A 60,948-nucleotide genomic window follows, 5' to 3' on the forward strand; every position below is an offset into this window, starting at 1 on the left:
TATCAATTATTACACACCGCAATGGAGAGCGGAAGTATCGTGAATGATGGAGGGAAACGTCAGGAAAGTATCATATTAAATGTTTCGGTTCTAGGTTGTTTATGAGGGAAACGTCGCTGAAGAAAAGTGTCTTTGAATTGCCTAAACTATTGTTTGCAAAGAAAAAATCACGAGTTTCGGTTGGTGGGAAATGCAATAATAGCTTAGAATTTTTCAAGTAGTTTTTTGATTTTCAACTTACGATACGTCGGCTATGGGTAAAATGCAATAAAGGTCTCATAGAGAAAAATCGACTTGTTTTTGTCTGACATTATTAAATCAAACTGAACCCCGCCTTTTCTCGCCACCGTTTAGAATTGTCTTCTGGTTTTCTGATTTTCAGCTCCCAATATCTCGGTTATGAGTAGACCGCCACAAGTTTCATAGATGAAAATCGTCTTGTTTTTGTCTGAACATATCATTGGCAATAAAAAATCCCATATCGCATTATGTCCTCTACTATATATTGACCGCTAAAAATAGGTTGGTAGAATTTTACAAACATACAAGGGGCGGATCCAGGGAGTCCGCCCCCGGTATCATCAGAAAATTCCAATACTTTTTCTTTAATGCAGTATTGTACTCAGGCGCTTCTGTACAGTAAAAAGTAATTACTATTGACCTCATAATATATCCTAATATCAAGTGCACATGGCCTCAAAATGCCCATGATATTGATAAGATTTTTAAAAAATTGCCCCCCCCAAAAAGAAATAAAATAAAAAATAAATTGTGGGCTCATTGTGCTCGCCATGTTCCCCCACCCACAACTTTTTGGACCCCCTTTTGATATTCTTGGATCCGCCCCTGATATATAATTAATCGATAATTGCTAACATTACCCAAGAGGACCCACGGATTTATCTTTCCCCAGGGCCCTGGCCAGCTCTCGGCGGCCAAGCTGCATTTTCAGTTAACCTCTCACTTCATCTCACTGAACAGCGAGGCGTCCTGGGGTCCGGACCCCCCTTTTCATCAGAAAATTTCAATACATTTTCTTTAGTGCAGTAGTGTATAAACTCAGACATTTTTGTATAGTAAAAATTACTATTGACCTCAGAATATCTCCTAATATCAAGTGCACATGGCTTTAAGATGGCCTCAAAATACTCATGATATTGGTCATTAAAAGAAAAAACTGGAGGGCTTACAACAACCCCCTCCCCCCAAAAACTAAAGGTGGGTGGGCTCGCTATGTTCCCCCACCCACAATTTCTTGGACCCCCCTTTTGATATTCCTGGATCCGCCCCTGTACAGTGAACTTAAGGCAATAATAACTTAGTGAACATAAGACAACAGTAACTTATAGTAAACATTATAGTAACTTACAGTAAACATTATAACATAAGTATAATAACACAACAAACACAATAAGAGTACAGTATATTCATAACTCACGTCAGCAAACAATTTCCCACAAAACAGTCGACAAGCCTCAAGTTCACCGAAGTCTTCACTTGGTCTACCACCTTGTGCCTTATTGAAGGTCTCTGGTGGCACCCCAGTTGTAGCCAGGAAAAAGAGCACATAGACCCACATGGTTCAGGTTAAAAATGTCCACCACAAGAGTCCCTCCAAACCTTCAACATGACGCCTGGCCAAGTATTCCTCCGCCTCCAACAGTCGCCTTAAAGCTGAAATAATACCAATTCCCTATAGCCTACTATTTCTCTATTTCACATGCAGTCATCTAATAATATTTTATGTCATCAGAATTTCTTATTTGTCTTTGGTTATTCGTCTTTATGTGATGAGATACAGGAACTAGTTTTTTTTTACTTTTACTTTTATCCTCTTTGCCCAAATTAATTCTCTGAACTCTTTTAAATAGTTTTATTTCCGGCGATTAACTTTAAAAACAATTTTCAACTATATTACCATATACTGATATTGTTCACCCAAAGGGCAGGCAAGAGCTATAAACCAAATTATTGCTTCACTTTCATTTGTCTGTTACGTTTCAGTTTTCAAAATGTTTCTTGGCGCTGAAATTGTCACCAAGACAGTATTTTTTTTAGTTCATTAATAACGCTCAAGGGAGGGCAACTCATCAGAAGACAAGCATAAACCAAGACAGCATTTATATTATGTCTCATTTACTATAAAAAGACTATTTAACGAAAATAAGTAGTCGTAACTGAAGACAAAAGTCTCCTGTACTAAACTAAACGCTTCAAGGCATCAAATATTAAGCTAGGATTCCATTCCTGCGTTTACGGTGCGTTTGCGTTTTCAATGCTACAGGGGAACGATTGGTGTCTACTGCAAACGCATAACGCTAGCAACCGTGTCAATGGAAACAACTGTGTACATTTCAATGTGATCAATTTTTGGCGCTAACGCTAACACAACCGCTAACACGTAATGGAATCCTAGCTTTAGTTTAATATTTCTCAAATATGTATCTATAAATTGATGCGGTCAAACGACTTCTAATATTAACATAAAACAGCTTAAAATAAGACATCAGTATGCAAGTTCATCCACCTAATGACGGAAAATAATAAACCCATATAAATACACAGCAAATAACTATAATTTCATTTCTATCATTAGGCCAATTGGAATCCTTCCTTCCTCATCAGCAGTTAACTGGTCAAATATGCCGGAATTTTTCATTTTATGGTAGAATCACAACAAATAGAGGATGGATTTCATTATATGTAGAAATATAAATGATTGGTATCCAGGATGAAAATCAAAGGGAACACTTAAAATATGGCCACTTTTTTTTAAGATGGCTACCAAGCGTAACACAACCACACACGTTCAAAAAATTGTCTGAGCCAACTTTTTCGGAGTAAGGGTTAATTGATAATGTGAACTCTTGAAACAGTCTGCCAGCAGGCGCCGAGTGTGAGCTCATTCAAGGCAAGACTTGACCAACACTGTAGCGGGTTCAGGTACATTCAGGAGCCGGTGCATACCCAGTACTTGCCAACAGTGCGTGACAGAGACGTGACCGATCGCCCAAGCGGCTAACGAGCTGATCAGTGGTGAAGAGGATAAAAGTAAATTAAAATTTATATTTTTTATCCGATTCGAAACTGGCACTCATATCACATGATTCCTTTATTATTTGAAAATTCTTTATCTTTACCATTGTCTATTGCATTGTAAAAAGTCAAAGTATCGGTTGGATGCTTTCTACGGTATGTGTAATATGTGACGATGGTAACAAAAAAAATGGAGGGGAAGAGGAAATTAAAGCCCCTACTTTATGTAACATTTCTGTATAATCTTGACTTATCAATACGAAAGAGTGTTTTTTTACTTTTCACAGACTCGCGGGAAAATACAAGGACAACTTGCAGAGGGAAGCTCAGCAGGGGGCGGGCCGGCCACGAGCACTCTGATTGTTGATTGACTCTCCCCACGCCCCCGCTACACCCCACCCCCGCTACACCCCACCGCCCCCCACAACACACCACACACCCCACACGCCCCTTCACACTCCCACGCCCCTTCACCCCACGCCCCCTTCACCCCCTACCATACCCCCCACGCCCCGCTTACCCCCACGCTACACCCCCCATGCCCCCGCTACACCCCCACGCCCCCAACACCCCCTCCACGTCCCTAATACCCACGGAAAATTCTGTATCTAAAATGATAGGAAATAGAAATGAGAAATATTTTCGAAGTCAAATAAAGTAACTTTCGATAGTTTTACGTAGAATGATTTGTATTCTTTATCTGGATATCTCTTGCATACAATACACTTGCATGATGCTGATTTTCTTATAATTCCATTTATAAAAGAATGTCATTGGTGAGTCAACAATAAACGTAACCTTGGTAATCATTATTAAAGTTTTGAGCTTGTATCTCGTATGTACATCAATGACGAAATTTTACTATATTAAAAATAGTTGTAAAAGCACACCAAAATACTGATATTAAATAAAACAACGCATAAAAACAATAAAATAGAACTACGAATCAGTAATGATAAACCTTTGATATACTGTATATATGGTGTGTAGCCCCTGAGGATAAAGCTAAGTCGTGTTATTTCCTGTATCAGTTATGGCGTTTTGAGTAACTTGTGCACGTTAACATCCCTCATAATGGCTCGCCGAAAAGATTCAAGAATTGTAAAGATTCGAACTGAAGAAAATGATCTTGATAATCAATTGCGAGGTAAGTTCATACTGTGGCATGACTGAAATTGACAAAGAAATGTTGAATAAACCGCCACAGGCACACTCCAACTTTGAGAAGAACGTATGATTAACAAAAATGTTTGTTCCTGTTGGCCTTTTACATTTTTTTCACGGTTTGGTAAAGGAAAATATTCGCCCATTGGCTGTCCTCAGGTTTTGATACGAGAATAGGTTTTTTGGTGTTTTACTCAACTCTGACCTTCATTTCTTATGCAAATTAGCGCTTTTTTGCAAAAAAAAATATTTTTTGTCATTGTAACAGAAATCCCTAGTTTGCACAAAAATGGAGGTCAGATATGAGTAAAACATACACCCCAAAAAAACCTAACCTAACCTGGTAAATTTACAGTTTCAGCCACGACAACTGTTTGACCATAGATTTTTGTTTTTCCCTTGGTATTTGGTGTGATTCATTCGAATTTGACTTAAATTTCTGTCGGAAATGAGTCGTTTTGGAGTTATCACGCCCTCATAGAACCTGACCTAACCAACCAAAGAATTATACCTAACCTAACCATACCTCCTAGCCTTCTCTGGGCGCTGGACAACTCGTACCCAATTTACGAGACAGTTCGTACCCCCCCACACTCACTCACACACACACACACACATATATATATATATATATATATATATATATATATATATATATATATATATATATATATATATATATATATATATATATATATATATATATATATATATATATATATCATCATGTAGATCCACAATGGAAATGTGGACAAGGTTTATTTTAATATATGAATTGCGTGAATATTGGATGACACATAATCAAGTCGTTACGTTACTCATACTCAAGTCGTTATACCGGAAGAAGTACCAGAGAGGAGCCCCGAATTATATACTGTATACTAACTGGTTCATTTACAAAATGCCCGAGCTGGAAAATCAGTGTTTTTATGCATGTCTATATTTTGTTGACTTATGACCATTTTAAACGTTTACATCGCCCAGTACTATATAAATTGAAACTGCCAAATCTGTAACTTACAATAAAGTTATTCTAAACCACAGTGTGAAATTTGTATACAGTACTTGTAGTGCAATGTTTGTGTGACGGAACAACTTACTTATGTAATGAGATGCAACCATTTTAAAGCCTGCATTACATTTCCCTATTTCACTGCACTTTCCTACAAGATTTGCATACGGTAATCTTTTTTCGTGATCATAGATAAAGCTAAAATGCGTGGTGTATATACTAATAAGTAGGGATTATCTCTTGAATTGGGTGTAAGTAATCTTGGGTACGACTTATCTCGTGAGTTGGGGACGAGTTGACTTTTTTGGGTATGAGATGACCCTAACCCACCGTCTCCACCATATTAAACAGAAAGTACGGTACTTATTTTGATGGTAAATGTTTACTTTCGGACATGAGTCCCTAGGGGTTGACCAATATGTTTTTCCATAATTAACTCGCTTTCACGACTATAACATCTCCTCACATAGGCGAAGACTGAAAAGTACATAAAATCAATTAAATTCAGTTGTCGCTATTATCCATTTCTGCCATGTATATATTGGGTTCAAAATGCTCGGAATAGGGAGATCGAAATGTTTTAGTAGTTTATAACTTTGGGGCGCGCTATGTCCGAAAGTAAAATACATGTAATACCATTTTGATATCTGGTTCTAATGAAAGCAGTTTTGTTGAAGCTTCATGGTGTAATTTTATATTTTTTGTGGATGTGAAAGTTTGCTCAGACCGAGCGGTCAGTTGTAAACAAACAGCCAACATGCGATGACTGCAGATTTACAATACTTTCTTTCATGAATTTACTATCTCGGTTAATATCCATTTGCGACAGAACTAATATAAGAAAAGGTTGTTCCTATTGACGAGATATAACTAATGGTAAACACAAAATTGCTCAAACCACGTTGGGGCTGACCTAACCTAACCTACAATATATACAACCTAGCCCATTCTTTTTTTTAGTTTACCTGCTTCTGTGGTGGAGCATACAGCTGGGCGATCTAGAGAAGGAAGTGGTGGGGGATGGTAATTTCTGTCTTTTTCTTAAAACTAAACAATTTCCACACTTAGGACACAGTCTTGATGTTGGTAGGACACCGTCATCTTGTAATATTTGGATTGCTTCACTGTCGTTCTTATAAACTCGCTGAATAACAGTTAGATATGGGAGAGGGATACACCCAATTTCGTCACCAACCCAGTTCGTCACCAATATCAAATCCGTTTCGTCACCATGAACAGTCACTGGTATTAGAGTGATAAATTGTAATTTATTATTTTAAACAAATAGAAATTACACATGTGTACAGAAGACTTGAGAATTATTGTGTTATTACTGTACAGTACTGTATTATACATGAATATTAATTATTTAATCATGAAAATGATTAAAACATTGGTAAATAAACAAAATACAGAACAAATGAGGCCCCCCGCATTGTATGGGATATTCGCGCCAAAATTGGAAATCGAGAAAGCCGCCTTTAAAGTTTGTCCAAATTCTAACAAGTATAACTTTGTTGTGTTTTTAGATACAGCATTCATTTTTTATTCATTTTGAGGCTAAAGGACTGTAATTACAGATAGTAGGTCGCTCGTCATGAAGTAATGTATACTGGGTTGTTGCAATGTTGACTTGAAGCAACAAAACTCCCACCCGCTTATGGCTTTTTTTACTTTAATCGATATCAGAGTGTAGATCCCGCCACAAAAAAGGAGAACTGAGGGAGAAGGAGAGAGGGATTCCACCTCATTAGCTGGAGGGGCCGTGACATAGATAGTCGCCACTGTTATTGGTTGAGATGGGGGATGAGGCTGTAGGCTGGCTGCTGTGATTGGCCGCCCACTCCTCTCACTCACTCACTGACAGGAAGAGAGGACCTTACGACGCGAAAGCCAAGCCCATAATTTCCTGTCTGCCACAAATCGATGTTCTACATATTTTCAAAGGGCTTTCAACCTTATTTACAGTATAGTGAGGAAATCTTATCAACTACCATCGTATTGAGCAAGACTGAAAATAATGCTTTCCAACAAAAAACAGGTTTCACCCGGATGATCTGAATGCACCTTACGATACGTGACGCTTCAAATGAAGGTGATTTCTTCTTCTTCTTCATTGATTTGCAATTACAACTAGTTGCTGAGCACAAGCTAAAATCATGCACAAGAAAAGCAAATCATGACAAACAAGTCCGTCTCTGGAAGCTTTGAAATGAATATGAAGAAAAAATATCACCACTTCTAATTTCCTGAAGAAATATTAGTGGCCTCTTCCAAGCTTGCATGAGTAATAACAATGTTTTTATTTTTTTTAAATTTTAGTCTTTCACATTTTGTTTAAGTGAGATGATTGCAGGTGTATTAACAATGTTTTTATTTTTGTTTCGTTTGTCTTTAATAAATTGTTTAAGTGAGATGCTTGCATGATCCAATGTATTGTTATGCCGAGCCATAATTTTGTAATACAATTTTGTAAACTAGGTGTTTTGATTATTTTCTATCCCTAGCTACAGTTATTTTGGCAAATATGTAAAATTTTTGTGTATACGTATATTGATGTATTAATTATGTAAGAATTTTCTGGAATGTGTTGTCCTTGGAATGGTGATGGAAATGAATGCGGTGAAGAAATGGGTTAAAACAGTGGTGAAGAACTGGGTAAAAAATGTGGCGACGAAATGGGCACACCCCTGGGAGAGAACACTTATCACACGCCATCACGAAAGCCTTCAAAATTTCAAAGTGCGTGGTAGAAGACTAGCTAAAAATGATTGGCTAGCCAAGTTGCATGACGTGATACTTGGTCATTGGTTGTCATGTCACAAAGAGGAGGAGGAGACAAGTGACTGGCAACATGGCGGGTACAGAAATTTATACCTCGAAGTTTGTGAGATACTCCGTTAATATTGATGTGCACAAGAAATGATAAGAAGTCGTGCATTTGTTTTTTCTAGTCTTTGTGTCTGTAATATTGAAAATTGGAAACCTGCGGACAGCCAATGAACGAATATTAACCCACGGTTGTAACTGTCACCAAGCAATGATAGACAAGTCAAACAAGACCTTGTGGTAATGAATGACATTACTGTTGGACAGCAAATTGTCATCATTGCCAAGTTGTCTAATCAGCAAATTTCATCATTTATTGCAAAATGGATTTATTTTTTCTTCTGTACCACTAGTCTTGTGCACATGGGTCTGAAATTCTGGCTGTCATTTTAACCTGTAATTATTTACGACTTCACAGCTGCTGATTTTTCATAGAAAACGAATTTAAAATGTAGTGGATATTTTGCCATGACTGGCTAAGTTCCTACTAACACTATTTGATTAATATTGACAACTGACCTGCCAATGAATTATTTGTTTTGGTGTTTACTTTCTTACTCTATTTTCATCAGTGAGTGCTGATATGATGATAATTTCTTGTGCAACTGCTTCGTTTGGTCGATATTCAGGTGCCTAAGGTGCACACTACTTTGTACTCTTATTACTCTGTTTAACATCACCTTATTTACAGTCCAGTACAATACCTATTTACATTATTTCTTATGTTTGGGATATATATTATTGTTGTTTTGTAACCTAACCTAAACTATGGAATTTAACACTTCTGGCTTACAAACAGATCGACTTACGATCAAGGGTCCAGGAACATAACCTGTTCATAACTCGGGGACTGTCTGTACTGTGCTCTCATTTGTTCACCATTCATGCTTCTTGGTATAGTAAACTATACATCTGCAACTATTATTTATACATTATTAGGAACTCACTAATACAGGGTGTCCATAAAGTCCCATTCTGATTTCAAACATGTGCAAACGGCATGAGATATTGAAATGCAGTTTTTTGCATTTGCTTATGTGAAAAACAAAACTTGAATAGTTATTCTTTCAAAAGCAAAAAACTGCATTTCAATATCTCATGCCGTTTGCACATGTTTGAAATCAGAATGGGATTTTATGGACACCCTGTATTTTCTTCAAGCAAATTTTAATAAAAAACTATTACTGTATATGTTTGACAAATTACTACTGTATTTTGAATGGAAGCCCATCAGATATTAAGATGTTTGGCTGTAAATCTACACCCTATACACTACATAACTGGAGTGTAATGTTAGTTATAGAAACAGTGTACAGTATAGTCTCGGTTTACGCGGTCAATTAAACCTGTGGAGGTCCGCGTAAAACGAGAAACGTGTAAACGAAATAACAGAACATATGGGATTAATTGAAATAGAGACTGGGCCGACCCCCAGACTACCCTTTTTCCAACACAGTACGTACGTTGTAGTAAAAATAACATCTTAATTTTATGATGGTATGCACACACAACTAATATTTAAGAGAAATATCAATAATACTGTATTAGGTTTTTTAACACTTACGTTAGTAGAAGAGATGGCTGGGCTCACGGGGATGGGGGGTTGGTTCCGTGGCAGAGGGCAGATTATTGGCCCTCACCTGTATCACTTGTATCACCTGTAGCACTATCCACCACAGAGGCTTTCTTTGTCGAACCCTCAAAGTCCATATCTCACTGTCACTGACTTGGGCCGGCTGTGGTGGGTGGCGAGTGAAGAACTCGGTAATGTTTTGGTGACTGGGCGACCTAGTGCGCACCCTGCCGTGCCACTTCCCGCATAAATGATGGAATGTACCACGTAACTAATAATTGCCGTTCTGGCCAGGTGCCGCGTGAATGACCAAGTGCGTAAAGGAAATCCGCGCAAATCGAGACTATACTGTACTGTACAGTCACTGCCAGCTTATGTAAATCAGACATAGTCTAAGCGCATTTAAAAAAAAATAAATATTGATACATTTCATAAATTCCCATTTTCAATACAAACCAGCTAGCTACCTGCCAGTTACTATAATATGATATTTAGCTGTAAAAATATAAACTACATACAGTGTAATAGTAACAGGACTTTGTTTTACACATGTAGTGTGAAGCCTTATGTAAGCTAACACACATTAATTCTGTAGTCCCTAATTTCATACCAAAGGAATGTAGCTCCCTTTATTACATTGCAGGTTGACAACCCTTTATCCGAAAACCGAAAGTTTTGTGGAGCAAAACTTTTTTTTTTTTTTTTGACGGGTATTAGCCCACTCGGGCACAGGTCACTGACCCACATCGGGGCCTTGGAGGCGAAAATTTAATAGTAATAATAATGATAATAATAATAATTATTCATAGTAAATAATTTTTTTAATAAAAAATACACAAAAATCAAATGATAAAAATAATAATAATAATAATAAAATAATAATAATAAAATAATAATAATAAAATTAATAATAATAACAATAATACTGTAATAATAAAATAATAATAATAAAGAAATACTGTACAAGAATGAAAAAAATATCAAAAGTGAGAAACACGACCTAGACCTATGAATTATTATTATTATTATATTTTAGCCTCCCAGGCCCCAATGTGGGTCAGTGACCTGTGCCCAGGTGGTCTGATCCCTGTAAAAAAAAAAAAAAACTAACCGTTCTGAAATCCGAAAAATTCCGAAATCCGAAATGCATCTGGCCCCAAGTATTTCGGATAAGAGGTTATCAACGTACTGTATTTCTTCTTTACAATACAAGACACGTATAGGTATTCCCCTTTTTCACTGCATGAATGACAGTGACGAATAGAACCTGTAACGTAACCTCCCCTATATCAGTTAATTCTTATGTTGAAAAATTCCACGCCATTAGTTGTTTCCATATCTTCCTTATTTTTAGGACTTAGCTAAACCCAATGCATAATGCTGTACTGACTGACTGTAGCAGGAAAGAGCCATTCCATAGTTGGTAAAATTCTACTTCAGGCTTTGTATGGTAACAGTGTACTGCACAGTACTGTAGTTCCTTCCTGCTAAAACTGGTTATAGCTCGGCGATGTTAGGCACTCCAGCATATAGAGCAAGAGAATGGCATCAGGTTGGCACTGTCCTATACAGTACAGTACTGTTCTTTTATTTGTGCCCCATATCTAAACTTTTTCATTGTGTAGAAGGGTGTAACAAAATGCTGTACAGGTATTACCTTTTAGTTGTCCCCTACAACTCTTTCGTTGATGACCGTAGTATTGCTGGTAGAAGGCTATCAAGAACAATGAAGGGATCCTACATAGGCCACTGACCTTCACATGGTATAACCACCTGTAGTTGGGTGACCATTAGGTAAATAAGGTAAAATGATAAGGGAAATAAAACAAAATGGTCTGAGTTCTTAGCTTCTTACTCTTCCTAGGGATAGGAATCAGAATTGGCAAGAATTGACACAGACAAGTGAGTGGGTTAAAAGTGTCACTAAATGAGTTTCTTTGATTAGGTTGAAACAGAGTACGTATGTTTTTTGTTTTTTTTTGTTTTTTAAATCATAAAGGCCCAATGATCATTTTATCTTGAATGGCAGCTTGCATAATCATCAGGAAACACTTTTCTTTCAGACTTGAAAGTTATGGTTTTCAGAATTAATCCAATATTTTTAATACATCTCTTAAGAAAGGAAATACATACATGTATATTTTTGCAGAGGCTGGCCTATTTGAAGATGGGATGGATTTTGATACAAAGAAAGCAATGTTGGCAATGTTGGAAGAGTCACGAAAGTCAGCTCAGGAGGAAGAGAATCAACGGCAGCAGTGGAAGGAACAAGAGGAAGAAATTCTTAAGGAAACTTTAAATAGATCCTTTAGAAATAACATTGAGGTAATGATAGGTAGAGAATTTATTTTCATGGTAGCAATACAAAGCAGATGTTTACCTTATCTTGTGATTATATACAGTAGACTCTCACAAACTTGGAGTGAGTCTGAAAAAGTGAATATTCCAAAAAATAGAGAGATTGAATAGTACTTGTACAAATGGTGGTTGAGCAAAGGTGAAAGAATTTTACTTGAGAAGTTCACTACATTTGCCACCATGATTTAATACCATATGCTTGATATTTTCAACTTTTACACTCAGACATTATGAATATTTGTCTTACAGCCTCAAGATCTGAAATAACCCATTCCAAAGCTTTGAATTCCATAATTGCAAGGGTTTACTGTATGATCACATTAGTCAATTTGGATTTTAGTAAGTTAATATGTGAAGCTTTTAAAAGATATAACTAGAAATACTGTACAGCATTGGCCATTGTCACCCATCAGCACTAGACTAAAGTTCAATGGCTCAGAGAAATTTCAAAGATGACTGAGTGGATCAAGTACCGAGGTACCTTACTCATACTGTACTGTGTCAAGAATCTCTCAACAACTTTGTAAGTTTAACCCCATGGTTCTGGTGGGCACTGGTCCAATACGTACTGTACTCCATAAATCAGGTATAACTAGGATCTTCAGGATCAACAGATTGTGCACTGTCATACAAAATGGATTTTTCACAGATTTTATTATTGGGAATTTGCTTTCATAAATTGAATACAGGTATTATATTGTACCACAATTTATACATTAATATATTGTAGAATTACATAAAGAGAGCTTCTGCAGATAAAAAGGGATAATTACATTACCTAGTCTTTTTCTCTTCTAATTTTTTTCTCATAGTTTTTAGCTTTTTTTTTTCTCCCCCCAGGCCCCGTTATGGGTCGATGACCTGTGCCCCGGTGATCTATTCTCCGTAAAAATAAAAATAAAACTGAAAAATTGGTCCACATTGGGGTAAATGGTGTGTTGGGCTTTATTTATGGTCGTACACTGTATTCTGTCTTATATTTAGGGCATCGGTGGGTCTATACATCACCTGATCAAATGATGTACAGTGCTCATGCAGAAAAATTTGTTTCTCTTGTTAGTTGCAATAACTTGCTATCCACTTAATTGAATCTTTGTAGGCTGACTTAAACGAAATTTAATTGAACAACTAAATTGATCACTAACTTTGCCACAAACACTCACTGATGATAGCTTTCTATAACCTATTAAATCCATTTTTTTGGTTAGCTTGACTTAATTTTAACTAAGTATAATTGTATAATCGCCCAATGAAGTGAGTTCACGATTTTCAATACAGTATGATTAATTTAAACAGCGGTATCTGGCAACTTGGCAGGAGCCCAGTAAGTGACTGACACTGACTAGTGAGCTGGATGCCATTGTAGTAAGATGGTATATTAACGAACTCCTTCAAGCTCGGGGACTTGCAGGAGAGTGGCACGCCTACCTGACATTAGCACAAAGTTCACTCACTTTTCACAATACTTTATCACAATAGTACAGGGTATATGAATAGTGTACATTATTCAGTAACCCATAAAACTCATAGCAATAACAGTGTTGCACAGCAGTTGGGACGATACACAGTGATCAATAATGTATGCAGTGATACACAGAAGACTGATCAAATGACAGACATGGGTGGGTATGTGGCACACAGGTAACGTAAACAATTAATGACAGTAGCGATGCGCACGTGTAGCACAAAATCCACTTTTTTCCGGCTTCCATCCTGAATTTTTTCCACCGAGTCGAAGATTACTAAACCAAAAATTGACGATTGTTAAATGAGAAAGGGTGTTAAAAACGGCTTAGTGAATGATTGTCGAGCGAGGGATACCTGTCTATAATGTGAGTAAAAATGAGTGACAATTGTCTGATCCACTATAGAATTTTAATCCCTTTAAATTTTTCTGTTTAGAATGGTTTACCAGAATCCACTATGTCAAAATTTTACCTCTCAGAAGCCGTAACCTTGCTGATCATAGTATTTACCGTCAGTTTATTAAGACTTCTTGTTATCCCTCTCACACATCATGACTCAAATAGTGTTAAATCATTTGGTAGCACTATTTGCCATGGGGGAGATGGTTCATACACTCTCTCTCTCTCTGGCTTGCTGGGGGTGAGACCTTTTTTATTTTATTTTTAGGCTGGGCTCTCTTGTTTATAGGTTTCATTATTTTTGTTGTTTCCTTACGAGTCGTTTTTCTTTGTTTTTTTATTATTATTATTTTTCCGTCAATTTTATTTTGGTTTAACCTTTTAGCATTAGTTATCTCCGGTGCTATATGACCTTGGCTGTTGTGGCGCTAACATCGTATTCGTAATCATTCATTCATGTAGTAATTCCCATCAGCCATTCCGGTAGGTCGCATTTGTCTCTTTATTTCCTCTCCCACTCTCCCTACCATTAGTCATAAAAATTCTAAAGCCATCATTGGTAAGCTAAAAAAAAAAATCCACTTCTAAAACTATACAGTATAATGCCTGGTAGGTTTGTGAGAAAATGTTCGAGATATGATGCTGAGAATCTTATCTTTTTTTTTTACTTTAGTCGGAGTGAAAAAAAATATACTGTACCCTGTACTCTTGTTCTCTTCTTAATTTTTTTTCTTCTAATGTTAAAACCAAAATAATGAAGTCAGCGATGTCTAAATCATGCCAAAAAATAAAAAAGTGGGATAAATAAGCCACAGAACTAAGATGACCAGATTGCATGTGAGTGATCCTGCATGACTTTTGTTGTGTAAGAGGGTTAATATGATTGATTTCTAATGATTTTTTTTTTTTTTCAGGAGAGTCATCAAGGTGAGATTATTTCTGGTGAGGAGCATGAGAGTGATGAAAACTCACGGGACTCTGATGTAGTTGCCCTTCCCCTTGAAGATGTAGCTGACACACATTGCCTCTCAGATAGTGGTTCTTTTACTCTTGAATTGGATCCTCTCCGCACAGGGTCACCAGAGCAGGTGGTTCCAAGTACGTCTCCCTCTTTCACTTGTTCTTTAAGTAGCTCACAACCAGGTGCAGCTTGCAACCAACCTTCAAAAGATAAAACAAGATGGTCACAATCCCAACCCCATAACTCAGAAGACTTGTTCTGTGATTCACAAAGTTTAGACAATTCAAAAGGATCAAACAGAAGTTCTAGAAGGAGCTTTCCACCTATTGATAAGGTAAAAGACAATAAGATTCATGAAAAAGAGAAAAACAAAGATGTAGTGGTTGTTTCCAGCCAGGTAACTGTTGATGTTGAAGAACAAGCCTCCAGTAGTATAACAAGCAGTGATAAGAAGAATGGAGGATTTTTACCAAATAAACACCAGTCTATAGAGCCTAAAAGACCACTAAGGAGATCATCCAGTGTAGAAATAGTTCCATCACCAAGTGCTAAATATGAAGACAGTAGCAAGGTACAACACTCTCAATCTCTCTCAAGTAGTGACAGCAGAAACAGCGTGGGAGAGGAATTTGAGGATGAAGATGGGGTACAGTTATTAACTCCAGTAATTCGTCAAAGAAAAATATTGGAAAGTATAAAATTATCTAATAGTACAAGTGAAAAGATGACAAGTGTTCAAGATGCAAAAGTCTCAAATTCTTTTGAAGTTGAAGCTGTCCAGCAGACAATGGAGGCAACAATTGTTGGTGATGATGATGATGATGATGATGATGATGATGATGATGATGATGATTTTATACTTCCCACCCCAAATGCATGCCAGAGTAGTGATGCCAAATTTGAACAACTGAGGCTACATTCTTCATTACCACGTAACTCAGTATCCATTGAATCTCAGAACATGTTACAAGATCATAAAAGGTCGGAGAAAGAAAGTTCAGTGAGGGATGATAATGTGGTGCTACCTAGAGTACCCCAGAGGCCTAATAGTTCACTTACAAATAACATCAGTAAACTTGATAATGAAGAGAAAATAAATATATTCACAAATTTGGAACCGTCAGACAGTGAAGAAAATCATAGCTTTAACATAAAAAATGACAGAAAAAGAAATGTAAATGTTTTTCTCTGTAATGATACACCCACTATACCTCTCAAGAGGAGGAGATTAGGAAAGACAGAGAAGCCATCAAAAGCTTACTTTAAGAACACTAAAGAGTCACCACTAGATTGTGCTTCAAGAATTTTGAATATGATTGATGATATGATGAAAAGAATAGTGGAACATCAAGCAAAAACTATGTTGTATAAACTAAAGTGGTCAGCCCCTCTTACGGTAGATAAAAGGTTGAGGAACGGCATTGAGCGTTCAAAAGTGCAAACGAGAAGACACATAGCAGAATTGGATATGGATTATGAGTATATTCCTGTACAGAGAACTTTTAGAAATTCTCACAAAGTAGCTGACTCTTATGAAGTGGAATCTCATGCATCAGAAGACTCTCTACCTGACGTTAACCTGGATGATAGAGGTTGGATTGATGTTAAAGAAAAGAGAAGAGGAAGAAAGAGGGGGCTGCATCTTGGTCCTAATCGCTGCCAAAGAAAATTTCCAGCTTTACAAAAGGGGAAAGAAAATGTCTTAAGCAATAACCAAGATGAAGAGAAAAATATTTTGTATGATTCAGATGATACAGATGATTTTGAATTATTTCCACCCAAATCTTCACTACAAAACAAATCTTTGTGTGGTCAGATCGAGGCAGAAAGATCTTCACCCCACAAACAGGACACACACATGGATTGTACTGAAGTTTCATCCTCAAAGATGTGTGATGTTGCTGTAGAGAAAAATGACAGAGCAGCTAGTGAGACAGAGACTATCCAAGTAGATAGTCAGATGTCTGATGAGGAAGGTTTGACTGATTTAGAAAAAGGAGATTCACCATGTAAGAAGAGGCAAAAGGTTGAATCATCAAAACTATCGGAAGAAATCATAGAAAAGAGACCATGTAAGCGGCCATTGAGAAAATCATTTTTGCTGGTTTCAGATAACAAAAACAAAGAGCATAAAAGTTTTGATGTTGCTGAGCCCAGCACTTCAACAGTTCAGGATATTAGTACATCAAGGCAATCAGACCCCACAACTACTGTACAGTCTACCAATGAAGAGTTGCTACTCCATAATATGAATCACCTTAGCAAAGCAGGGGCCAATGCTGAAAATTGTGTGAACCCAGCTGCTAAAATTGATACTTCAGGGAAAAAATCGAATGCCCAAAGTTTTGTCAGTTCTTCTGTAAGAGAGGTGGATAATGAATTAAAAGTTAGACCTAGCAGTAGTGCTGACATTTGTATTGTTGAAGACAGCATCAACTTGCCTAGTACTAGTGGTATCAGCACAGCCAGGTTTTTCAACAAAGAGTCTGGAAGAGACAAAGTTATTCAACACCACATACGCCCTGGACCTCTTAGACTGAAGAAAAATTTTTCAAGAAAAAAAGGTGGGCATTGTTTTGCTTTAAGTAGAATAAAGGAATACAGTACAGTACTCTATGTCAATATCTCTGTTATCAGTTTCCTGGGATTATTTTCAAGGGAGCTGACATGGGATTAGTTAATGGCTTATCTTTCATGATGGGGTCTTTGTAGATATAGTATCTAACAGCCTTGTATTTTTGTTGCTATCTAACTTCTCATAACTTGAAAGTATAAGTTAATCACTACACGGTGGACATGGTGTACTAAGAATTTGTTGAACCTGGAGATGTTCGGGGTACTTGGTTCTAACTACAGGAGCGAACATAAACACCTGTAGAGTTCTGTAGGTTCTTATTAATGGAAATATACAGGGGTGCGCTTACAAGCGCAGGTAGTCCTTACACTCCTATAGGGTCAACTGACCTCACTCTGACCTCTTGGGCGACATGTGGTAAGTGGTATACTAGCAGCTTCCAGATGTCACCAGGCACATTTATCTAAGCGTGTGGTGACATGAAATAGGGGCATTGCCACACGCTACTGACTAGAGAAATAATGTGTATATATAGAGTACACACATGGTATACATACAACATACATAATATACATACACCTCCCCCCTTATTTACTCATAGCCAAGTCTTGAGCGGACCTTTTCCTGTGGATCCTTTCTGAGCGTCGAGGGGCTTGATCACTGGGGGGGGTATGGGACTCAGCAGTGGTAATGGGGTCAGCGGAAGGTGTTACGGGGCGGAGAAAACGGCGGTTCCTCCACCACACACGACCACTGGGTAACCGCACCTGGTAGTCCCGTGACCTGCCGAGACCCATGACTACGCCCACTTTGTCCCAACGTAGGGAGGTCGGGTCCTGAACACGGACTTGGGTGCCGACTTTCAACCTGGGGAGAGGACAGGCGTGGTAGTTGTAGCGGGCGACGACGTCTTGAACACGTTCAGCAGCTCGGCAATCACAATCCTCTGTCTTGGCCTGCCACACCTTGGAGAAGGACTGAGGGTGAGCAGAGACACAAGAACGGAGGGGGCGTCCATACAAGACCTGGGCAGGGGAGTGTCCTGTGTAATTGGGTGTGTTGCGGAGCTCAAGGAGACCCCGGTCGAAGGCCTCACAGTCAATATTCCCAGAAGGGGCCACTTTGAGGATGAGGTGCTTCAAGGATTTGACAGCAGCCTCAGCATGGCCGTTGGACTGCGGGTAATGGGGCGATATCAATGCATGCCGGACTCCCCAACGGTCGAGGAATGCAGCAAAGTCCCGGCTTGTGAACTGGGGCCATCTGTCGGTGCGCAGGCGCACAGGAACGCCCACGTCACGGAAGTAGTGGCGGAACTTGCTGATGGTGGCGGCAGACGTCATATCATTACCGCACTTGATGACAACCGGCCAACCAGAGAGACGGTCGAGTATGACAGGGAAGGACTTTCCTGACACACAGAAGAAGTCGGCCGACACAGACTCAAAGGGGCAGGTGGGGTTGTCGTCACTCCTGAAGGGTTCCTGCTGTTGGCTGGGTTGTAGAACTTGGCAGGGCTCACACGCATGGACAGCTTTGGAGATGTCAGAGCCGATGCCAGGCCAGAACACAGTCTGTCTTGCACGTCGTTTGGTGGCCTCAGCTCCGCGGTGACTGTCATGAAGGCGAGCCAAGATGTGGGGACGTGAGGCAGCAGGGACAATTACACGTGCTCCGTACAGAACAAGGTCCCCGTCGCAGTAGAGTTCATCGCGGAGTTTCCAATACGGGAGCAGGGTGTTGTGAAGGTCGTAGCGGTTGCTAGGGAATCCGTTCCTCACGCACTCGACGAGGACTACACGGATCACCTCTGCCGTATCTACGAGGTACTCAACAGGTGCCGGAAGCACGGCATCACCCTAAATGCCGACAAGTTTGTTCTGGCCGGCTCTTCAGTGAACTTCTGTGGGTACACCTTCTCAGTCGACCCGGACAAGGGCCACTCTATCACGGATTTCCCCACCCCTGCTAACCTCACCAACTTGAGGGCATTGCCACACGCTACTAACTAGAGAAATAATGTGTATATATAGAGTACATACATGGTATACATACAACATACAGAACCTATAAAGGTCAATAGGTTATACAGTGACTCAGGAGGTTGTTGGTCCTCTACAGAACACCAGTAACTCCAGAGGGAAGTCCTGTACTACTGCATTTGTGTCCACTATAAGGAGAGGGATTTTTGCCCTTTAGGGTCAGAATCTGCACATCAGTAGTTGTCCTGTCTTCCACAATAGAAGTGAGACTTGGTTTTGGTCCATAGGAACATATAAATACAAATGTTATACAATTTTCTTTTAATAACAATTTTATGGATTAACCCCATCCACAACAGTGATTGTGCGATTGTTATTCTGTACAGTGGTCCCTCGATTAACAAACACAATTCGTTCCAGAAGGTCATTCGTTAACCGAAAATTTCGTTAACTGAATCCATTGTTTCAATGGGATATTGGGTAATTGGTTCCAGCTCACCAAAAAGTACATACAAAGTAAAAAAAAATGCAGTAAAGTAAACTTACTTTGAGATGTGCATGTTGAAGGTTCCTGATTAATGATGATGATGGGAATTAGAAGTGGGGGTGGAGGAGGAGGGAGAAGAGAAGGAAGTGGGGATGGAGGAGAAATTACCTTTCAGGGGACCCATGCTTGATGCAGTAATTTCACCAATAAAATTTTAAGTTCACTAAGTGTAATTCAAGATTATTTTCTTTAAATCAACACTGCAATGTGCTATATATTATCAAAATGTTAACTAAAGTTCAGAATGACCAATAATTTCAATGAAAAATGCAAAAATATTCAAGACACCAACAAAACAGATGCTCTCTCCACTGTTTTCAATGCCCAATTGACTCTTTGTGACCGACTTGTGCATCTGATGGGCGCACAACAAACTAGTTCCCTGTACAGTCAACACCTCACTTTACGCGGTTAATACAACCCACAGAGTACCGTGGAAAGTGAGAAACGCGGAAAGTGAACAACATAACATATGGGATTAATTGAAATAGAGACCGGGCCGACCCCCAAACTCCACTTTTTGACGACACACAACTATGTTGTAGTAAAAATTTTATCTTTACTTTATGATGGTATGCACACACAATTAATTTAGAAGAGGTTAGGTTAGGAAAAATAAAGGTTAAGTTAGGAAAAATAAAGGTTAGGTTAGGAAAACTAAAAGTTAGGTTTAACACTTACGTTAGTAGAAGAGATGGGTCGGCATATGGGGATGGAGGCTGGTTCCGAGGCAGAGGGCAGGCTACTGGCCCTCAGGTGAGTCACCATCACTGTCATCCACACTTGTCAGGGCCTCCCTGACAAATCCCTCAAAGTCATCTTCACTGTCTCTACCTCTGTCACTATCACTGGCTTGGGCTGGCTGTGGTGGGTTGCGGGCGAAGAACTCTGTTATGCTTTGCTGATGGCTGGTGTTTATGTTGTCGTGATAAACCTTGAAGTAGGGCTCCATAGTCTGCAACAGCTGGGTAGTGAAGATTTCATACCTGTTTGTGTCAGGGTCATCGGAAAGGAGGAGTTTGACTTTCTCGATACACTCGATGGCACCCCTAACATTACTATGGGCTAAGCGGTGTTCTTCTTGGGATGACGCACCACCTGCCTCTTCACTGACGTCATCATCATCTACCATCTCGGCGGTAGTCACATCAGGATCCCTTATCACCTCCAGGATGTCGTCGTTGGTGGTCTCGGAGAAGCTTGCTGCTGTAACACTCTGCGCAGCTTCTCTGGCAAGGTCCACTGCTACTGCAACAGTCTGAACCTCACCAGTCACAGATTGACTCTGCCTAACGGCCGGAATGCCTTGCAACACATGTCTCCATGCGTGACGAACAGTTGCTACAGACAGCTGATCCCATGCCTCCACCAAGAAGTCCACAGCTTTCTTGATGTTGAATATTCTCCAGAATTGTTTTAAAAGTACTTGTTGCTCTGCCAACTGTTGATCCTCGTCGTCTTCGCTCTTGCTATCGGTGGTGGTGTCACTCAGGTTACGCAACTCTTCCCTGGTGTTGGTGTAGTCGTTCAGGGGCTTGAATTTTTTAGTAGAGAATGCAGCTTTTACATTACAGATTAACTCTTGGTCCATGGGCTGTAATATAGACGTAGTGTTGGGAGGAAGGAAGACCACTTTTACGTTGGGGTGACAATCTAACAGTAGGGGCGAGTATCCTGGTGCGTTGTCCAGCAGCAACAAAATCTTGAATGGCACATTCTGTTGCTCACAGAATTTCTTTACATCGGGAACGAAACAGTCATCAAACCAGGAGAGGGACAGTGTAGAGAACGTCCACGCATTATGTGCGGTCAGCCAGTGGACATTTAGCTTGGTCATGTCCATGCTCTTGTAGGCGTGCGGCTTGCGTGCTGTGTGGATCACCGATAACTTGAGCTTACAGGTACCGGAGGCATTGGTGGTAAACAGGACGGTGATGCGCTCCTTCTACAACTTCCGGCCCCGAATCTTGCTGGTATTCTTCACAACGAAGGTCTTGGAAGGTAGCTTTTTCCAAAAAAGACCAGATTCGTCCATGTTAAACACCTGGTCGTCGGTGTACTGTCCTTCCTCCATAATCTCAGGTAAAAATGGAGGAAATTCCCTAGCCGCAACACGGTCAGCACTAGCTTCTTCACCACCAATGTTGATATTGGTGATCTTGTTCCTCATCGTAAACCTCTGTAACCACCCAGAGGAAGCATTAAAGGGTTTGGGCTCTGTAATTCCCATCTTTCGTGACACTGCAGCATACAGTTCACGTGCGTACTCCTTAACAGAGCGCGTGTCCACCGCCATGTTCCGTCGCGCCTGACGCACTAAGTAGCTCACAAGTAATTTTTCCGTCTTGAGAAGCACCTGGTTGTGGAAATACTTGATCATAGAAGTACCTGTAGACTTTGTGATCTTCATGTGCTCCTTTATCTTGGCTGCATCCTTCTTTATCGTCCGGATCGTAGATTCGTTCACACCATGCTGGCGCGCCAAATCAACCTGTCTTGTTCTTTTCTCCAACTCTTGGATGATCTTGTACTTCACCTCATAGCTTAAGGAACGTAATGTCTTCTTTGGCTTAGGGCGGCTGGGTCCAGGCAAGGAAAGGTTTCTCTCTGGGGGCGGTGGTCCGGCGGAAGCCATTTTACAGAACAATGGATGCACGATAACACGGTGTGGCCTGGAGGGATGAAACTGCCGCGGCTAGGTCAAGCGTCGTCTTTCCTCCCTCCCTCCCTCCCCCGGGTGGACACGTCATATTACTTTAAACCAATTACAGCTAGCAGCGGAGGGAGGTAGGGATGCATGGCCAATCACACTCCGATACGTCATATGACTTCACTGATAACGCAACAGAGACATGCACTGCGCAACCTTACCGCGCGGCTTGCCCAGGCGGAGGCGGGAGCAGGCGGGAGGGGCGAACCTAAAAATAGCGTCGAGCCGGACACTCTCCGCGTAAATGGGTACACGCACCGCGGAATGTGAGCATCCCGGGTTTCGGCAGGGTACCGTGGAAACGCGGAATGTGGGACCGCGTAAATTGAGGGTTGACTGTACTGCATATATTATCAATATGTTAAGTAAATGTTAAAATGACTAATAATTTTATTATAAAACTTGGAAAATATTGAAGAGCACAACCTTCTTGATATTTACTCTAGTGGAAACGAATGTAAGCCTGTAACAGATTACTGTATTGGCGGACTAACCTACCAGCCGATGAGCAAGCCAAAACATGTTGACATGTTTTCCTAAGAATTTCGTTAATCAATTTTTTTTTCGTTAACCGAATTGAAGATTCTTATGGAAGGTAATTCGTTAACCGAAGCGTTCATTAACCAAGGGACCACTGTACTATACTATAGAACAGTGGTTCCCAACCTTTTTTGGCTACGACCCTAAATTTCCCAACAATACTGTGTTGTGACCCTCAGGCATACAGTATAATATATTATATAGCTTGAATGTTAAGCAAAAATTTGTTTATGACTTTATGATAAGTACTATATTTTAAAAATTGTCTGAGGGCCCCTCGCGACTCTACTGAGGACACCCCGTGACCCTGATTTGGGTCGCTACCTGAGGTTGGGAACCGCTGCTATAGAAGCTCTCGAGTATCTCTGTATACAGTATATCAAATGTTTTTTGTTGAAGCTGAGTGCTTATGCAGCAACCTTTTGCTGCTGAAGCTACATAGTACTACATATGCTATTGAAAGACCAGTTGCTGTGAATTCTCTCACAATACAGTGCAAAAAGAGCTTACCTTTTAGTTTATCTTCTCTCAATAATGGTGCACAATTAAAGATATTAAACAAATTCAAGTTAAGTAACAACTGAAATTTGGAAAGGAATTATTAAGACTATATGCATGAAATTTTTTTGGCAATAAACATACATGTTTGATTTTGGGTACTGTGTATTTTAACTACAGTACATTATTAGGCTCTCACAAAATGAGTTACAATGTGAGAAATTAAGTTAAATATAGTAAAAACTTCCCGGGTAAGTGTTTCCCTGGACCCACCAGCTCAGTATTTTATTTTTTCTCTCTCCAAGACCCAATCTCATCCCTGGAGGTGCCTGATAAAGATAATTAATTGAGAAAAATAAAATGTGATATAAAACTATAAAATAAGAAAACTGAAAAGCATGGGTGTGTATGTGTGGGAAGTGAACGTAGGTGCTGTGGAGGTGAACATTTACAGTTTCATTACAAGTAATGAAACTGTAAAAGTTGTGGAAAAATCATTACAGTACTCTAATGTGGCTTAGAAATAAAGAAATATAAAAGTTTTAAAGAAGAAAAATGAAGAGCATATGTGGGAGGTTGAATTGAATTGAAACAGTTTATTTATCCAGAAAAACCACAGATACAGAGTGGATAATAATAACAATATTAACATGGCTGAGCCAGTTGAGAACCTGAGCTCTCTTTTAGGCACCTGATATATACTATACATTTATCTCAAGGAAGTATTATGTAACATTCAGTAACATCTGGAATAGTACAATAGCATGGTGGTAATAAGAACATCTCATAATGTTACCACGGTTATCACTTCAATATTTTTTTTTTTTTTTTTTTACTAAAAGTATACTGTATACATAAATTACAGTGGAATTGAAAAACATAAATATAATTGAGAAGCAGTACAACATGGGTTGTACAGTATTAAGGTTGAACAAGAGGACAGAGCTGTCAGGATTATGTCTAGTTGGCAAATATATTTAGTGCAATGGTAATTTATTATCTATTTACATGATAATTTCCGATAAAACGGTTTTGATGGTACAATAAAAGCAGGTACTGTAAATATAGTAGGTATTACAAGAAATATTAATACTTAGACAATAGATATTTTTTAAGAGATGATTTAAAGGAAGGGAGCGTAGTCTTTGCTTGGATGGGTGGGGGTAAATTGTTCCACACCTTCACATCATGATATTTTATGGAGGTCTGGGACTGAGTGCCTTAAGTTGTATCTCTGATTATTCCGGAACTGGAAATAATTATTGTCAAGCAAGTGATTGATAGATTTGTAAAGAAAGAGGGCACAGCAGTAGGTGTTAATATCTTCGAATTTTAACATTTTTATTTTAGCAAATTTTTCCTTTGCGTTATGTTTTTTTTTTTTTTTTTCAAGTTGGCCATTGTCCGTACAACTCTCTTTTGTACAGTAACCAGGGATTGTGTTTTTGAAAAGCAAGAGGCCCCCCATAGTGTGTGACAGTGTATCAGGTGTTGGTAAACAAGATCATGATAGATAGATTTTTTCATTGCTGTGAGAGTGAGTGACTGTCAAGTGTGGTACATGATACCTCACTGTTTATTGACTTTACTGTGAATGGCTTGTATGTGGTTTCTCCAGTTAAGTTTCTCATCAACAATAACTCCGAGGAATTTAGTATTTTGCTCGCGTTTGAGGACTGTATTACCAAGGTACAGGGGGTCCAAGTCTGGGGGTAAGTTTTTCCTTCTGTGAAAGATCGTGTAGTGGGTCAGTTTATTACGTATTACCCATGTCCTGACTTAGTCAATTCAGTGTTCATAGTTCTCATCAAGGAATGGAGGTTTGAGTTGCTGGCATAGAGATTACTATCGTTTACAAATAAGTTGTATTTTATGAGTGTGCTGGCGTGGAGTATGTCGTTTATGTACAACAAAAACAGTTCTGAACCGAGAATGGAACCTTGGGGGACGCCATACAAGATTGGCGAGGAGTCAGATTGATGATAATTATAGCAGACATACTGCATCCTGTTGGGCAGATATAAGGTAAACCAATTGTGGGACAGGCCCCTAACGCTGTAATGTTCAAACTTTGAAAGGAGGATGGTATGGTCGACAGTATCGAAGGCTTTAGAGAGGTCCAAGAATACTGTATACCGACTGTGGACTGATGGTCATCAAAGAAATTTAAGATGTCATTAGTAAAGGATAGCAGAGCTCTCATAGTCGACCTTCTAGCTCTTAAGTCCACCTTCTAGCTCTTAAGTCCAAACTGGGAGTTTTTAAAGATGTTATTGGCATTGCAGAAGGAATTTAGTCTATTACATGCTAGCTTCTCCAGTATCTTACTCAAGGCTGGGAGGACTGATATGGGGCGGTAATTCTTGAAGAGACCTTTGTCCCCAGATTTTTTATATGCTGGGTGAACTTTAGCAATTTTCAGTTTATCTGGAAAGACACCACTAGTGAAGGAGGAGTTACAAATGAAAACGACTGAGGTCTTCCATGCCTAGCACAGTTATATACACTCGGTGTTCCTCTTTTATTTATTACAAAACGATGTAACAAGATTATCACCTCAGTTTCCAGTCACCTGAGGGTCTAGTCAGACAACACTTGCTCGCACCTTTCGTTTTGGTAATCAATGCCTCTACGTCCATATTGGAGCTCTTGTGTTGTGAATTAATTACTGTAGAGCCATGAGGTCTTAGTTGTTTGTTCTAGTGTTAAAGTACATTTTGTCTCAAGAGTGTATAAATTTCCTAAACTTCTCAGTGGTTTGTTTGCTGGAAAGTTGTTAGTAGGGCCACTGTTACCTGGTGCAGTGGCCCTTGCTTTGCAGCATGTAACTCGGCTTATACATTTTATTACTAGTTTCAGGATCTAACCTGATGATTTTAAGAGGTTATTTCAGCTCCATGGAGGAAGATGTTTTGGATGGAATTTACAACAGGTTCCCACTTGGTAGTTCACACTGTGTATCCCGTCTTGGGAGTGGTCACTTGCACATAATTGAGCTTCTTGTGGTATTTGTGAGGTTAAGTTTATGTTTCTCAAAAATGTGTATAACATATCCTCTCCCTCTCCTATATATGAATGTTCAAACAAAAAATTAGTAGTTTTCAGGGTAAGAAAGCATTCACATCTTGGATGAGGTAACCTAATTTACTTTAAATCAAGTATATTCATGCATGCCTCAGTAGCATGTAACTCCCAGGTAGGGCAGTCAAGATAACCAGGAACCAAGCCTGTGTCAGTGTACAGTAGAGATTGCAAAATGTAGAGGGACAGGATTGAGGAGAAGGCCTGGTCACAGATTGACCATAGGTCAAGGTGTGTGAGTGGCAGTCACATGGTGGAAAGGTTGTAAGGTGAAGCTCAGTAACATTATCCTAGGGGTTATTTGGCCTCTATAAGTGTTTACAGATGCTCTAGAGGTGGCCTGCTTCCCTCTGCCCTACCTTCCATGATTATGCCTTTAATTCCTTCCTTTATCAATATGGGTGTGGTAAAAAGTGGCTTCTGTTTTAAGGGTTGTTGGTTTGTGCCTAAGACATCCTTAGTTCACCCAGTAGTGAATGGTTGGGTACCAAACTTTTAGAGCTGGGGGGAGTGTAGGTGTTTGAGAGCAGTGGACTAATTCCCCCCTTAACGTTCTTGTTAGGTTCCTGAAAACCACAACTTTAAGTGAAACGACATTAAGTGAAAACCATTTTACCATAGACACAATGATATAAAGAGAGGTTATGTTCCTTGGGTACATTTCTGGTCAAAATTTTCTCACAATTTGCCACAAATGTTTTTACTTTCAGCACTATCACCTTCTTGTTTTAAAGTTTCAAATAAATTTAGTGATTTTGTCTGTATGGAGAGCAATGAATATGGAAAGTTTTCTTGATGTTGATCCTCAGTCTACATGTTCAGCATTCTTTCCATGTACTCCATAATGCCACTTCTGTTACGAGTTAACTTTGTAGCAGATAATGGAGTAACACTTTTAGCACATGATTTGATATTTTCTGCATTCCCATAAATTGTTTTTACCTACAGTTTAAGCTGCAAACCAACAGCTCTTGCTATGTCCACAGCTCACTGTCCTTCAAATCTCTTTACCACATCTAATTTAATTTCTAATGTAACACTTTTCCTCTTCTTTCTGTGACCCCAACCAGTAGTGGTGCATAATGTATGCTTAGCACTCATTGTTCTAGGGCTCAAATAAATTTATAATTGGATTTGAGTGAATGTTGAAGGAGGATCAACCAACCACCGAATAATAACAAACAAATATTGCGTCCACGCTGGTCGCTTCCGCAGCCAGCTGTTTCACAATCAGGTGCTGATTATCTCCGTATTGATTGTTTTTAAATTGTCATACTTTTATAATTTTCGTACTTTTTTTTTTCAACAACACTGATTTAAATGACTTTAATGGGGGGATTGGTGTACTGGCCACACTGCCTATTGGCCACAATGTGTACAAAAAAAATTCTTTACTGTCTACAGTATGCTATATCCCCATTGTTTCTTAATGGGTTGGACCTTTGGGAGCCACTTTCACTTTGTGCATTAGCACTTCATTGGTACTATTTTTTTCTGTAATTAATTCCTACATACAGTATTTTCTTAACACTGAGCAGTTGTCTTTCTCTGTTCAGTCACTTTTAGAGCATTTTAGCATTAGGGGTGAAGTCTCACCTTCTCAGTGGTCACATTATGTACTATTGATGAGCAACATATTTAAATATAAATGATACAGGTACATGTATTTCACAAACACATTTTTTTTTTTTGTACAGGTAAAACTCAGTCCTCGGAAAACCAGTCAACAACAAATAATGAAGCTGAGCAGATTACATCCAGTGTGGGAACATCAAGTAAGGTAAGCCCCCCGTCCTTTTTTGTGGTGTGACTGGTAATTCATGTGTAAATCTAAACTGTACATTCTAGCCTGCATTTCACTTGATTCTGGCCACCTTGCACCAAAACAGGAAAGACCTTGTAATTTAGAAAAATTTGGACATTATAAAAGAGATCTGGAAGAGTTGATAATATAAAATTTGAAGGTGGTTGTTAATAAAAGCATAGTGAGTGAGGAGATGATTAGCAGGGATGAGTGTTTCAAGTATTTGGAAGAGGGGGGGAATGGTTGCTGAGTTTGGAAAACATTTAAAGATAGTGAAGTGGCAAGAACTCCGAGGAACATTGTGTGGCGTAACAGTATAGGTTGTAAATGTGGTCTTGTTTTTTAATTAAATTTTCAATATGTACAAACAGCTTCCTCATATTTTGTTCTGAATACTAATTAATTTTTTATTTTTTCCTTTTGTCAGGGGTTGAGTGACACAGGGCTACCAATTGATAAGAAGGATGACAGTGATGAAGAAATGGTACCTTGCCCTCTCTGTCAAAACTTCTTCCCTGTACAGAAGATTGAGGTAAATATTGTTATTGGCATTCCACATTATTACGCACAAGTTTTCTAATTACAGTTTCTCCTTTTATATATACAGTTGAGTCTGGATTTACGCAGCTTTGATTTATGCGTTTTGTCATTTACGCGGTGCCTTGCCAGAATTAAAATGCTTGATTTACATGGGAAGCGGCGCGGGCAGGGTGCACACAAGGTCGTCCAGTCATCAAAACATTACCGAGTTCTTCACCCGCCACCCACCACAGCTGGCCCCAAGTCAGTGATAGTGAAAGTGAGGATATGGACTTTGAGGGGTTTGACAAAGAGGTCCTGCAAGCCTCTGTGGTGGATAGTGATACAATTGATACAAGTAATACAGGTGAGGGCCAATAATCTGCCCTCTGCCTTGGAACCAACCCCCCATCCCCGTGTGCCCAGCCATCTTTTCTACTAATGTAAGTGATAAAAAACCTAATATTATTGATATTTCTCTCAGTTATTAATTGTGTGTGCATACCATCATAAAATTAAGATGTTATTTTGACTACAAGGTACGTATTGTGTTGGAAAAAGTGGAGTTTGGGGGGTTATCCCAGTTTCTATTTCAATTAATCCCATATGTTCTGTTATTTCATTTACTTTTTTCTTGTTTTACGCGGTACTCCGCGGGTTCAATTGACCGCGTAAATGAAGACCCAACTGTAATAAGAATCATTCATGGGTATAGTAATTTGAATTTTTTCTGGTGATCATCCTCACATTAGGCAGCTCTTGTAATCCAGGGCAGTTTACTATGGGCGTTTTGGTCTTGAATAAGCTTCCATTGTGTCATCCAGGGTTATATCTGTTAATTGATTTTATGTATCACTCACCATTTCCTCCCTATTACACCATTGGCATCAGGGACTGCAAGTATTATTATAAAGTTGTGCCCAGTCAGCACTCAACATTTTGTATACAGTATTGCCTATATCTGTTATTGGCCAAAATTAAGTGCACATGTAAAAATTAACCATACCAAATTTCTGCTCTGTTTAAAACTGTGGTCTTACACCTTTGGTGGTAGGCCATTGCGACCAGTCACCCAAAATTACACGTACTTTCCTTTGGAGATTCTGGCCACAATCTCAAGGATTATAGCTCCGCACCTTGAATTTTATTTCCTTTTTCAATGTAAAGTACAAAAAGAGAAAATGGTTATTATTAGATATGTGAATGTCCATAATTCACCCATAGGTTCACACATCCTCTCACATGGCACACAACTCATGGAAGTGGGAAATACATTATGCAACCACTGTCTAGCTATGTTGAGCTCACCCATACACAGTTTTATATATATATATATATATATATATATATATATATATATATATATATATATATATATATATATATATATATATATATATATATATATATATATATATATATATATATATATATATATATATATATATATATATATATATATATATATATATATATATATATATATATATATATATATATATATATATATATATATATATATATATATATATATATATATACATACATATATATACATACATACATACATACATACATACAGTAGTACCCTGATTTACGTGTCAATTGAACCCACGGGGTACCGCGGAAAGTGAAAACCGCGTAAAGTGAACAACAGAACATATGGGATTAATTCCAATAGAGACTGGCCCGACCCCCAAACTCCACTTTTTCCGACAATACCTATGTTGTAGTAAAAATAACTTCTTAATTTTATGATGGTATGCACACACAATTAATATTTAAGAGAAATACAGTCGCCAGGTTAATGTCCATTCAAATAATGGACTAACTCCCTCTTCCAAGCTCACTATTTGGGTGAAAACACAACATTTTAACGTTTAGTAATAAATAATAACTCGGACTAAAGTTAGTATAATATAATTGACATTTCTGGATTCCTTGCAGGTCAGGGAATATTTTGAATGTAAACTTCATATATTTTGCACAAACGATGAAATATTTGCTTTGTGTAAACCAAATTATTACATTAGATCTAAAATATGTATGTCTAATGCAAAATTCATGATGTTTATATTCAAAATGATCATCATATTGTAAGAATTCCAGCAATGTAAATTATATTCTGGCCGGGTAATTTGTATGAATTTTATGAGCTAAAACAAATATTTTCAGTAAATAAAAAAAAATACTTCACCCAGACACTATCTGTCAATCAAAATACCCCACCTCCGGCTCACCCCCTCTTCCCACGCTCGCTGGGTCCCTCCCTCCCTCCCTCCCTCCCTACCGCCCACCTTCCCTCCCTACCAGAGAAATGTTTGGGTGAAAACACTAGATTTTAAGGTATATTAATAAATAATACCTCAGACTAAAGTCAGGATGATATAATTGACATTGCTGGATTCCTTGCAAGACCAGGTTATTTTGAATATACACGTCATATATTTTGCACAAAAGATAACATATTTGCTCTGTGTAAACAAAATTCTTACATTAGTTCTAAAATTTGTATGTCTAATGCAAAATCCATGATGTTTATATTCAAAATGATCATCATATTGTAAGAATTCCAGCAATGTAAATTATATTCTGGCCGGGTAATTTGTATGAATTTTATGAGCTAAATAAAAAAAAATTTATACTTCACCCGCGTATATGAGTAGATGCACCGCGTAAAGTGGGAATTCCGGTTCTGGCGGGGTACCGCGTAAATGTAGAAACGCGTAAACGAGAACCGCGTAAAGCGGGGTATTACTGTACAGTCGACCCTCGTTAAAACGGACTAATAGGGGGGGGAAGGGTGTCCGTTTTAGCCGATTGTCCGAATTAACCGATTTAGGGGTTAATATTGCATTATACAGCTATGTGTATGTTTATTTGAGTGCCCCGTCATAGGAGTCCGTTTTTTCTCACTTCAGGACGCTCAAGTCGTCCGTTTTCGCTTAATCTTAGAGTGCACCAGTGACTGTTATTCCTTAGTAGTGACAGAATTTGATATTGCAACTGGGGTTGCAATTGTTCAGGCAACTTAGGTATGTCTGATTACAGTTGGAATATTCAAGATCCATTGTGAGTGATGTTTAAAGCTTCAACTGTCTTTATGGTTGGAAAAACTTGTCAAGTCTGTCAGTCTGAATGGCATGTGTGAGGCCTTGTGTTTGTACAACTGCTAAATATATAATGTTATGGTAATTATCAGAAACACACATAGGCATGACTAGGTTTATTACAAAGTGATGAAAATTATACGATCAATACTGTACAGTGGGTAGTCCACAAAACATGTAGTCATGTCTCTTTATTTGAGTGTTCCGTCATAGGAGTCCGTTTTCTCTCACTTCAGGACGCCTGAGTCGTCCGTTTTCTCTTAATCTTAGTGTGCACCAGAGACTGTTATTCCTTAGAAGTGACACAGAATTTGAAATTGCAACCCCAATTGCAACTGGGATAATCCCAGAACCAGAAATTTGATACGGACAGTTCAGATTTCGTCCGATTTATCAGAAATCTGGATTAAAGGGGTCCGAATTAACGAAGGTCGACTGTATACAGTATATGTGTGTGTGTGTGCACTATACCAGTGGTCTTTGTTGTGTCCTCAGGTTCATGCTTCAGATTGCTCAGACTTAGTAGACAACCCAGAGACTCCACAACCAAAAGAAGTCAACAAGAAAGGGAAGCGAAAGCGTCTTCAGAATAAACAGCCAGCACCAGACATCAATATTGAACAAGAGTCAGAAGAGACAAAAACATCAGACATGACTACATCAGGTGAAGCAAGGTGAGTCTAGAATGTGTGTATATATACCGTATATTTATTTATTTTTTAATGAAGGAAAAACACAATTATGTTTATATTCCAAAGTTTTTAATTGATTGTTTATTTCTTTATAATTCTCAGGACATAATACAGTACATACAGTGGATTTGCGATAATTCGGGAAATAGAAATTCCCTGTGTACTTAAATTCGCAGGTACCTCTATTACTACTATTTTTTTTTCTGTCAAAAAATCATAATTTGCTACTGAGTGCCGGCTGCTGCAATGTTTATTTACATAGGATTCAAAAAGTTGTGTAAATAACATTTCAGTTATCTAATGTGAAAGAAAATTTAATATAAATATCATTCCAATGCTCTTTATGTTACCGTAGAATCACACTTATCCAGCACCTAGGAGGATTGAAAGGTACCGGATAGAGTTTTTCCGGTTAGCTGATACAGTATTCACTCTTAGGATCCCCAATAAAACATAACAATGCACAGTACTACAGGCTGACTTTGCAAATTTTTGTCTCAGAAAAATTTACTTCTTTAACACTTATTCCACTCTTTATAAATGATGTGGCTTAGAAATATAGAAATTATAATATAAAAATATAAAATAAGAAAAATGAAGTGCATATGTGGGAGGTGAATGTGTTAAGGCGGTGGGTTACTGGGCTCCCTCCCGATGTGGCGTAACGGTATACACACAGCCAGTGCAGCAGCCACACACCTGTGAGTCAGTTGGTTGACTGCCTGAACTGTGTCTCATCACTCCGAGGATGTTTTGAGTGTGGAAGGATCTATTTTTTGTACATAAAATATGTGCTATTATATTTTATGATGTTGTGTCTCGATTTTACTGTTTATCATAGCAATAAATATGGTCGCTCATCCCCATTCTGTGCAGTATTTTGGAAGAATTTTTGTTTTTATTATTATTACGTATTTCAATTTGGTGTCAGTTAGTTAAATCTACCGGTTGCCCGGATACCGGATAACTGGAATTCTACTGTACGGTCCTTAGAAATGACGAAAAGGCAATAAGAAACTGTTAGGGAAGTCGGGCAGCTGGCTGGCTGGACTCAACGGAAATTCCCTGATGCATAACTTCTTGATAACAACGGTATATAATTTCACCATAATTCTCATATTATTTAGGTACATTTGGTGCCTGGATGATAATAAAAATTATCTTAATATAATCAATTTTGCTGAGAAAAAATCCCACACCTAACTCCAGCGTCGTATTGGTGTAATGCTGTCACCCAGAGGATGATTATGAGAAGCTGTTTATGTAATACTGAACTACTTTTTTATACAATATATGTGTTACTGTTTTCTTTTGATGTACAGTACAGTATTATGTGTGATATTTAGTGCTTATTAAAAGCAGTTTTGGAACATTTCATAAGTATTTTTTTGCCTCTGTAACTTAACTAATTATTTCTGTTTAAATCAATTAAACTATGAGTCTCAATTTAATAATAATTCATGATGTCTTCTGATACCTGACCAGAAAATTATCATGACTCCACTCTACCCATTATCAGTTGTAAGGGAAATCCATTTATATGGTATGATTTCAGTCCTAAGCTACAATACTGTACCCTATACTTTGTAAAACTGATTTTACTCAACATAATTTTATATGATATTTTGTCAATAGAATTTCTTTAAAATATGAATGTAATAACTTTACTCTTTTCTGGTTTTACAGTATTTTAAGATGCATTTTTATGGTTTGAGTTCATATTTCATTGCCATTGACTTCCCTTGATGTCAGTGACAGATCCCAGCCATGGACTGATTACAATCTGATAAAATGCACATATCATATCTAGAACAATGAAATCAGTGGCATAGTCTTGATATAATTTTAACTGCAGTTCATGTTTATTTTAGGTCCTCAGCTGGGCATGAAAAGTGTACATTCTGCAAAAAGTTGTTCAAGGAAGGTGACGACTTTTTAAACCATGTGAATTCGTGCAAAAGTATGGAGGCTATTCAACACAACATTGTTTCTCCCACTACTTCCAAGAGTCCAGGTAAAACCATTGCGTGTTTGGTCAGTTGTAAGTCTAATGGGCCCCGGTCTTATTTGCCGTACCCTAAACTAAGTACATACTAGGACTGGGGACCATTAGGAGAAAACTACAGGGGTCAGTATTCTTTAGAGAAGGAGTGAGAGGGTTGAGAAGAAGAAAAATCTGAAATACAGATTGTAAAGATTTTTTTTATTTTTGTTTACAATAATAAAACTCCATTGAATGTTTCAGGATCATTTTCTTCTGTAATATAGGATAAGAGGAGGGGTTTATTGAAAGCTGTTGAACATTGAAATATATTGTTTAAAATCCTCTATATCTTGCTGAGTTGTAATCAGATCTGTGTGCTGATGTCCCCTCTAGTGCTTCTCAACAGTCAATGACTCATCATTAGAAGACCAAAGTTAAACCAAATAGACAATGTGGAAAACTATATGTGAGAAGAATCTAGAGATGTATATAGCCGTGTGTGTGTGTGTGGGGAGGGGTGTTTGTGTTGTGTTTGAGAGAGAGAGAATATACCTCAGAATATTGCATGGGCCTATCTGATGTATGGTAGGAGTGTGAGCTTTTTTAATATAACAACACTCAAACTTAGATTGGGTCTTGGAATTATAGTGACCTCCTTTTTGCATACCATAAGTTTTGTTGCGCTCCATGTTATATTATCATCATCATCAACATCACTGTTTTTTGGCCATTTTCCATACTTACATTGATTAGCTGCAATTACAGTACCTGATGGCTTGGCAAGTTTTACAGCTGGGTACCCTCCCTATTGCTTTATAAACATACATTCTAGTAGATAATTCTGGAAGTACTGAAGATTGATATACAGTACTGTACTTAATTGTTCGTTTAGTATCGGAGGTGGCCTTATGCATCCAGTTGCATTTATGGATAAAGCTGATGGTACAGTAGTAATCTTATACATTATTTCTTTTTTCCACTGACAGGGTTTAAAAGTGTGAGGCCAAAAGTTGGTGCAGATTCTCCCATAAGAGTGGTGGGTGGGTCTACACCTGTTGTTAAAACTGGGAATCTGTTTGATCGCCTCGAAGGTAAGAGGCTTCACCCTTCTCCTTCTTAACTTTATATGGAGTTAATTGATAGTTTTACATAAGATTATATTCTGGAACTGTTGTCCAGGTGAATATTAAATAGTGAACTGTATTATTATTATTATTATTATTATTATTATTATTATTATTATTATTATTATCTAGTACAGTAGTGTATAACAAATGTATGAAAGAGAGAGGACTATAAAACCCCTAATCAATGAAGTGAAAGTTTTTATTTAATCTCTCATCTTGGCGGTTTAACACTCGTACAGACCTTGAGTGTTGGTGCAGCTGCAAGGTAATGATATGGGCAGGTGCTAATGGATGTGGCATGGCTTTTAATTTTGACTACTATTTTTTAAAGCTCTCCTCCTCCTCCCCCTCCCCCTCCTCCTCCTCCTTCCTCTTCTTCTTCTTCTTCTTCTTCTTCTTCTTCTTCTTCTTCTTCTTCTTCTTCTTCTTCTTTTTATAATGTGTACAACTTAACAGTACAGTGATATCTCCATTAGCCAGAACAATTGGTGTAGAGCACTTCCGGGAATGAGTGATTTCCGGATAACTAGACGACTCTCTCAAAGCGGGAAAAATATCACTCATCCCCGGAATTTTCCGTGTAATGGAAAATTTTTCTCAGACTTTCCAGAAATTACCCATTACATCATCTCTCGTACCTAGGGAAAATATCCTCCATTCCTAGAATCTTCCGGGTACCGGAAAAATTTTCTTGGAATTTCCAGAAAATGCGCCTGATTCTCATCTCTCAAACCCAGAAAAAACTTCCCCATCCCCAGAATTTTCTGGGTATCAGGAAAATTTTCTCAGAAAATTCTGGCTTTGGGAACGATTTTCCGAGAAAATTTCAATTCCGGCTATTGGGGAGTTCCGGGTTTGAGGAATTCCGGCTAACGGAGATTTTAATGTACTTCAGTACTATTTTTTAAACAAGCGTTCACCGATTTATTCCCACTTCTCTTCATTTGTTAGGTGTTTCTTGTATCAAGAGTTGAGGAAGGTGAAAAAAAAATTTTTTTTACTGTGCTGCACTGTGTACTAATAAAATATTAACCTATAGTCATGATGCACAAGTTCTTCTTTATTCATCCAGAACTATTTTTCATTAAGTATTAGGTTATGAAAGCTTTTCAGCAATTAAGGGAGAATTGGATTAGGGTATCCTCTGTAGTCTTTTGTTCCTGGAATCTGACAATAGTTCTACTTAGTAAATAACTGTGTATGTCTAGTCATTATCTTTATAACTGTGTCTATATATCTTTTTTTTATCAGTATTCTTTAAGATTTTTTCCCACTTATCACTCGTTGGCTGCGCACGCACACACACACCTATACTATTGTAAGAAGTGTGTTGTGTTCTGTTATGGTTCTTTCCATTTGCAACAAGATCCCAGATCTGGTTTATATCTGTCACTTCATATAAACCAGCATCATCATATTCTTCTCACTTAAGAATCACCATTTCCTTGATCCAGAGGAATTATACATGCTCTTGGCCTTGTGGACAGCTGACAAAAAAATTGGCACCTTTATGATGTTATACAATATGACATACCAGACCAAGAATTGTCAACAACACTCATGAGTTATGGTGTACGAGGTCTGTCCAAAAAGAAACCAAACTTTTTAAATAGTGCGCCAACGAGCCGGCGCAGCATGCTCGCGACGGGAGCGTTGTATAGCCGTGACCTTGTCCTTTAGTCTAACACTAGCCACATCACGCCACGTCAATTAGTCATCGAGTTATACGCGCCAGAGTGAACGTGTGTTTAGTGCACTTGGCAATTTGTTGCAAGTTGAACAATGAAGGATTTTGAAGAGCAACGTGTTTGCATGAAATTCTTTTTCAAATTGGGAAAAACTTTTAAGGAAACTTTTCAAGTGTTGCAACAGGCTTATGGGGAGGATTGTTTGAGCCGTACGCAAAGACACGTGTGGTACCAGCGTTTCAAAAGGGAAGAACATCCACCGAAGACGATCCCAACTCTGGACGTCAGAGTCGCTCAAATGTGGAGGTGATGTTGATCGTCTTTAATGATTGGAAGGGTGTCGTGCATCATGAGTTTGTTCCACGTGGTCAGACAGTCAATAAAGAGTTTTACTTGGAGGTCCTGAAGCGCTTGAGGGAGGCAGTGCGAAGGAAGAGGCCTGAGGCGTGGACAAACAAGACCTGGGTGCTGCACCATGACAGTGTACTTGCTCACGCTTCGCTCCTTATCTGTGACTCTTTGGTGAAGCATGAGACGACTATCGTCCCCCAGCCTCCCTACTCTCCGGATTTAGCCCCTGCGGACTTTTTTTTTTGTTCCCAAAGTTGAAATCCACCCTGAAAGGTCGCCGATTTCAGACAATAGAAGGGATAGAAGAAAATTCGCTACGAGACCTGCGCACCATCCCTCAAAAAGCGTTCCAGAACTGGAAAAAACGTTGGGAGCGGTGTATCAACAGTGGAGGGGAGTACTTTGAAGGAGACAAGTCTGATTAAGTTGTAAGTAAAGCAATAAAAAAAAAATTTAATTTGGTTTCTTTTTGGACAGACCTCGTATGTTGATAGTACTGCCTCAGTGATTGATCGTTGCGAATACCATCAGACCCAGGGGTGCAGAATTTTTTTTTTCTGTACATTCTTTGCCATCTATTTAATCACTGTTCCACTTCCCATCATCATCAATTCAAAGGTGATTCCATCCAGTCCTATTGCTTTACTATTTTTGAGCCTACTTACAGCCAGTCATAAATCATGTTCCCTTATTATTATTGTAATTATTTTGAGTTTAGTTTTTTACTTTGACACAATTAAATCCACTCTGTCTTAAGTAGGATAATTTCATAATTTTTTATATTACAGTTACTGTAGTAGCTGTTCAAAATGTTCTCCCTAGCCCCCTTTACTTACTTTATCCAGAACAACTGCTTTGTGCTCTTAAAAGTCTTAATTTTGTGATAATTATTTCCCCATCTCTCAATTACTTCATTCAGTTGTTGAGATCAGTTACAAGGTGTTTATACTTGACCAGCCACCTCAAATCCCCATCACCCTTTGCACAGTTGAGACATTTGGCTCTTGCTATGACGTCTCAAACAGTTAGATGTTCTCTTTGTGATGTTAAGACCAAGGTACTTATCTAGATCTTTATGTTGTGCTGTCAATCCAAGTTTTTCAATTAATTGAGGAGTCGATTCCATAACTTAACATCTCCCTCCACTGAGAACAAAATCCAGTGACTAGATCAATTCTTTGTGTACTAGGTGAAGCATGTGGCCCAAGGCTACTAAAACTTCATCTTGGTTTGTTTTGGTCAAGGTATTTCAGGAAAGTTTTGTGTCATGTTATGCTGTATATCCTGCCTTTTGTGGGTGTTGTGTTCACTTGTAGTATACTGTGTCACTTTTGCTTATGTTAATGGTAACTATCGGTGGAGTATATGGAGCACATTGGAATTGCTCAGAGAATTTGATCCCTTGCAAATAGAAAATGGGTCATTCAGTAATCAGTTTTAAGTTGTCTTCATGGTGATTTCTCCTTGTTCCTCAGTGCAGTCTACTCCCCCATCCACCTCTCCACAGTGGCCTAATTTAAATCTGAAGTTTGTTCCAAGGTAATGCACCCCTTAGGAGGGAACCTGGTGTATTTTACTGCTCTTATGGAGTTCATAAATTGTTGGTTAATTAATCCTTGAAATATAACTCTCTTGGCTTCATCATTTGTTAATGCATAATATTACAAGATACAGTCGACCCTCGTTAATTCGGACTAATGGGGGGGGAAGGGTGTCCGTTTTAGCCGATTGTCCGAATTAACCGATTTAGGGGTTAATATTGCATTATATTTTAAAGTCATTGTTTTCGTCACGATTTTATCCCACTTTCCACTGTAATACGTATGTAATTTCATCAAAAATATTACATTTCCGTGAATGTATTATATCAAGCACAGTATGAATAGAATTTCATTGTAATATAACAGTATTTTAACCGAAAACTATTAAAAAAATGAATAACATCTCAAGAACATCGGAAGCTTAGGTAAAGTCTTTTGTTTTCGTCATGTATTTTATCCTATTTTACATTGAAATACATCACGTTTCAGCAAAACTACTACAGGTTGTACCTCTCTAGTCCGGCATTCTGTGGTCCGGAAACTCCCGTGGTCCGGAACGATTTTAGTTTGTCCAATAGGTAGATAGGCAGTTTTTTTACTTATCTGAATTATTATTATTATTACAGGAGTATTAAATTTTTGCCCCTCAGGCCCCAATGTGGGTCAGTGACCTATGCCCGGGTGGGCTAATCCCCTTAAAAAAAAAAAAAAGCCGCGGGAAATTAAGGTTTGTTTACATCCGGCAGTTCGGCTGCTCTCTCTCTCTGCTTGTCTATACAGAGTACAACATTTAACCCTTCAATATATATATGAGCAGTAAATAAGTGTTGCTTTCATATTATTGTGTAGAGTAATGACGATATATTTTCACATGTGCGCACTTACATACGAGCAGTCTCACTTTTTTTTTACCATTAATGGTTAGCTACTTATATTGTTCCATTTATTAACATTATATAACATTACAGGTACTTCAAGCAACCATATTCATTTTTTACATTAATTTTACTACAGCTAAACTCAGGGTCTTATTTTCTTCAGTTTTATATGTAGAACCAATCAGTCACTGGTTTCGTAAGCTTTAACATAAACAATGCCGGCAGCCGTCTCGTCTCCTCTAATATTCCACATATTATTAATAAATTGTATTGTTAATTTTGCACACACGTACATTGATTCAATAAAAACAAATTCAGAAACATTAATTAAAATATATATGAACAGTAAATAAGTGTTGCTTTCATATTCTTATGTAAAGTAATGACGATATGTTTTCACGTGTGCGCATGCGCACTTACATATGCGATCTCTCTTTTTCTTTACCATTATCGTTAGCTACTTCTATTGTTCCATTTATTAACATTAAATAACATTACTTAAAACAACCATATTAATTTTACTACAGCTACAACCAAGGTCTTATTTTCTTCAGTTTTATATGTAGAACCAGTCAGTCGCTGGTTTTGTAATCAACGAAAACAATGCTGTGTCATTTCCTCATGTGTTTTAATATTCTACGTATTATTAATGAATTGTATTGCTCATTTTGCACACATAAACATTAATTCAATAAAAAAGACATTCAGTAATAAACAATAATGAATCTTTCGTACATAAGAGAAATGACGCTGTTTATACGATTATGCACGTCGTCTGCACGTTGGCGGGCCGTTCAAACCTCGTCGAAATTCAAGTTTCCGCCGTCAAAATTTTTATTTATTTATTTTTTTGTGTTCCAATAAAATACATTAAGAATTAAAAACTCGCGAAATTTGAGAAGCTACTATACGACATTTAACCCTTCAATATGTCTTCAAAGAGACCATGACACAGAGAAAGTGGTGCTAGTGCTTCCAGGCATAAGCACAAGTCATTATCTCTCCAGGAAAAGGGTGAATTTCCATGGTCCGGCACCGGTCAGGTCCCGAGGTTGCCGGACTAGAGAGGTACAACCTGTATTTATTTCCGAGAATATATTCATTCAGGCGCAGTTTAGGTAAAATATACGTGTGATGTAACAGTTTTTTAACTGAAAACGATTCGAAAAACACGTACCCTCTAGCCCTGTTCAAGGAGAGGACCGGGAGAAGCTGTTTGGTGCTGCAGACGATGACAAGGAAAATGATTTGGATGGATTTTAATGAATATTCAGAAATATGGTATCGTAGTATTTATTCAAGTCAATTAGGATAGAATATTATTGTAATACAAGAGTTTTTTAACTAGCACCATTCGAAAAGCGATTACGGTAACATCTTTTGAACGAAAGAAAGCGAGAGTCATTGTTTTCGTCACGATTTTATCCCTTTTTCCACTGTAATACGTACGTCATTTCAGCAAAAATATTACATTTCCGTGAATGCATTATATCAAGCACAGTATGAATAGAATACCATTGTAATATAACAGTATTTTAACCAAAAACTATTAAAAAAACGAGTAACTTCTCTTGAACATCGGAAGGTTAAGGTAAAATCTTTTGTTTTCGTCATGTATTTTATCCTATTTTACATTAAAATACATCACGTTTCAGCAAAACTACTATTTATTTCCGAGAATTTATTCATTCAGGCACAGTTTAGGCAAAATATACATGTGATGTAACAGTTTTTTAACTGAAAACGATTCGAAAAACACGTGTACCATGTAGCTGATACTCAACAGCTGGTGATGCGTCATGCGTCGTTGTAAACAATAGGAGGTTGAAGTAGATTACCGGGTATTATATTAAGTGTGAAATATCGAAAAGGTTTTTATTACCGGTATTTTTTGTAGATCAATGAGAACTGTGATACAGTATATGATATGATAAGTTGGTCTGTGCTAAGAACTTCAACATTGATTACTGAAAACACGTTGTAAGGTAATTTAGCCTATTGTAAGTTGGTGAGCTTCATTTGCTGAAGGAACTGCACAACTTTTCATTACTAATTGGTACATATTTTACGTTTCCATTGTTTACTGGCAGTAAATGGTAAATATTTTTCATGTCTGAAGCTAAAAGTTGCATCCCCCCCCACTAGTGGTGGTGATGTTACATTTAGTGGTGGTGATGTTACATTTAACCAAAAGGACGCTGGTGTTTTATCCCAGCAGTGGGTGGACCAGCATTTTAGCTTAAGGTCCGCGTAGGTAATATTCCTACAAATCTAAAAAAATAAATAAATAAATAAATAAAAAATAAATAAAAAAAAAAAGTTCAGATTTTGTCCGAATTATCCAAAATCCGGATTAAAGGGGTCCGAATTAACAAGGGTCGACTGTACTTTGATTATTTTATTGATGAATTACAGTAGGAAGCATTTGTTTCACACAGTTAGGCCCCTAAACCCTCAGTGATAATGTACAATGCAGTAGTTGTGCTCAAAAATATCAATGGTTATATGGGAAATATTTGTATGGTTGAAGAGTTGTCTGTTTACCTGCTCTATTTTTAGTTTTTACTTTTGGTTTGTGGTAGCTGTAAGTACTGTAGTCAGACAACAGAATGTTTATATGACTACAACACTAAAAACTGTAACAATAGAGAGATATTTTCAGACAGTGTTTGCTAATGATGCCCACAGGCATTACACCTGACTGGTGATGAAGCCATGGTGTTCTGTTCCTGGTGCAGATACTGTCATGGCACTTCTTGTAGCATAAATGTGTTTCCAATGTCGTCTTCATATTAACATTATTGCAAATATTTATAGAATATATTTGGCAAATAATAAAAAAAAACTTATCAGCTTTTTGTCTTAACACTGCATTGTAGTACAGTACAGTCAGCGCTTGGCCACAAATTATGAATATTTGATGGCGAAGTTTAAAAAAGATGTACAGGTAGTAATAGTGGTGTAACCATGAATTTGTATTTTGCGAATTATCAAGACTTCTCTCTACAGTATTTTGTATTTTCCCTCAGTACGGGGTACTGTACTAACACGCTGTGACACACAGCGACCGTCTATCTTTCCCAGTTTTAAGTCTTTACTATAAGTGTTTTATGTACATTGGACCATTGAAGTGATGTTTATATGTATTATATTTTCTTTGAGTTTTTACTTTTTAATCTAAGCTTTTTATTCTATATAATGTACAGTAATATAAGTATTTTAAAGTGCACTACATAATGTATAGTTTCAAGCTTTTCGTGCCATACTCACATGATCTCTCTTTAGTTTACAAGCACCTTAATACAGTAACATCAAAGGGAACATTAAAAAACAATTATCAACAACTAATAATATAGAAGAGAAGGGAGTTTCTTAACTATAATAATACAGTAAAGCCTCGAATAACGACAATAATGTGTATTCCAATATTGCAGTGTAAGGTGAATCATCGTATCGCGAATCATTAATTACCATTCATATAAAGCAATGATAATGAGATGCGTTCCCAAGTGTGACCTTTTCATATCTTTTGTGTGGCTTTTTACCCTCTTTCCCCCAAAACAATACAATTAATGAAAAGTGCAAACTATATTCTTTAAATAATGTTTCTGAATGCACCTTATACAATATAAATGAATAATAATATGGTCACACATGAGGAGATGGGATGCCATTGTTTTTGTTTGTGTTTACAGCCGAGAGACCAGGACGATAGTTCTACACGAGAAAATGAAGAAAATATGACCCTGGTTGTACCTGTAGTAAACTTAATGTAAAAACATGAATATATATGTTTTAAGTAATGTTATTTATTGTTAATACATGGAACAATAGAAGTAGCTAACCACTAATGGCAAAGAAAAAAAAAAGGGATGGATTGGGAATGCCAACATAAACGTGCACATTTAAGGATACCGCGTCATTTTTCTTTTTAAGAATATGTACAAAAGATTCATTATTGTTTATTACTGAATATGTATTTGATTGAATTAATCTTTATAGATGCGAAATGAACAATACAGTCCATTAATATTACGTAGAATATTAAAACACACAAGAGGATAAGAGACGGCATTGTTGTCAGTGTTTACACCCATAATGTCAGTTATCCACCTGAAACTGAAGAAAATAAGACCCTGGTTGTTGTAGTAAAATTAATGTAAAAAATATGCATGTTTTTAATTAATGTTATTTAATGTACAGTAGAAGTAACCACTGATATTAAAGAAAAAGTGGGACTGATAGTGGAATGCCAATGTATATTTGCACACTCAAGGAAACATAGTCATTTATCTTAAGAATATGTACAAAAGAATCATTATTGTTTATAACTGAATATGTATTTGATTGAATTAATGTTTATATATGTGAAATGAACAATGCAATTCATTAATAATACGTTGAATATTAAAACACACACGAGGAGACAAGACGGCGTTGTTTTCGTGAGTGACGATGGTTCTACATAAAAAACTGAAGAAAATAAAACCCTGGTTATAGCTGTAGTGAACTTGATTTAAAAAAATTTAATACCTGTATGTATGTTTTAAGTAATGTTATTTAATGTTAATAAATGGAACACTAGAAGTAGCTAACCACTAATGGTAAAGAAATGAAGCTAGACGATTGGGAACGCCAACATATGAACATTAAGTGCGTACATGTGAAAACATGTCGTCATTTCTCTACAAATGAATATGAAAGCAATACTTATTTACTGTTCATGTATGTTTTAAATAATATTTATGAATGTAAAACAAAAATTCTACTCACCAATGGTGGTAAAGTCTAAAACATAAGGACAGCCAATGAATATTGTACGAGTTTTTACTCAGATGACGAAGTCATCAGGTTCAACTCTGGCTGAAGTTGTAGCTTTCCATAAAGCTATTGCTGTAACTGTTACTGAACCTGAAGTTGATGGTTTAGGCCTTCGAATAATAAAGCTCTCGAAAGAACCTTGCACAGCTTCTTTCTTTTCTCATTGTACATCTTTATGTAGAGGTCATTTGCATTTATTTAAATTTTAATGCTTTGTTCTGTTAATGGATCCACTTCAGAAATTATTTTCATTGCTTGCTCCATATAATATCCATAGACCTCTCGCCTTTTTCATATCGTTTTAACACATCTAGTTTCTCGGCTAAGCTTATACACTTTCTATTAGCTTTTGAAACAACACTACCATCACTTGCTCATGTTGAATAGGGATGCAAAAATGCTGTAAGAAACCTGAGAAAGTTTTTCTCCTGCTCCTGTTCAGATGTGTGAAAACAAAAGGCCCGCCAAGCTCCGGCTGTTGTTTACTGGCGATGCGCATTACCACTCATTAGCCAGGCAGCTTCTTTGCGCAAGGTGCTCTTCATTTTTTATACAGTATTTTTTTATTTATAATACTTATCGGGATTTAGTTATTATTTATAGGAAAATGTAATTCTATTTTATTTTTATTGTATTTTGGTCGTAAATACGACTGAAATAAGGAAGTAAATTGAATTGGGTCCTAAATTAACTAGGGTCGTAAATATGAAAAGTTGTTGGTCGAACCGTTGTTATCGGAGGCTTTACTGTATTGTGTTCTATTACATTGAAATTGCCACCAGCACAAAAATCCCACATCATATATTTTTATCGGTTACATTAAAGAATTTCATAAATATTAATGAAACTGGTTGACCTCTTGTGTGTGATCTTTCAGTACTGTATGTGTTCTTTCAATTTTTATTTTTTACTACAGTATTATAATAACAAAAGTATAATTTTCAGAATGAATGTCTGTTAGGATACAAGTCATTGGGGAGTGTCATACAGTTTGCCTAAAATACATTATATATATATATATATATATATATATATATATATATATATATATATATATATATATATATATATATATATATATATATATATATATATATATATATATATATATATATATATATATACATATATATATATATATATATATATATATATACAGTCAACCCTCACTTTACGCGGTTAATGTAACCCACAGGGTACCGTGGAAAGTGAGAAATGCGTAAAGTGAATAACATAACATATGGGATTAAATGAAATAGAGACCAGCTGACCCCCAAACTCCACTTTTTCCAACACAATACCTATGTTCTAGTAAAAATAACATCTTAATTTTATGATGGTACATGCACACAATTAATACTTAAGAGAAATAGAGAAATACAGTCGCCAAGTTAATGTCCATTCAAATAATGGACTCAACTCCCTCCCCCTCTTCTCACACTACACTCGCTGGCTCTTCCCTCTCTGAGAAATTTTGGGGGGAAAACCAGGTATAGTAATAAATAATACCTCAAACTAAAGTTAGGATAATATAATTGACATTGCTGGATTCCTTGTAAGACCAGGAATATTTTGAATACAAATGTCATATATTTTGCACAAAAGATAACATATTTACTCAGAGTAAACATTATATCTAAAATTTGTATGTCTAATGCAAAATCTATGATGTTTATATTCAAAATGATCATCAAATTGTAAGAACTCCAGCAATGTAAATTATATTCTGGCCGGGTAATTTGTATGAATTTTATGAGCTAAAACAAATATCTTCAGTTAATAAAAAAAAAATATTCTTCACGACACTATCTGTCAATCAAAGTACCCCACCTTGCCTCCCCCCTCTTCCAACCCAGATGGTCGGTCCGTCCCAACCCTCCCCCCCCACCCCCCACCAACCTCCCTTCAAGAGAAAGGTTGGGTGAAAAAACTAGATTTTAACATTTAGTATTAAATAATACCTCAGATTAAAGTTAGGATAATATAATTGACATTGCTGGATTCCTTGTAAGACCAGGAATATTTTGAATATAAATGTCATATATTTTGCACAAAAGATAACATATTTACTCAGAGTAAACATTATATCTAAAATTTGTATGTCTAATGCAAAATATATGATGATTTTATATTCAAAATGATCATCAAATTGTAAGAATTCCAGCAATGTAAATTATATTCTGGCCGGGTAATTTGTATGAATTTTATGAGCTAAAACAAATATCTTCAGTTAATAAAAAGAAAATTATTCTTCACACTGTGGTGCCAGGGGGTCGGTCGCCGGTCCCTCCCTCCCTCCCTCCCTCCCTCCCTCCCTACCAGATGAATGTGTGGGAATACCAGACTGTTTACCTTTTTAGTAATAAATAATAAATCAGATTAAAGTTAGGATAATATAATTGACATTGCTGGATTCCTTGTAAGACCAGGAATATTTTGAATATAAATGTCATATATTTTGCACAAAAGATAACATATTTACTCAGAGTAAACATTATATCTAAAATTTGAATGTCTAATGCAAAATCTATGATGTTTATATTCAAAATGATCATCAAATTGTAAGAATTCCAGCAATATAAATTATATTCTGGCCGGATAATTTGTATGAATTTAATGAGCTAAATAAAAAAAATTATACTGTACTTCACCCGTGTAAAGGGGTACACCCACCACGGAATGTGGGCATCCTGGGTTCTGGCAGGGCACCGTGGAAACGCGGAATGTGGGACCGCATAAAGTGAGGGTTGAGTGTGTGTGTGTGTGTATATATATATATATATATATATATATATATATATATATATATATATATCATGTAAATCCACAATGAAAACGTGGATAAGATAAATCTTGATAAAATCACACGGGAAAATGGAAACAACGGAGCACCTTAGCTTTCGTCTTTATTCAAGACATCTTCAGAAGACAAAGCTAAGGTACGTTGTTTCCATTTTCCCGTGTGATTTTATATATATATATAATATATATATATATATATATATATATATATATATATATATATATATATATATATATATATATATATATATATATATATATATATATATATATATATATATATATATTACCTGTACAAACAAAATGAACAACTGTACTGTATTATACACTTAAGTGGCCTTTCCATACAACACTCAGTCATCAGACCTAGCTGGTGATGACACTGTGGAGTACATAATATTCTTCATCTTGCTGTTTAGCTAGACACTTCATATTAGAATTATCACATATTTATAAGATGCATAAATTAAACTACTGTACTAGAAACTAAAAAAAAAATATGTATGGAATAAGAATGTACTCAGCTGTTGTCCACCTAAATGGAACAGCTTATGAGAACTTAATTCTTAAAGAAAATATACAATTATAATTATGTCCTACTTACCTTATGTAATTTTATTCTTATGTAACATTAATTAGAAATAAAGATATTTTGGTGAACAAACATTTTCAACCCTAGAAATAAAGCACAATAAACCCTTAGATATGCAGTATATCTGTTAGTCTCACCATTAGCACCCCTGAAAAAATATACAAAAAAAAAAAAAAAAAAGATGCATGGCTGTTGTAGACAGCAGGCGATGCCATATTTTGAAGGTCCTACTCCCTTTGCTAGATATTATCTTCCTCAGCTGGGTCCTTTTGCGACTCCTTACTCTCTGGGTTTGTGGACCCACACATGTAGAAATGTCTAGTGAGCACCAAAGATCTTTTACAGTACTGAGAACTCGAGATGCATTTATAATAATGTACTGAACATTCCTGTACAGTACTTTCATGCAAGGTTATGTTTTGGCTGTATAATATAGCAATGGTTGCCGACCTCTGTAGGCTAATTGCAACATTTCTTTGCTTGTTACTCTTTATTGTTAGACATTAGAAGCAGGAAATGGAATTAGAATCAGAATTTAGTCCTGTTTAGTATTAATTAGACTAAGACTAAAAAGATCAAGTGGATTAAAGAAAAATAGCACACAGCTGGTGGTTTGCCTAAACACATTAAAAACCAGTAATGTTATCAAACCATTCAAAGCTAAACTAAAAATAATATACAGAGCTTATGAAGACACAGCAAGAGGAGAGAGTAAATTGTCTATATTACTTATCACAGAATGTTGTAGTGTTAAAGAGATCCTTTAGCTTCAGAGAATTTAAGAACAATGTAATAATTTATTTGTTTTATTTTAACACATTTTTACATGTGTTTATGTATATACAGTATACTGTATTATTGCTGGTAAGTAACCAAGCCTAAACAAAGGATCCTACTGTTATTAAACATCTGGTGGCATTGTTGGCTGTCCTTGGCCAAATTGCCATTGTTTGTGTACCTACATGGTACATTCTATACCTGCACTGTCTATATGCATGCTAAATTGTATACCTGTTTTATCTGTATACTGTACATGCTTAATCAGTTTAAGCTTGAGTGAAAGTTTTGCTGAATAGATAGCTTTATGTCGATCTAAGTACATTGAAAAGTTGTTCTACTTACCAGCTTTGTGGATGAACCTTGTGGTCTCATTCAGCAAACTGTAACTGTGATGTGTCTTGGGAATTTTAAATGTTCAGTTCACTGGTGAACATTTATTAAATTGAATTTCAATATAAGGATCAGTACATAGTACATTATTTTTACTAAGAATTTTTTTTATTTTGCCAGACCAATGTCAAATGAGTTTGAGTGTATGAAAGTAAAGGGAAATGGCCAGGTGATGTGCAAGTGTCCTTTTCATAAGGTAAGCATGAAACATGAATAATGACACAAACCAAATTAACTAAATCCTTTACAACATAACTCTAGAATATTGTTCATTAAGGTCTTGCTTAAAAAGCAAGATGCATTTTTGAAAAAGTGCTTGTAAGATAAATTCTCACAATCTATTTTCCCATAGGATTCCATTTTAAAGGTTAGGATGTGTTCTAGCCCCAAATATTTTGACACAAAACCCCATGGTAAATTTACATGCCTTCTAGCCAAAGAATTTCAACCTTACAATCAGTCACTGGTGTGGTATGTGTGCATGATTGCCATAACAAATGGCAAGAATCCCTCCCTCCCTCAAACGGTCATATTTTCGGTCCTAACTTTGCCAGACATAAGCATTTCACTCTCCACAAACAGAAGGAAGTGTGTTGGGTTGTGAGTCCAGTATTTATGGTACTGTCTGGCTGTTTGCCAGTCTTTGAGACATATGTTTTTGTGTAAAAGAATGCATTTAAGTGTACAGGGGGCCCCCAAAATTCACAGGGCTTAGGTTTTCAAAATGGCCGCAAATCGCCAAATCCGCGAATAACATTTGAGGATGGGGGGTGTGGGGGGGGTTACACTTTTACTTGTGTACAAAGAAATGTATATTCCCTTTATGTGTTTGCTCTTGGGCAATTATTTCTTTTACCTGTAGTATTGTATGTGTGTGTGTGTGTCGACACACACACAAATAAATAATAATTGGAAAATCATCTCACAAATAATCAGAAACACATTCATTAAAAATGTGAGAGTATACCCTCAAGTCCGTGCTCTATTGCAGTACTTTATTAATAGAGCACTGACTTGAGGGTAGACTCTCATTTTTAATAAATTTGTTTCTGATTTTTTGTGAGAGGATTTTCCAATTGTTATATATTTGTATGTGTTTTGTGTGTACACACACACACACACACACACACACACACACACACACACACACACACATATTTACAATACAGGCAAAGGAAATTACTGTCTTTAGAATGAATGGCTCCCTGTCCCAGCGGCGAAAATGCCGGCAACTTTAAAACTACCCGCAGACATTCTTGGGTACATCCAGGGTGTCATCCGCGATTAACCGAGAACCACGAAGTAAAAATCCGCGAACTTGGGAAGCATACTGTACTGAACAGAATTGTCTGTTTAAGTGTGGATGTATGTAGTATTGTATTTGTGTTTGAAAGATTGTGTGTAAGTGTGGAAATTATTTGGTATATAGTATATATATATGCCTAAGAGTACTGTAGTAATTTGTAAATGTTGCCTTGGCAACTGGCCAATGGGACCGTTATAGCACCTTCATATAGGTGGATGGTGGGTTTCTGTATTAGTTCATTGTTAAATGGGCTTGTTATTGATATTGAAACAGTTTATTTAACCAGAAGAACAGAGTTGATTAAAAGAAAATCAAAATATGAACATGGCTGAGCCAGTTTAGAGCCTGAGCTCTCTTGTAGGCACCTGATATATACTGTACATTTATCTCAAGGAAGTATTATGTAACATTTAGTATCATCTGGAATAGTACACATCCTTGACCACCGACGGGTCAAGACGCACCTGGCGTTGCTCAGCAGCAGCCACGTCAACTATTATGTTGGCCCATACTAACTCCCTCCCCTGAACCCTCCTTCCCACCGGAATATCAACAAGTTCTCGCCAGAAGTTACTATTTCATTTGGGAAAGGAATGGAACCATTGTTGAATAGTGGTGAACAGTGCTTAAGTCAGTGAAAAACAACTCGGCAGTTACAGTTGAGTCTTGCCCAAACTAACCTTCACACAGTGAGGTCCCAGGTACCCAGTGATAATTCCCCTGAGACTCCACGATAGAGAGGCCTGGGATCACACCTCACTCACTTGAGCGAGTGAAGTCCTGTGACAACAGACCACGTGGTGTCCCCACAATGCTACGACACCACGTAGTGAATGAGTTGCTACAGCATCATGTGAAGTTCCTCATAACACCATCTGTGAGGGAATTACTATGCCATGTGATGCCCCTCATAACACCATCTGTGAGAGAATTATTACACCACATCAGGCCCCTCATACACCATCTGTGAGGGAATTACTACACCACATCAGGCCCCTCATAACACCATCTGTGAGGGAACTACTACATCATCAGGCCCCTCATACATCATCTGTGAGGGAACTACTACATCATCAGGCCCCTCATAACACCATCTGTGAGGGAATTACTACATCATCAGGCCCCTCATACACCATCTGTGAGGGAACTACTACATCATCAGGCCTCTCATAACACCATCTGTGAGGGAATTACTACACCACGTCAAGCCCCTCATAACACCATCTGTGAGGAAACTAGTACTCCACGTGATGCCCCTCATAACGCCATCTGTGAGGGAGTTACTACACTACGTGTCTGCTGTTCAACACCTCAGCTCACATGATATACGTGTGTAAACATTAATCTGTATGTTCACTGTATGTTCCTTCACCTTTCTCTAATGAAGGCTTTTGTTAAACCACCAATGTACGTAATAAGTCATTTATGTCCAATGTATATTTTCAGCCTTCGGGCTGCAGAACTTTTTCAATAAACCGTTTATTATTATTATTATTATTATTATTATTATTATTATTATTATAAGAACATATCAGAATGTTACCACAGTTATCACTGATATTTATTTATTTCATTTTATTTTTATTTTATTTTTTTTACATTTATATTATAAGTACGGTATATACATAATTTACAGTTAAATTGAAAACATAAATATGATAAGGGAGGGAAGCAGTACAACATGGGTTGTATTAAGGTGGGACAAGAGGACAGAGCTCTCAGGATTATGTCTAGTTGGCAAATATATTTTTTTCAATGTTAATTTCTCATCTATCTACATGATAATTTCTGATAAAACGGTTTTGTTCTCATGGCTTTCTCTGTAATTTATATAATCCATGATTCACTTGCATAAATATGTAAATTGGTATTTGATTATTACTAATGTACCCTGTATTATGAATACCGGATACAGAAATATCTCCGTTAGTTGGAATCCCTCAAACCTGGAACTCTCCAATAGCTTCAATTCAAATTTTCTCAGAAAATCATTCCCACAGACGGAATTTTCCAGAAAATTCTGGCTTTGGGAACAATTTTCTGAGGGGCACATTTTCCAGAATATTCCGGGGATGGGGGAGCTTTTTTCTGGGTTTGAGAGATGGAAATCGAGTGTATTTTCCAGAAATTCTGAGACAATTTCAGGGATGGGGGATATTTTTCCGGGTTTGAAAGTTGATGTAATGGGCAATTTTGGAACGTCTGAGAAAAATTTTCTGTTGCCCGAAAAATTCTGGGGATGAGGGATTTTTTTTTTTTTTTTTTCCTGCTTTGAGAGCTGCCTCATTATCCAGATCTCTCATTACCAGAAGTGCTCTGCACCAATTGTTTTGGCTAACAGAAATATCACTAATTAGTTTGATGAGCATAGGTGGCCATCGGATGATTTCACCGGGTTTGGACAAGTCAGCTACAGTATTTCTAGTAAATCACTTTAATCCTGGTTAATTAGTTCATAAATAAACTGAGATTGTGTTACAGTTGTACGTATTATAACTGTTAATTTTATGAAAGAACATTGATTTGTCTAAGTAAAGTATAAACTTATTAATTTGAGTGACAATGTGTCTAGTAACATCATTTTTGGCAGGCGTTTAGGAGAGAGCTGTTGTTCCTCAAGTTAGCTAGAACTGCTTACACCACCATTATGACTAGACCTACAGAAAAGGAAGAACGACTTAGTATATTTATAATACAGTATGTTAAATTCAGAAGAATCAGCATACAGTACTGTAGTTCAACTAAACGCTGGCTGAAGCCTCAAGAGAACTTCATTAAAGATTCATAATCCCTTCTTCCAGCAGTCAACTAAGTATCTAGCAGTCTGTAGGAGAAAGGCAGATTTTGTAGGAATGGGATGAGGAGGACCTGAGCCTCCATTACTAAATTTCAGCTCAGTTTAATTAATGTCGGTCTTGTGTTTAAAATTTAAACAGTAAGAGTAATTTGGTGTGTGCACACTGCTTTATAATAATAATAATGTTTATTGAAAATATTGTGACCAAAGGTTGAAAATACACTGTGAACAAAAATGAATCAGTATATATAGTGATAATGGGGGATGAGTTGTTTAACACCAGTTTTCTGGACAAAAAGGAGATATGGAGTGAACATAATGTTATCTATGAATCTGATTTGCTGTTGTGGATAATAACATGTGGTTGTAGCACCTCCCTATAGTGGTGTTGTGGATGATAACATGTGGTTGTAGCACCTCCCTATAGTGGTGTTGTGGATGATAACATGTGGTTGTAGCACCTCCCTCTAGTGGTGTTGTGAATGATAACATGTGGTTGTAGCACCTCCCTCTAGTTGTGTTGTGGATGATAACATGTGGTTGTAGCACCTCCCTCTAGTTGTGTTGTGGATGATAACATGTGGTTGTAGCACCTCCCTCTAGTTGTGTTGTGGATGATAACATGTGGTTGTAGTACCTCCCTATAGTGGTGTTGTGGATGATAACATGTGGTTGTAGCACCTCCCTCTAGTTGTGTTGTGGATGATAACATGTGGTTGTAGCACCTCCCTCTAGTGGTGTTGTGGATGATAACATGTGGTTGTAGCACCTCCCTCTAGTGGTGTTGTGGATGATAACATGTGGTTGTGGTACCTCCCTCTAGTGGTGTTGTGGATGATAACATGTGGTTGTAGCACCTCCCTCTAGTGGTGTTGTGATGATAACATGTGGTTGTAGCACCTCCCTCTAGTGGTGTTGTGGATGATAACATGTGGTTTGTAGTACCTCCCTCTAGTTGTGTTGTGGATGATAACATGTGGTTGTAGCACCTCCCTCTAGTGGTGTTGTGGATGATAACATGTAGTTTAGTAGTACCTCCCTCTGAGTAGTGTTGTGGATGATAACATGTGGTTATGCTTTTACTCCTCTAGTGGTGTTGTGGATGATAACATGTGGTTGCGTACCTCCTCTAGTGAATTGTTGTTGATGATAACATGTGGTTGTAGCACCTCCCTCTGAGTAATTGTTGTGGATGATAACATGTGGTTGTAGTACCCTCCCTCTGGTTGTGTTGTGGATGATAACATGTGGTTGTAGCACCTCCCTCTAGTGGTGTTGTGGATGATAACATGTGGTTGTAGTACCTCCCTATAGTGGTGTTGTGGATGATAACATGTGGTTGTAGTACCTCCCTCTAGTGGTGTTGTTGATGATAACATGTGGTTGTAGCACCTCCCTCTAGTTGTGTTGTGGATGATAACATGTGGTTGTAGCACCTCCCTATAGTGGTGTTGTGAATGATAACATGTGGTTGTAGTACCTCCCTCTAGTGGTGTTGTGGATGATAACATGTGGTTGTAGCACCTCCCTCTAGTGGTGTTGTGGATGATAACATATCGGTTGTAATATCCATCTAGTGGGTATTTGTGGATGATAACATGTGGTTGTAGCACCTCCCTCTAGTGGTGTTGTAGATGATAACATGTGGTTTGTAGTACCTCCCTCTAGTGGTGTTGTTGATAATAACATGTGGTTGCTTAGCACACTCCCTCTAGTGGTGTTGTGGATGATAACATGTGGTTATGGCACCTCCCCTCTAGTGGTGTTGGATGATAACATGTGGTTGTAGCACCTCCCTCTAGTGGTGTTGTGGATGATAACTGTGTGGTTATGGCACTTCTCCCTCTAGTGGTGTTGTGGATGATAACATGTGGTTGTAGCACCTCCCTCTAGTGGTGTTGTGGATGATAACATGTGGTTGTAGCACCTCCCTCTAGTTGTGTTGTTGATGATAACATGTGGTTGTAGCACCTCCCTCTAGTGGTGTTGTGGATGATAACATGTGGTTGTAGTACCTCCCTCTAGTGGTGTTGTGGATGATAACATGTGGTTGTAGTACTTCTCTCTAGTGGTGTTGTGGATGATAACATGTGGTTGTAGTACCTCCCTCTAGTGGTGTTGTGGATGATAACATGTGGTTGTAGCACCTCCCTCTAGTGGTGTTGTGGATGATAACATGTGGTTGTAGTACCTCCCTCTAGTTGTGTTGTGGATGATAACATGTGGTTGTAGCACCTCCCTCTAGTGGTGTTGTGGATGATAACATGTGGTTGTAGTACTTCTCTCTAGTTGTGTTGTGGATGATAACATGTGGTTGTAGTACCTCCCTCTAGTGGTGGTGTGGATGATAACATGTGGTTGTAGTACTTCTCTCTAGTGGTGTTGTGGATGATAACATGTGGTTGTAGTACCTCCCTCTAGTTGTGTTGTGGATGATAACATGTGGTTGTAGCACCTCCCTCTAGTGGTGTTGTGGGTGATAACATGTGGTTGTAGCACCTCCCTCTAGTGGTGTTGTGGATGATAACATGTGGTTGTAGCACCTCCCTCTAGTGGTGTTGTGGATGATAACATGTGGTTGTAGCACCTCCCTCTAGTGGTGTTGTGGATGATAACATGTGGTTGTAGCACCTCCCTCTAGTGGTGTTGTGGATGATAACATGTGGTTGTAGCACCTCCCTCTAGTGGTGTTGTGGATGATAACATGTGGTTGTAGCACCTCCCTCTAGTGGTGTTGTGGATGATAACATGTGGTTGTAGCACCTCCCTCTAGTGGTGTTGTGGATGATAACATGTGGTTGTAGCACCTCCCTCTAGTGGTGTTGTGGATGATAACATGTGGTTGTAGTACTCCCCTCTAGTTGTGTTGTGGATGATAACATGTGGTTGTAGTACCTCCCTCTAGTTGTGTTGTGGATGATAACATGTAGTTTGGCAGCACCTCCCACTCCTAGTTGTGTTGTGGATGATAACATGTGGTTGTAGTACCTCCCTCTAGTTGTTGTGTTGTGGATGATAAGCATGTGGTTGTGGTACTCCCTCCTAGTGGTGTTGTGGATGATAACACATGTGGTTGCTTAGCACCTCCCTCTGAATTTGTGTTGTGGATGATAACATGTAGTTTGTAGTACCTCCCTCTAGTTGTGTTGTGGATGATAACATGTAAGTTGTAGTACCTCCCTCTAGTGGTGTTGTGGATGATAACATGTGGTTGTAGCACCTCCCTCTAGTGGTGTTGTGGATGATAACATGTGGTTGTAGTACCTCCCTCTAGTGGTGTTGTGGATGATAACATGTGGTTGTAGCACCTCCCTCTAGTGGTGTTGTGGATGATAACATGTGGTTGTAGTACTTCCCTCTAGTTGTGTTGTGGATGATAACATGTGGTTGTAGTACCTCCCTCTAGTGGTGTTGTGGATGATAACATGTGGTTGTAGTACCTCCCTCTAGTGGTGTTGTGGATGATAACATGTGGTTGTAGTACATGTCACCTCCCTCTAGTGGTGTTGTGGATGATAACATGTGGTTGTAGTACCTCCCTCTAGTGGTGTTGTGGATGATAACATGTGGTTGTAGTACCTCCCTCTAGTGGTGTTGTGGATGATAACATGTGGTTGTAGTACTTCTCTCTAGTGGTGTTGTGGATGATAACATGTGGTTGTAGCACCTCCCTCTAGTGGTGTTGTGGATGATAACATGTGGTTGTAGTACTTCTCTCTAGTTGTGTTGTGGATGATAACATGTGGTTGTAGTACTTCTCTCTAGTTGTGTTGTGGATGATAACATGTGGTTGTAGTACTTCTCTCTAGTTGTGTTGTGGATGATAACATGTGGTTGTAGTACTTCTCTCTAGTTGTGTTGTGGATGATAACATGTGGTTGTAGTACTTCTCTCTAGTTGTGTTGTGGATGATAACATGTGGTTGTAGTACTTCTCTCTAGTTGTGTTGTGGATGATAACATGTGGTTGTAGTACTTCTCTCTAGTTGTGTTGTGGATGATAACATGTGATTGTAGTACTTCTCTCTAGTTGTGTTGTGGATGATAACATGTGGTTGTAGTACTTTTCTCTGGAGTGGTGTTGTGGATGATAACATGTGGTTGTAGTACTTCTCTCTAGTTGTGTTGTGGATGATAACATGTGGTTTTAGTACTTCTCTCTGGAGTGGTGTGGATGATAACATGTGGTTGTTGTACTTTTCTCTGGAGTGGTGTTGTGGATGATAACATGTGGTTGTAGTACTTCTCTCTGGAGTGGGAAAGGTAAACATTGACTATGATTATTAGGCAGAGTGTTTCCACGGACCACTTGACTGTTTTGGCACCATATTTGTTCCTTTTCAAATTGAAATTGTCATTTTGCATTATTTGTGTTTTCCTGTTGGCAATTTGGTGGTACTGTATATCTCAAGAGGAGTATAGTTGAGGAGAGGGACGCAGATGGGAGAGGGTTTACTCGGTGACCTTGAGCACCTTCGTGGCATGGTAATGCAATAGCAAGTACATTACTGTATACAGTATTTGTTTCTGTATGTAGATGTAGCTGTAGCAAGTGGCAGCGGTGGTGGAAGAGATGAAAAGATACTTTATACTGTGCACTGAAAGTTGTTCAAGTTCTACTTGGTTCCTGACGGTTCAATGAGACAGTCTTCACAGATGCAATTTACTGGGAGAGGTCTGTACAGTGGTGCAGCAAGAAACAATCTGTCTCACAGGGTAACACATATGATCACGAAACCTCGTGCTATGTCTTATAACTACTCAGACATCCAACTTCATTCACACCGCTAGGTGACAGCACTCATTCACATATCAATCACGCCACTAGAGGACAGCACTCATGCACACATCTCATACGCACCACGCAGTGATTCACTCGCTCAGCTCGTTCGCATTGCATAAACACCACACATAGGTTACACTATAATATCCTATTAATTGTTAATGTACATAAACAGTGTACAGTAGTCATAAAGATAGTGTTAACATGAATGATATGGGGAATGTTAGTCAAAGTTTTTAAAATATCACTTTATTTTGCACATTAGACCTCCTTCACCCATTTTTATGCTTATTTAGGTGTCTTAGATCTTCATATGACTAAATATTGAGGTACAAAATTCACTGGCTAAGGAGACAAACATGACCAGAATTTTCTACTTCCGTTAGTGGAGCAAAAGTTTTAAATTGGCAGGAAGCTTGAGTTGAAATTTGAAATCCCATTTATTCGTGGTGGAATTCTTCACAAGTGAAACAACGTTTCAAACCAACTCTTTACTTAGCACCCCACTGGCCCTTCAAGACAACTGTCTAATCTTGGTTCAAATTCAGAATAAGTACTGTAATCATTTCTAATAATTAAGAAAACATTTGAATGAATAAATTACATACTACAGAAACCATAACACACTTGTGAGCACTGGTAGGCAAGGGTCTGTTCCTTGTAGATCATTTGTTCACCTCTGCCATAGAATGTGATTTCTTCCCTCGGTCTTTGTTTAGAGACCTGTGATATTTGGAACTTGTGAACTTCTTTTTATCAAATGAAGAGTACAGTATCTGTAGTGGTGCAACCAATTTCTCTTTTTTGTAGGTAACTTGGAGTGCATAACTGGGGACATTACTGACTCTACATACAGGAACTCCCACATAGCATTGGCGCAGATACTCAACTGCGTGGCTGTGAAGCCTCACGGACTCTCTCAGATATTAGCAACAAAATATCCTTACTGCAACTCCTACAAAAGTCGTCGTGCAATAGGCACTCGTAATTGTGCCATACTTGAAGATCGACCACGACCTGGAAATATTAAGATCTGCCGTCCAGATTCTGCATCATCAGGACCTTTGGTGGTTAATATTTTTGGCCAGTTTTATATGGGGAAGGCAAGGAATCAGAACTTACTTTCTAAGAGGCTTATAAATCAGTTACAGTATAGTTTAAGTACCGATCCTAACTTGTTTAAACAAAAAGAAAGCTTACAGTCTGATCAACACCTGTTGGCAGGCATTAAGGAAGACACATATCCAAACAGAGTTGATTGGTTTAATGAAGGCCTCAAACAGTTGGTAGAAAAGATCCCTTTTGAAAAAATCACTCAAGTAGTGTTTCCTTATAGAATTGGCTGTGGGTTGGCAGGTGGAAATTGGGAAAGAGATTACTTTCCAGCTGTTAAACGGTTTGCCAACCAAGTCAGCATCTATGATATAAAGGTAAAAATTGTTCAAAAAATTGAAGTTCAAAACTCAGATAATGAATTAGCTGTCATTGAAACAGTCAAGAAAACTATAACGCTCCAAAAATATTACAGTAGAAATTGAGAGATGTTAACTATTTTCACCATCTAACAACACTTTTTTTTTTACAACTTTCAACAGTTCTTCAATCATCCTTTATTCTGTTCCTCATTTAATATACTGAACTGCACTTTACTGTACATATTCATTATGATTCAAGTGTTAAAAGTGTTGCATTGTAATGAAATTGCACTTGCCACTAGGACCTCAATCATTTGTTCCAGCAAGCTTTTCCTCAACCCCTCTGGCTTCATTTTGAAAATGGTCACCCTGATCAGATTTCCATCTCATGATGATCCTGTAGTGTCTAAACTTGATAGAGAGTTACCATATTGTAAAATCTCAATAATCTAATATAATTGGCATGGAGGGGGGCCAATACCAAAAATTAAAATTTGTGGAATGATTAACAAGAGTTTCCCGAGCACAGAAATAAAAGCATTTGAGGTTGCCTGTGTCGTGAGGAAAGCAGTGACTTCTTTGGTCAGAATAACTGAATGTATTACTGAATAAACTTTTCCTTTGACTGAAGTCTTGCAGTAAAATTGTTTAAACTTTAACCGTACTCAACAATGACACTTGCCATAGTGATGAAGTATGGAGCACTATATAGTACTTTACTTAGCATAGAAAAGGTATTACAATATACTTGAACAGTTTGGAGTACTGTACTGTACTCTGACTTGACCACCTGTAAACAGAGCAATGAAGCAGTGAATGTGTGGCAACAAATCTATTT

At 37.8% G+C, this 60,948-nt stretch overlaps 1 protein-coding gene across 3 annotated transcripts; it reads left to right on the top strand.

The window, feature by feature from the left end:
- Positions 1–3,997: 3,997 nt before the first annotated feature.
- LOC121864978 lies at positions 3,998–60,748 on the top strand. Of its 3 annotated transcripts, none has more exons than XM_042364214.1 (9): positions 4,001–4,183; positions 11,764–11,939; positions 14,752–14,935; positions 28,429–28,511; positions 28,963–29,067; positions 32,660–32,838; positions 34,728–34,870; positions 35,827–35,931; positions 59,506–60,748. In XM_042364214.1, the coding sequence occupies exons 1-9, from the start codon at positions 4,111–4,113 to the stop codon at positions 60,231–60,233; spliced, it is 1,776 nt and encodes a 591-aa protein (XP_042220148.1). In that variant the 5' UTR covers positions 4,001–4,110; the 3' UTR covers positions 60,234–60,748. The 3 variants fall into 3 exon arrangements, with proteins under 3 accessions (XP_042220151.1, XP_042220148.1, XP_042220149.1); XM_042364215.1 differs by having other exon boundaries at positions 4,002–4,183; positions 14,752–14,764; XM_042364217.1 differs by lacking the exon at positions 11,764–11,939 and having other exon boundaries at positions 3,998–4,183.
- The last annotated feature ends 200 nt before the right edge of the window (positions 60,749–60,948 follow it).

Source organism: Homarus americanus, unplaced genomic scaffold (assembly GCF_018991925.1).
Source record: "Homarus americanus isolate GMGI-L3 unplaced genomic scaffold, GMGI_Hamer_2.0 scaffold2539, whole genome shotgun sequence".
NCBI lineage: Eukaryota > Metazoa > Arthropoda > Malacostraca > Decapoda > Nephropidae > Homarus > Homarus americanus.

Bases quoted from the DNA above. Each gene is read 5' to 3' on its own strand.
- LOC121864978 (XM_042364214.1), top strand. From the start codon at position 4,111: ATGGCTCGCCGAAAAGATTCAAGAATTGTAAAGATTCGAACTGAAGAA. The intron at 14,936-28,428 runs GTACGTCTCCCT...TTTTTTGTACAG, and splicing joins ACCAGAGCAGGTGGTTCCAA to GTAAAACTCAGTCCTCGGAA. The intron at 32,839-34,727 runs GTGAGTCTAGAA...TGTTTATTTTAG, and splicing joins ACTACATCAGGTGAAGCAAG to GTCCTCAGCTGGGCATGAAA.